The sequence below is a fragment of the Glycine soja genome, chromosome 13 (genome assembly GCF_004193775.1).
Source record: "Glycine soja cultivar W05 chromosome 13, ASM419377v2, whole genome shotgun sequence".
Classification (NCBI taxonomy): Eukaryota; Viridiplantae; Streptophyta; class Magnoliopsida; order Fabales; family Fabaceae; genus Glycine; species Glycine soja.
The window spans coordinates 30,952,435-31,004,865 of NC_041014.1; the positions used below are offsets into that span (position 1 = coordinate 30,952,435).

Below are 52,431 nucleotides of genomic sequence, written 5' to 3' on the forward strand. Positions count from 1 at the left end.
GTCGACCATGTACCTATAGCCTTAAAAAATAATCAAATGATTAAATTACGACATTAATTCGTTCCTTACAAAGTGATTATTGTTAATTCGATGTGATTGATGCGGTATGGTTAGCATTGACAACCGAATCATGTTCCACAATCAACACTAATTAGTATTAACCCTTGAGCTTATCGGATTATGTGCTTGATTAACCCATTGTTAAATACGAAATTTCTGTATTTTAGGGATATATTCCAGTATAGTGATTAAGCAGAATAGGGGTATTTAATGATCTGCTTCGAACGAATGACTCATCTTATTCGTGAAAGTAACTTGCATCCATGTTAATTTAATTATTCACGATGGAACAAGATTTGAAGAGGGACTCCTTTCTAATAAATTACCAGCTGTCTTGGTTCCCTATTCCTGATGTGTTATCTGAATGAGAAATTTGTTACAAAAGTGTTATTATAACCAACATATAGTACTAGTGTACTACAAATTTCAAAAGTTCTTACTATTAAAATATTTAACGTCATAATCCTTAGACCTATAGCCGTGGAGCGTGCAAGTGAAGTGCTTAACCATGGTTATGTAATTAACCATAGATCCTTAACCTCAGCCACTTCCAAAAGTCTATATATACCATGCATTGATCCTCACATGTTGTAGCCCATTAGTATCATCTTCCCTCGTATACTTCCCCTCCTCAACTTTGTTTTGTTTTTCATGTACGCTTTTTGAATCATCTTACGTGCTCCTAATCATGATTCCAACACTTGTTTGTATTGGCACAACAATATTCCAAAGCACCCTCTCTTCTTACTCATTGTCTTTCATCTCTCTTTTTCTCTCCACGTCACTCGCCCTTCTTGCTATTTCCCTCAACTATTGGCTTGTCCCCGGAGGTTTTGCATGGAGGAAATATCACAGTCGTTACAAAGGCCATGCAAAACTCTCTGGCCCAATGGGCTGGCCCATATTGGGAACTTTACCTGCGATGGGCCCTCTAGCCCACAGGAAACTTGCTGCCATGGCCACTTCACCAAAAGCAAAAAAGCTCATGACATTGAGTCTAGGAACAAATCCAGTTGTTATCAGCAGTCACCCAGAAACCGCAAGAGAAATTCTTTGTGGGTCGAACTTCGCTGACCGACCCGTTAAAGAATCGGCCCGAATGCTCATGTTTGAGCGTGCCATTGGATTTGCTCCATATGGGACTTATTGGCGCCACCTACGTAAAGTGGCAATCACCCACATGTTCTCTCCGAGGAGGATTTCTGACTTGGAGAGTCTCCGACAACATGTGGTTGGCGAAATGGTGATGAGGATATGGAAGGAGATGGGGGACAAAGGGGTGGTAGAGGTTCGAGGCATATTGTATGAAGGGTCTTTGAGCCACATGTTGGAGAGTGTGTTTGGTATTAATAATTCTCTAGGATCACAAACAAAGGAGGCGTTGGGTGATATGGTTGAGGAAGGGTATGACTTGATTGCCAAGTTTAATTGGGCAGACTATTTTCCTTTCGGGTTTTTGGACTTTCACGGGGTCAAGAGAAGGTGTCACAAATTGGCAACTAAGGTCAATAGTGTGGTGGGTAAAATTGTGGAAGAAAGAAAAAATTCAGGGAAGTACGTTGGACAAAATGATTTTCTTAGTGCCTTGTTATTGTTGCCTAAAGAGGAAAGCATAGGTGATTCAGATGTAGTGGCTATCTTATGGGTAAGTACACCATTTTTATTTTTTTTTGTCAAATGCATGTATTATTAAGATTTGTGAGTATTAATATTCTAAATTTCACATTCATGTTCTAAATAAATTCTAAATTACTGCATGTTTACAGTTCCAACCAATGTTTACTCTAACAGACAAATGATGAAGATTTAATTTATAACTTAAAAGACAAAAAAATAATAACACTTAATCACGTGTATCACGTAAAAAGTGGTTAGGATTATGGTGTTCTAGGACCATATAATATTTTTTTTCCTACTAAAAGAGTTTCATTGTGTATAAAAACTTATATATTGTAGCATTATTTTGGATGCTTTGTGCAGGAAATGATATTTCGGGGAACAGACACAATTGCTATACTTTTAGAATGGATCATGGCCATGATGGTTTTACACCAAGACGTACAAATGAAAGCACGTCAAGAGATCGACTCATGCATCAAGCAAAACGGTTACATGCGAGACTCAGACATTCCAAACCTCCCTTACCTCCAGGCCATAGTGAAGGAGGTTCTCCGATTGCACCCACCAGGCCCATTACTTTCCTGGGCTCGCCTCGCAATCCATGATGTCCACGTGGACAAGGTCATCGTGCCAGCTGGCACAACTGCAATGGTTAACATGTGGGCTATATCACATGACTCATCCATTTGGGAGGACCCGTGGGCCTTTAAGCCCGAAAGATTCATGAAAGAAGATGTGTCGATCATGGGGTCGGACATGAGACTTGCACCATTTGGTGCAGGACGTAGGGTGTGCCCAGGAAAAACATTAGGCTTAGCCACAGTTCATCTATGGCTTGCACAACTTCTTCACCATTTCATATGGATTCCAGTGCAACCCGTGGATCTTTCAGAATGCCTAAAGCTCTCGCTCGAAATGAAAAAGCCTTTACGATGCCAAGTGATTCGCAGGTTCAACACCATAAGCTCTTGAACTCAACAAGATAAATTAATGCACAATAAAGGATATCATTATCGATGTAACTGTTGTGATAAAAAAAAAATTAAAGTCTTTGATTTGGGTGGAAGTTATGTAATGTTGTAAAAATATATTAAGTATGTAGTATGCGTTGAGCTCAAGATAGTCCAAGAAATGGGCTAATGAATGGATTGATACTATCTCTCTTTGAAAGTACACCACGTACAATATTGGATCTAATAAAGTCGCATGGTTTTTGTATGTCTTACTGCCCCCTCCATTCATATTTCGATAATGTTTGAATCGTGTTTCATAAACAAACTAAATTCATTTAATATTATATAAAATCAATAAAAAATACTTAATTGTGGATGAAAAAAATGAATAAACTAGGATAAAATATAATTTTTAACCCCTTGTTTCTTTTAGATATTTTATTCTAGTCTCCCCATTTTTTAGTTGAAACATTTTGTTTTCCCAAAAATTTATGATTTTAGTTTTTATGATCAATTTTAAATGTTGATTTGTTATTTTTTTTCAATAATTTAATCTTACAATAATTAAATAATTTTAAAAAATATATTTCACACATCGCTAATTTATAAACATGTATAAGTCAGTATTAACATAATACACATTTAATATTTAAAATTTGTCATAATCATGATTTTTTAAAAGTGAGAAATGAATTATCTCAACTAAAAATGGAAGACTAAAATGACAAATATGAGAAAATAAGAGAATGAAAATTGTATCTTAACCAATAATCAAAATTGCATAGTTACAATACTTAGGGGCTAAAAATGCATTGCTATTATTATTATTTATAAGTGGTTATCTTTTTAAAGATTATTTAAACTAATTTGAAAACTTTTTTTTTCATTTTTTTCCTTGTAATTATATTTTTTCTTAATGTAAACAATAAATACTAATTTGAATACTTAACTCAAATTAACTTGAGTTAAATAGAAGTAGTTTGATTTTAATTAATTCTTTACATATACATTTATTTAAATTAAACCAATGTGATAAAATCAAAAGAGTTTGACTCAGTTATTTTAGTAATATGCATGAGTGTTATAAACCTTTTGATATAATAATTTTTAAAAAATTGTAAGCTCGTTTTATTATTAAGTTGTCATGTTCAAGAATCAAGTTAATAATAGATTATATTTTTCGATGATCAATTTGATATTAAATTATAAAATTTATGAATTATTTTGTTATTAAATTTTTTGCAAGACTAATTTTTCATATTTTTTATGCATTTATGAATTTAATTTATTTTTTTCATCTTTTAGAGATTAATTTATCTGTGTTTCACATTTTTAAGGATAAATTTGATTATTTATCCCAAAAAATTCCTCCTTGTGGAACAGATAAAATATGTGAGGAAAGAAAAAATGAAACGTGCCCCCACACTAATATTCTTTCTCACAAATTGGAATAAAAGGTTTAAATTAATAAAATTACTATTATACCCTTAATGATAACAATAAATATAAGTAGAATTATTTTTTGATAAAAATAATTTTTATTTCAAAAGAATATTTATTTTTAAATTTAATCATATTTTTACATTTATGAGTTTTATTGACTTTTGTTTACTTTCCCGTTAATAGTTTTTTTTTCTTTTTTATTATGTAATATAGACGTTCACTTTAAATAAATAAATATTTTTTTACTTATTTTTTTAATTTAATAGATAAAATAAATATTTTATAAGTTACTTAATTTTAATGTAATCTTTATTTATATATTTTTATTCCCTTTATTATATATCTTTTTTACTTAATGGTATCTATATCATTTGGTAAATATTCTTCTTAATGATATCTATTTTTTTCTTATTAATCAAACAAAGTGGGAAATTTCACTTTTAAGGATTTGTTCCTTTAGCGTGAAAGATAAAAAAAAAATGAAATAAACAATAAAATAATAGGAGATTCATGATTTTACATTCTATTTTAATTCATTTTTTTTTCTTAATTTACTTTTATTTCATTTTATTTTACTATACCGAACTAACCTTAAAACAAGGAAGATTAATTTTTCTCTAAACTCCTCTGTAGACAGATAAAAAAGAAAAATTAAATCGCTAAGCATTTGCCAAGATTTCTAATAGCTTTTGATTAGACTCACATTCACAATATCCCATTAATTGAGGTCTCCGTGAGCAATTTCAAGAAAGACGAGAGCATAAAAAAGTAAATTCAGAGAAAGTTCATAAGAGGAGGAGTTGAATGAATCTGGTTTTGAAATTCAAAATCACACAAGCGACGAGGTTATTATCAACCGTGACCGTGAGTCTGTGACGCACACTTCCCCGGAACGGCCAAGATCTATTTTAATCGAGACACGTGTCCATTCATATGAGCGAGTAGGAACTCTACAAAAAACCTCGCGCGTACGTTTTCAACGCGCGAGAAAAGAGAAGCATTACAATTTGCAAATTTCGGTGGACAAGAATAATATTTTTTAATTAATTAATGTTATTTAATAAATTTCAGTCTGCATTATTATTTATCAACGCATCCCTTCGTCCCGATAAAAATAATTTTCCATTTTCCATCCTCCATTTGTTTTCCCTCTCACTTTTCTCATTGGAGGGAAAAAATCCAAAAAAATTTCGGACAGTGAAGAATATATCTTCTTCTTCTTCTTCTTCTTCCACCAGTGAACAAATCTAGGGTTTTAGTCTCTTCCTTCAGCTTATTTACTGTGAGTTGATTCATTCTCTTCCTTTATTTTTTTCTTTGATTTGTTTTTTTCTCGTTAAAGGAAAAAGCCACTGCGAATGCATTGCTTGCCGTGAGAGCTCATCGCTTTTGATTTTCATATCAGATATCCATGATTTGAGCTGAGCTTCTTCGGTTAGCTCACGCTCGTGTCTTGTAGTTGTTATGTTTTAGGGTCTGTTGTGTTTTTAGGGTTTTATGCGATTTCAATGTGAAGGTTCGGTTTTATCCGTTCCTTGTTCTGTTTGATTCTCAGATTTTGGGTACTGATATCGCAATTGATGCTGGGTAGTTGATTTGGTGTGCTTTTAGATGTATCGGTTTTGTCTTGGTATTTTCGAGATACTTTAAGTGAGGGTGTGACTGTGGAGTTCTGTTGATTTGATAGCCTCGTGCGAGGAAGGAATGACTAATTCGTTAGACGATTAGTTAACGTAATGATGTATGAATAACTCTTGAAAATAGATTTGGTTGCTTTGGAACAAATTTTGAGTGTGAACTTGTAGTTTCTTTTTCTGCTTTTAGTCTTTCTGATGTTAGTTGTTTGAGTTATGATCCTATGCGACTAATCTAGTTAGAGATGTGAACTTAGAAGTTAGAGCTCTGAATTTTTAAGCTGTTATGAAGATTCATTTTGTTTTTTAGTGTTGAGTTCTGGATATTCCTCGAAAAGATTTGCTTCTTAGTCATTACTAAGGTATCTCCATTTGGGGAGGATCTAGCCTTTTAGTTATTACTAGGGTATCTGTTTCCGATTGGCTGGGATCTTTGAAAAGCGGTTCCTGGATGCACTGTGTTAGGTTAGTCTTTCTGAACCTGTTTTTGCTGCTTTGATTACTCCTACAGAAATTAATCAGCTTGTCAAACATTCTTCTTGAAGTGGACATGCAAACTAAGAAAAAAACCTCCAGGCGAAATGCCAGTCAAGAGCGTGCCAGTCCTAAAGTTTCAAGAGCACAGAGGAAGGTCTCTCAAAATGGTCAAGCTGCTGAAAAGAAAGTCACAGACTTAATTACATCATCTGCTAGAAAGAATAAATCTCGTAAGTACTAGTGATGGTCTGTTCAGTTTTTTAAGTTAATTTGTATCAATTGTTTCAAAATGTATGATTCATAACCATGTTGCTCCTTCATAATTTGAAATTTGAAATTATTATTTTGAAATTTGAAATTTCCAGTGTGCATATATTATGTCCAAATGAATGTGTCTTTCAGCAATTAGAAAACAGTGAAATTAACTGATTTTACTTTTTTATCTTCTTGGTGTAACTTCAGTTAGCACCCTTGAGAATAAAACTAGAGAGCCTATCCCTCCAACAGATTTGAATAATGGATATGAGTTTATGGACAGTGGGACTTCTGATGCTTGTTTGGAAAATGATGCAGTTGACGGTGTTTCATTAGATTTTATGGTAATTTAACTGGACTGCCTTTTTACTTGTCTTAGTCTGTCTGTTTTCCTTTATGTGTGTGTGCAGGTGTGCATGCTACTACATAAGTTTCACTTTTTCTCAAAAACTGTTTTAAATCTTTTAAGACCTAAACTAATGACTAAAAACCTCATTTGGCAGAGTACCTGTATCTCAAATGTAGTGATTTTAATGATCTTATATACACTGAACATGTTTAATATAAATGCTTTCTGAAAATTCAAATACTGATTTGAAGGGAATTGCCTTGGAACACTAGATATCCTCTTACATTTTTTTTCCCAATGTTTTGAAATAATACTTCAGGGTTGTAACAATCAAGCTGTTCATCTGGAGTCTGGAACTATATTTTCTCCTGGGTTTCACTTGTCCAAAAATTCTGGTGGAGTTGACAGAGGTAAATGATATTGTATTATTTTAATTATTCTTAGCTTTGAATTTCTTTTTCTGTTTGTCCATGAAATCTTCCTAATTTCAATTTGATAATTTTAAATAATTTTTAATATTTTTCTTTTGTTTCTCTCTAGTTGATTTTATCAAAATTTTTCAGAATGAAGACCACAAGAGAGTTTCTCCGTGCCAAGAAATAGAGTCACCACAGGAAGATGCAGTAGATGGTCATGTTAGTCGAGACTCTGACACTGCAATGGAGGTAGACATAAACAATTCATCTTTAAGCACAAAAAATGTGAATGGTTGCAATTCTGATTATGATGGAAATGGTCTTTCCATGGAAGTTTCTGCCATATATCTTGCCATGAAAAACTCAAAGCTTGAATGTGTTGATGAGCACAGTCAGGATCCCATGTCTTCTGAAATGTGCATAGAGGAGGATGAATTTGAGGATTTTGATGACTTTGACCCGTACTTATTCATAAAGACCTTGCCAGACTTGTCAACAGTGGTTCCAACTTTTAGACGATTGTTGTTACCGAAGCAGACACGTAGTTGCCCTTCTACTACTCTTGTCCTGGACTTGGATGGTAAGGAAAATCATATATGCATGCTTAACTGTTAAGGTGTTCATCAGAATGTTTTTTTATTTTTATTTTTATTTTGAGAGAGTTTAGGTATATGGATGGCCTGTTTGCTACAACAGAACTGATGCTAGTGTCCTGTTGATTTCTGTTTTGATGGCCTCTGTTCCGTGTCCTTTTCCCCTCATTTTTTTTGGGGTCATCATTAATTTATTGTTATGCAGTTATTTTTAGTTTCATCTTTCTAATTTTTCTTATTGACATTTTATTAATATGATGGCTATGCTCTCGCTCTGCTCATACCACTATCATTCATTACTTAGATGCTTTAATTTAATGTCATCACACATCATCAGCTAGTATAGTTTCATAGAACCTATATTAAATTAGTTATGTGGGGGTGAACCATCAGCCTTGGTGCAATCTTAATGTTGCTGCTTTGTGACCTTGTGGGTTCTAGCTCATGGTTGTGCTGCCTTAATTAAATTGGTGTTGTGTCCTGAATTATGATACCGTGTGAAAATGAATGCTGGAGCCTGGAGGTAGAAACATGTTTTTATAGTGAAAAGTGCTTTAATTCTTCTTCGATGTACCAATCTTCTATTATTTTAGTCTCATTTTGCTTTTCTGTTACTCAAAATAACTATTGGTCAAAGCTCTTGGTTGAACTGCTCATTTTATACTCTGTTGTTTTTGACTCTGCAGAAACTTTGGTGCATTCTACCCTGGAACCTTGTGAGGATGTAGACTTCACTTTTCCTGTTAATTTCAATAGTGAGGAGCACATTGTCTATGTACGCTGCCGCCCTCACCTCAAAGATTTCCTTGAGAGAGTTTCTGGTCTTTTTGAGATTATTATATTTACAGCTAGTCAAAGTATTTATGCCGAGCAACTTCTAAATGTGCTTGATCCAAAGCGGAAGATATTTCGCCACCGTGTATACCGTGAGTCCTGTGTTTACGTGGAGGGGAATTACCTCAAAGATTTAACAGTGCTTGGTCGTGATTTGGCACATGTTATGATAATTGACAATTCCCCACAGGTATTTATACGTTCTTTTGTTTAAGAGATCAATATTGCACTTATGGTTACATTTGTACTGTGCTATACTGCCATCATTAGTGTTGCATATGGAAGCCCTCGGAATAATTCTTAGATCTTTGTTGTGAAATTTTGCTGAAACACTTCAACAGTTGTGTCACTTTCCCATTTGTTGTGACTGGGATTGTGACAAGAGTCACAAGACGTTTACTCTCCCTCATTGAATATACTAATTTTTTTTGTTATTTGTAAAAAGATCTGTTAGTATAGAATAAGATTAGGAATGACTTGTACTAGTTAGATATTTGGCTTTTATTTATAGTTCTTGAAAAAATACTATGCTAAAATGTTAGTTAACACTTTTTCTGCTGTTAATTTTTTTTTCTTTTAACCTAGGCATTTGGATTCCAAGTGGATAACGGAATACCAATCGAGAGTTGGTTTGATGATCGTTCAGATCAAGAATTGCTTTTATTACTTCCGTTCTTGGAGAGCTTGGTTGGTGTTGATGATGTCCGGCCACTAATTGCAAAGAAATTCAACCTGCGGGAGAAAATTGCTGCAGCTGCGCATCCTCTAAATAGAAGAGATTTCTTATCAGAATGAATTGTGGGTTATACAATATCGGAATGAATTTTTATTAGTTTGTATGTTATAGCATTCTTGGGTTATGATTTAACGTTAGAATTCTCTTTGTTGTGGAAATTGTAATATGTATACACTGAACCAGCAAAAAAAGGAAGGGGGAGGACGAGAGTGTAAGCATGTGTTGAGTGTAGAAACGGTTTATACAATATGACTTGTGCGGGCGGATACTTGGTTGGTTATTGTCCTGGTAATAAAAATTCCCCAATTGTTTTTATTTAACCTGTATATCTTTTATGTGGGTTGACATAAACCTATGATCCATTCTCTAGATTGGGCTTCCTTTTAGAATATGTAATAGTTCTTCACGAATTGGGCATCCATAACTGTTAGTGCAACTGCACTTCGTTTATGGTTCTTTATTAGAACTTCCCATTTTATTCCGAATCTCCAATGAAAGTGTGTTTGTTTCTGCATCAAAAATGTATGCTATACAATACAATAACCCCAATAAAGATAAATGATGTGTTGAAATTGTAGCTTCTCTAGTGACGCATGTTCAAGTAGGAACTAGGTAATAAGTTGAAGTCTTGGAGATAAAATAGTCTTTTCAATTCTTTTATTTTCATTTTATTTCATGTCAACAATTTCTCTATTTTAAGTTTTTCACCTGGCTTTTTAATCCCTTTAAATGCATTTCTATAACTTTTTCTTTATCGGTTTGTCTTCAGTTTTTTGGTTATTTATTGAATGAACATACATTCATTTTCATTGTCCTCATCAATTAGTCGAATAAATACTAGCCATTTTTTTGTTGTTAAAATCACATCCTTATCTATCATAATAATCATGAAAAGTTGAGTAAATGTCATAAAAACTATTTTCATCACCTTCCCCCCTAAATATGTATAACTTAAGATTTTAATCTGTTTAAATATGTATAACTTCAAAAATTTTATTTCGTTCTTTGAAAATTTACTACTGAGAGAAAAAAAAACTCTTCGTAAATTAAGTTATACTGCTCGTTAATGAACTATGTTAACGTACGTGTTCCATTCTATCAGTCACTTTTAGATGTTAACACATAACGGTAGACTAATTCCATAAGAAATGCAGAGATTAAATAACACACAATGATTGATGCATGCATTAATTCAATATCACTAATGATTATATGTATGAAATTATAATTATATTACTCAGATATTAATCCATGACATTTAATTTCTCTTTTCATGTCCATCATACATTAATTCAAACACTACTCGAGCAATTAATCCATTTGAAATGCATGCATCAATTAAATGTCATACACTAATTAAGACAAGGAATGAAGGATGTTACCGCTTGCAAGAAATTCGATTCAAGGCCTAACAAACGGAATCTCTTTTGGCGCCAATTCGCTCACCAAATCTGCGTGATAACATCAAATTCAAATGCGTAACAAAAGCATGAAGGAACTTTCTGTTGCAATTAGAAATAAATTATGTAACTTCACTCACTTCCTCGTCTTATCTAATTATTTTAATATAAAATCTTAATCTTATCTAATTATTTAAGATAAAATTCTAATCATAACTTCCTAATCTTATCTAATTATTTAAGATAAAATCTTAATCATAACTTCCTAATCTTATCTAATAAAATACTAATCATAACTAACTACTAATCTTATCTAATTACTAATTAATTGACCGACTTATTACACTTTCAGCACTCTCTCACACTAACGGCATTGCCATCTCGCGTGGTGGTGCATTGTGGCCTATAAATATCACTCCCCTACCGCCACATTCCTCATTCAAATTTTCTTATAACGAAGTGAATCGCACTCTTCTCTCACTTTGAGTTTGCGACTCTGGAATTCTGCTACCATGGTGAGACCTGAAGCCTCTTCGATTCTTCTCTTACTTTCTCTTCTTCTTCATCTTCTTCCTCTCTCTGAGAGTTTCTTAATTTTCCATTTCGTTCTCTCAGGTCGTTGCACAGAAAGTTAAGGAAGCTGAAATCACCGAGCAGGATTCACTTCTTCTCGTACTTAACCTTCGTTCTGCTTCATGCATTTCTTATATTACTCATTTTTCTTCAATCGTATGGATCTGAATATCCGATACTTCTATTTTTTCCGTTCGAGTTTTCTTTTTCTTCTTCCACTGCTGTATTTCCTTTTGATCATTTATCGCTTTTATTTATTTTACATTTCTTCGCTAAATTCACTCTTTCTCGTACTTAACTATCGTTTTGCTTCATGCATTTCTTATATTACTCATTTTAATCTAATTTTCCTTAAATCGTTGGGATCTGAATATCTGATACTTCTATTTTTGTTCGTTCGAGTCTTCTCTTTTCTCTTCCACTGCTGCATTTCCTGTTGATCATTTATTGCTTTTATGCATTTTACATTTCTTCGCTAAATTTAGTTTTCAATATTATATAGTAGTTGTATTCCTTTCGTTATCAAATTCTACACCTGAGAGGATTTCATTTGCCGATAGAATCTGTCACTGAAGATTTTTGGTTCAGTAAAAATAACCTGATTCATCTTTGACAGAAACTTGCTATTCAGCTCCATTTATTATCATTATTCATTAGGATCAAACCAGATCTCAAACTGAAAGTTGGTTAGTTTTAATTTCAGCATCTAGTTGCCTTTAATATATTAGAGAAAATGTAATGTTTGCTATACGAAGTTTAATTTAATCAAGTCATATGGAGAAATGTTCGTCCACATGTTACTTCAATTTGAGAGGATTTAGTAAACGAATCCAGACTCTGAATCAACGTATTTTCATTATCTGATTTGAAATTTCATTTGCAAGACGAGGAACCTGCTCCGAATTGCCATATTCAACATCAGTTATATCAGAGGACTATTTCCTGAGAAGTATTTCAATGATAAGTCTGTTCCCGCGTTAGGTAAAACCTGGTTTCAGTACTCTAGTCATTTTCCGTTTAAATTTTTCACTGAATCTTCTAATATTTGTTGCTGAGTGAATTGCATCTAAAACTATATATGCTTGAAATGACAGAGATGAAGATAAAAAAACTTATGCCGTTGGATGCTGAGTCTCGTAGATTGATTGATTGGATGGAGAAAGGCACGATTAAGCTATTGTCTAACTGAACTTGTAGGTGGCGATTTTGTGTTGCTTGTGATGCGTTTTTTTTTTGTTTTTTTCTATCCTATTTATCGATTTTGCAGGTGTATACGACGCCTTACAGAAGAAATACCTGAAGACGCTTCTGTTCTGTGTGTGCGAAGCAGTGGACGGACCGATGGTTGAGGAATATGCATGTAAGGCTTTAACACATCTGATTGCAATTTTAGTTAGAGGTGTTAATGTGCCGGAATTTGGAAACTGTACTTAAATGAATGCCACGTAGTTTATTGTTTTAACAGGAAGAGAGTGCCACCTAATTAATACTTAACGAAAGACTGCCATAATCAAGTGGCAAAATATGGATTCTAAATAATTTAATTCGAGTCATTTGTGGAGGATTCATAAATATTAGTTTCACTGTGCAGTTTCATTTAGCTATTCAGATTCTGATAATCAAGAGGTGTCGATGAATATCAACCGCACTGGAAACAAAAAGAACCGGGGGACCTTCAAGTGTAATTCGACTACAGAAGTTACTCCCCATCAGATGAGGTTGATGTTGCAAAAGAGAATATAATTTAGATCTGAAGTGTTTTTATCATGTTAACTCACTAATTAAACTAATATTATTTGTATTTGGTGTAATCTTCAGGAGTTCTGCGTGTAAGATGATCCGAACTCTCGTTCAGTTGATGAGAACTCTGGAGAAAATGCCAGAAGAGGTAAAGAAATTCAAATGCTCTGAATGATAATTTCATAATATTCTTCAAGTTTAAGTATTCATTACAAACTCTGACTTCTACATTCTTTCCCCAGCGCACTATTATGATGAAGCTCCTCTACTATGATGATGTGACGGTATGTTCTTTAACATGAATAGCAAATCTCAGTTCCTTTTATCCTTTCTATGAATTTCTACATTGTCGAGACTCGAAGTGCATACTTTGCTAGGCAACTGGTGGTTATTTTAGCATTCTGTTATGCCAAAGCAAAGGGCTGACTTATACAGGGTGATTTGGCAATATAATTGTTTTTTCCTGCAGCCAGCTGATTATGAGCCTCCTTTCTTCAAGGGATGCACTGATGAAGAAGCTTATCATCCATGGGAGAAGAATCCATTGAAAATGGAGGTTGGGAATGTAAACAGCAAGCACTTTGTGTTAGCTCTGAAGGTAATGGAAGGATATCGTGTTCACAGCTAGGTTTTAAATCTATTTCTTATCTTTTCTTCAATTTTATAGGTGAAGAGTGTGCTCGACCCTTGTGAGGATGATAATGAGGGAGTCCAAGACGATTTCAGCGCTGGAGATGATTCCATGCAACAGAATGAATATTATGATACTGACAGTGAGGTAAACGAAGATGTTGCTTGATGTGGCCATTGCTATTTAAGATTTTAGTGAGGAAACTGTCTGACTTGCCAGAAATAATCGTGTTACTTATATTCAGCATTTCACAATTTTTAGGTTTATCTTACTCAAGGGAATCGATATATAGTTGCTCCTATAGGTAACTAGACTTTTTTTTTTTATTACTGCACAACTCCATTTCTTAAATTCTTAGTACATGAGTTTAGACCTAATTCAATTCCAAAAACTAACTTAAGGGTGAAGGTTGTCCCTCACTTATATTATTTTAACTTGATTTTATCTTTAACCGACATGGGACTTGATTTTTTTCAATATCATTTTCTCCATTACTTTCTTTTAATATGTAAACAATGGCAAATAAACCGCAAGAACAGGAAGATTATGGCATTATTGAAGAAGGTAAATTATGTCTTTTTGCTTTCTTTGAGAAAAGTGTGTGTACACGTTTGTACGTGTGTGCATGTGTTTATATAAATTCAACCCAGAGGAATCATATTTTCCGTGTTCTTATTGGCTCCACACAAATATTTTCTGGTTCTTTAAAATTGCTAATTCAGTTACTAACCTGTAACTCAGAATATTAATGATCTACATTATGTTCAGACAATACCCAGGACCCGGTGGAAGATGAGCAACAACTGGTCCGGGTCAAGGAGTGGATCAACTGTTGTCACCGTGACACTATCGAGTTTAATGATGTTCTATCGAATTTTCCAGACATCTCCGTGGTACTAATTTTTTCTCTGATACTTTTATTCAGATGATGTCTTTGCTTAGCCATTATTAGATCACGATCTATCTACAATTTTTAGTTTCTTTTCTCATCTTTTGCCAAATATAATTTCAGTTGAATTGTTTTACTTGCAGGTTCTATCCGAAGGTATGAAGGTTAATTATCATGTTCGAGCTGTTCTGCAGATTTTATCACTTGCAAACTTTATTTCTCTTTCGCCTGATTTTGCTTGGTTCTTCAGAGATCACAGACAAGCTTGTTGAGGAGGGTGTGCTATCAAAGATAGGGAAGGAAACCTACGCCATTAACAAGGACAAGGTTGATTTTTTTCTAAATTGACCTTAACCCTTTTTCCTTTGTTCTAGTAGTCCTTTCCTTTTTTGCCCCCTTACTGATGAAATTGCGATGTCAGAACCTTGAATATGAGTTCGCCATTGTGAAGGAAGAAATTGACGGTCAAATTCCTCAAGTCTTTGACAGAGCTTTGCAGGTTGAAGATCGCTGATACGGACAGAGAGAAGGGAGCTACGGGCCAACGACGTTCAGCTAGGGCAAAGTATTTACCCAAGCATTGGGACGATTACCAACTAGAGTAGGAAGGGGCTTTGGGAAGAACGTGGCGGGAAAAGTAGTTACGCAGGGTTAGTATGGTAGAGTTTATCCATGTTAATAACAGCTAACCATAAGTGGTTAAGCATGAGCCTGCTATATAAAAAGCTGTAACTAACTAGTAGTGGAATAAGAAACATTCCAGAAGCTTTTCTTTCAAATCCTTTTCTCTCTCTCTCTCTTCGAAACTGCGTTTCTTTTCTCTCCCTCGAGCTCTAACTCTCGGGTGGAACGCGCAGTGTGGAGGTTCCCTAGCCCTCGAACGCTAGGTATCATTGGTGCTTTCATTGAGCACACGGTGGACGTATGGCGGAGAATACGCGATCAAAAGCCATGTCATCGGAAAAAATGGAGGAGCTGTTCGCAAAGTTTGCGGCAACGGTAGAAGCAAAAATGGAATCATTAGCGGAGAGGTTAGCACATCTGGAAACCAGTAGATTCAGTCCCTCACAAACACAGCCTGAGATGCCTTCGTTTCCGGCGGCGGGACCGAGTGCAGCACCGCACCGATTGAAGCTGGATGTGCCGAGGTTTGACGGCTCCGATGCTACAGGGTGGATCTTTAAAATTACGCAATTTTTCGAATATCATACAACTCCGGATCATGAGAGGCTTACCATTGCGTCATTTTACATGGAAGGACAAGCCTTGGCTTGGTTCCAATGGATGCACAGAAACGGACAGTTATCGTCTTGGCCTGCGTTCCTTCACGCCCTTCATTCACGATTTGCTTCAACTTCGTATGAGGATCCAACGGGACTACTATTCAAGCTACAACAGAGGTCAACAGTAAGCACTTATCTCTCCGACTTTGAAACCCTAGCTAATCGAATTATTGGATTACCTGCTCCCATGGCTTTAAGCTGCTTTATTTCCGGCTTGTTGCCGTCGATTCGACGAGAAGTCCAAGTCATGCAACCAGCAACCATGAGCCAAGCAGTGGCTTATGCTAGGTTGCACGAGGAAAAACAAAACGACGTAAAAAGAACGTTCCGGCCTAACCCAGGAGTTTCGTCCAATTCGCGTCATCAACTAGCACCGACGCTTCCCTCGGTGTCTCCATTACTGCCGACACCAACGCGTCCCAATTCATCCACAGTTCCTTTTAAACGTCTTACACCGGAGGAGTTGGCAATGCGTAGAGAAAAGGGATTATGCTTCCAATGCGATGAAAAATACTCACGCGGTCACAAGTGTTCTTCTTCTTTGTTCCTGCTCATCGTGGAAGACAATGATGAAGTACCAGAACCCCCCGAGCCGCCGTTAACCTTGCCGGATATCGTACCTGAACCACCCCCGGCGCAGTTGAGCTTCAATGCCTTATCAGGACACGTGGTGCCCGAAACATTACGCTTGCAAGGGTATATTCGGGGTCAACCAGTCAGCATTTTGATAGACGGTGGGAGCACACATAATTTTGTGCACCACAGGGTCGTTATGTCAGTGGGGTTAACAACGGAAGAAAGCGCACCACTACGGGTCACGGTGGGCAACGGTGAGGAACTACAATGCCAGCACACATGTTCTAATGTAGAGGTAACCATTCAGCAACATTCATTCTTCATCGATTTCCATGTTTTATCTATCTGTGGTGCGGATTTAGTTTTGGGAGTCCAATGGCTAAAAACACTGGGACCAGTGTTGACGGATTACACTAACCTCACCATGAAATTCATGATCGCCGGCCACCTTGTGGAATTACGTGGTGAACATGAACAGACCCTTGAATCAATTTCCACGTCACAACTTCGGCGTATGCTCCACACTAATGGCACTAGTATGATGTTCCACATTCAGTTGGAACCTTGTCAAACCTCACGGCCAGACACTACACCGCTACCTTCCGACATTGAAGAATTAATTGGTAAGTATTCCAAGCTGTTTCAACCAGTAAAGGGACTGCCACCCTCGAGGGAAACGGACCATGCCATCAACCTCATTCCGGGAGCATCTCCAGTCAACGTGAAACCATACCGGTATCCACATTATCAGAAAAAAGAAATCGAGGAGCAAATCAGCTTAATGTTGGACAAGGGGTTCATACAAACCAGCACCAGTTCCTTTTCATCACCGGTGTTACTGGTAAAGAAGAAGGACGGATCATGGCGCTTTTGTGTCGACTACAGGGCTCTAAACGCCATCACGATTCGCGACCGGTTTCCTATACCAACCATTGACGAGTTGCTTGACGAGCTCGGCGAGGCACAGTGGTTTTCTAAGTTGGATCTAATGCATGGTTACCACCAAATCCTTATGAAGGCTGATGACGTTTCCAAAACGGCGTTTCGAACACATCAAGGGCATTACGAATTCCGAGTAATGCCCTTTGGATTGTGTAATGCCCCATCAACCTTTCAAGCAACTATGAATCAACTCTTCCGACCGTGTTTACGCCGATTCATCATCGTCTTCTTTGATGATGTGCTGGTTTATAGTAAAACCATGGCCGACCACGTGAAGCACCTGGAAACCGCATTCAAACTCTTACTTTCAGAGCAGTTCTCCTTGAAACAATCCAAATGCGCTTTCGCTCAGTCCCAATTGGAGTACCTGGGGCATATGGTCTCAGGCAACGGTGTAGAACCAGTCCCGGAAAAGTTACAGGCAATACGGGAATGGCCTTCACCACGATCAGTGAAAGCATTGCGCAGTTTCCTTGGATTAGTCGGGTTTTATCGGAGATTTATTAAAGGATACGCGAAGATGGCGTCTCCACTTACTCAATTACTTTGTAAGGGTCACTTTCAGTGGTCCGACGCAGCCACCGTGGCCTTCAACTCATTAAAAGAGGCAGTTTCCACAGCGCCCGTCTTAGCCCTTCCTAACTTTTCCATTCCCTTCGTAGTAGAAACCGACGCGTCCGGTTCCGGTGTAGGGGCCGTCCTCTCACAAAAAGAACACCCGATCGCATTTTATAGCAAAGAATTTTGTCCAAAGCTTCGTGCCTCCTCCACTTATATCCGTGAGCTTGCGGCGATAACCATGGCGGTTAAGAAATGGCGCCATTACTTGTTAGGTCACCCATTCGTGATCCTCACTGATCACCAAAGTCTCAGGGACCTTATGACTCAAGCCGTGCAAACGCCGGAGCAACATCGATACCTCGTCAGATTATTGGGATTCGAATATAGCATTCAGTACCGGCCGGGACGTGAGAACGGCGTCGCAGACGCCCTATCACGAGTTACGACTGAAGACACCGATGCTTCCATTTATATGCTATCGATACCCCAGTTTACTTTCCTTGCTGATCTCAGGAAGGAGCTAAATACTCTTCCGGAAGCAGTGGCTCTACGGGAAAAACTACAAAAGGACCTCACCCTCGCTTCTGAGTATAAACTCGAGAATGGTCTAATCATCCACAAATAGCGTCTTTGGCTTCCATCCGGATCCGTCATTATTCCACTCCTTATGGAAGAATTTCACAGTACACCCACTGCGGGCCATTATGGGATTCAGAAAACCTTACAAAGGCTTCAGGAGAACTTCACGTGGAGTTCCATGCGTAAGGATGTTTGCAAATTTATCGCAGCTTGTGTCACCTGTCAGCTAACAAAATATGATAATCGCAAACCGGCAGGGCTTCTGTGCCCTCTTCCGGTGCCATATCGGCCATGGGAAGATCTCAGTATGGATTTCATTGTTGGGTTGCCATCGTATCGGGGTAACACATGCATTCTCGTCGTGGTCGACCGTTTTTCGAAGGGACTCCATTTGGGTATGTTGCCCACTAAGCATTCTGCGAAACGGGTGGCGGAACTGTTCACCGCCATGATCATTCGCTTGCACGGTTTGCCGCGAAGCATCATCTCCGATAGGGATCCCTTATTTGTTAGCAGATTCTGGCAAGATTTATTTGCTCTCAGTGGCACAAAGCTTCGTCTCAGCTCCTCCTACCACCCACAGACCGATGGCCAAACGGAGGTTGCCAATCGCATTATAGAACAGTACCTACGGGCTTTTGTCCATCGGAAACCAGGATCGTGGGGGCAGTTTCTGTTGTGGGCCGAATGGTCCTATAATACCTCGTGTCACTCCGGGACGGGGGTCACCCCTTTTGAGATCACCTACGGACGAAAGCCACCGGCCATTCCAGAATATGTGGGGAGCACCGCAACTCCGACGGAAGTTGACGTTATGCTTCGACAACGAGGAGAGGTCCTCCACTTGCTTCGCCGGAAGTTGCTTAAGGCTCAACAAAAGATGAAAGTCGCCGCCGATGCTCACCGTAGACCCTTGGAATTCAGTATCGGGGATTGGGTGTTAGTCAAACTAAGACCACACCGGCAAGTTTCCGCCTCGGAGACCGCGTATTCGAAACTCACGAAGCGCTACTATGGACCCTTTGAGGTGCAGGAACGATTGGGCAAGGTTGCGTACCGACTGAGACTTCCGGCGCGCAGTCGTATTCATCCCGTCTTCCACGTTTCGTTGCTCAAAGCTTTCGTGGGGGACCCTACCGCAGTGGAGGCTGAACCTCTTCCGACTATGGGAGCCGACGCGGTCACCAACGGTCACAAGGCAGCTGTTCACACTCCTTTCACGATCCTTGACTCCAGGTACGTGACCACCGAAAGTGGGCTACGCCGTGAAGTACTGGTACAATGGCAGGGATCCACCCAACAGGACGCATCTTGGGAAGATTGGCACGAGTTTAGCACTCGTTACAACCTCGAGGACGAGGTTGTGTCTGAAGAGCAGGGGGATGATACGGACAGAGAGAAGGGAGCTACGGGCCAACGACGTTCAGCTAGGGCAAAGTATTTACCCAAGCATTGGGACGATTACCAACTAGAGTAGGAAGGGGCTTTGGGAAGAACGTGGCGGGAAAAGTAGTTACGCAGGGTTAGTATGGTAGAGTTTATCCATGTTAATAACAGCTAACCATAAGTGGTTAAGCATGAGCCTGCTATATAAAAAGCTGTAACTAACTAGTAGTGGAATAAGAAACATTCCAGAAGCTTTTCTTTCAAATCCTTTTCTCTCTCTCTCTCTTCGAAACTGCGTTTCTTTTCTCTCCCTCGAGCTCTAACTCTCGGGTGGAACGCGCAGTGTGGAGGTTCCCTAGCCCTCGAACGCTAGGTATCAATCGCATATACATGAAAGTGAGTTTTATTTTTCCTTTTTTTATTGGTGTTATCTATGAGGATCTTTGGCTCTTTGCTGACTTGTAATGTATGTAAAGTTTGTTCACAACGAATGCTCTACAGCTCAAGTATAAAAGTGATGTTTCTTGTGCCCAAGTAAAGTACACTCCTAATACCGATTTGAAATGAATTGTGCAATGAAGTCAAAGATTTGTGCAAGAGTGGGAGGGTGGAGTCTGTACACTACATGAAATATGATCAAGGATCTCTAAAAGTATTGACTTATGATAGGAGTTGTTTAGTTATATGCAACAGTGGTAATATGTTTACGTTATGGTATATCCTAACTTTGGAGTGAACATCGCAGGCTCTCTATCATGTTCTTCCGATGACACACGTTTCAGTCACTAAGCTTCAAAGCTTGCTTGAGGGAGAAGTAAACCAGATAGCAGCACGAAAGATCCTAGATAAAATGGTGCGGCATGGAATTATTGAACCCAAAGGCAGCAAAAGATTAGGTATCAAATTAAGTGCGTGTTTTGTTCTGCATTTGTTACATGAGAAGCGCGTATTTGACATCATCCGATAGGCTGCGTTAAACGAGAATTTGATGTGATTTAGGTGAGTTCCAATTTTGGAACCAAACACACTCTAACAAATCCTTTTATTTTCTTTTTCTGTTTTTTCCCGGTTGCTTTCTATGTCTGCTATACGCCAGGGAAACGTGTTATCCATTCTGACTTAACTGAAAGGAAATTCATTGAAGTCCAGAAAGCTCTAAGTGCTACTACTGAAGCAATGGTAATAATAACTACCCAATATTTGGGGTATATCACCACTTATTTTAATGTATGCTTAGCTGTTTACCAATTTCATGTTTCCAAATTTCACAGGATGTTGATCACTGTGAACCAAATAGCAAGTCCAAAAAAACTGGTTTCCGTTTAAATGGTGATGGATTAAAGCCGTTAATATTCTGTATTTCAATTCCGCAGCTTTTCGATATTGGCACTTGGTCAACTTACAACTATCTTATGCTTTCTTGTTAATCAGGAAGCAACTATGACGTGTCTACATATGGGGTTCTCCACTCCATTGGATCAGATTTAACACGAATGAAAGTGACATCTGAGACAAACTATAATGACTCCGGGAATGGACAGAAAGCATCAAAGGCAAAAGAGCCCGGGAACACCCCCATAAGCAGGGTTGAGACTAGTAACATTGATTAAATTTCCAGTTTCTATAATGTCGAATGTTTTCCATATATATAACTTATGTGATTTATTTTGAAATTGTACAGCCAGTTATTTCAAGAGAGAGTTTTGCGCAAGGCAAAGAGAACGGAAGAACAAATGGAATAGCAAATCAAGGGGACGAAGCTGATACAATCATATGCAGCAAGTCTTCCCAAGACAAACGACCAAGGAAAACTAGCGCGGTATTTTGTGGCTTCTTTATTCCTTATAGTGATATTATATTTTCTTTCTTTAGTGTTAAAAAGAGCCTTCAAGTAATTTGGACATGCCTGTAATCTGAAAGCAATTTTCTTCTTTTATAGGCGAAGGAGCCTATCCATCAAAACATGAAGCGACAGAGATCTGAGGCTCAGTGAACCTGAATTCAGGTCCCTGAATATTTGCGGATAATATAGTAACAAATTCTGGCCTGTACATCCCTTATAACTATATCATATATGGCGTATAGATAAGCATTTCGTATTAGTAAAAGAGATAATGACTTGGTAGAAATCCCTATGGTCTTCTTTTCTAGCCGACTTTTTTTTCTAAAAATTGGCTCATGTCGAGTATTGCTGTTGGATTAAGGACATATGAATCATTTTACAGATTTTATTAGAAGCACTATTTTTTTGACAAAATTAGAAGCACTTAATTAATACTCGTGGTTTTTTTTTTAAATTTTTTTTGTTATTATATTATGTTTTTATATTATATTCAATTTTTTTCCTAACTAGATGTCCAACAGATGAGAGGATTCCATGAATTATTTTTTTTGCTTTTGCTACTTTTTTTCTTATAACTTTTTACAATGTTTTTAGTTGATAAAAGTTGTCCCAAGGCCTCAGCTTCATTCAGTCGTTGTTACCTCATTCCATTTCATTACAATGGCCCACGATTTGTCATAGATTATATTTTTTTAGTAAATACTAATTATTCCTAACTAGAAAATTTAAATTGGCACGATGACCCCACAAGAACTTAAAATTGACTGCCACTAAGTTGAGATTAAAAGAATACAATTTGGAGCACTAAGTTACAAATCATATTTTGCAATTTGATTACCGATTATAATAACATGTGACATAGCAGCGTGATGCAAACCTGCTAACCTACATGCAATTACTGCTGCAAGCAAAACAGATTTCTAACAAATCAAATTCATTCTAGAACATGCATTTATATTTATTTTCCTATTTTTATTTTTAATAAGAGACTAATAAGTAATAACACTTATTTTGGGCTTGTCAATAGTAGTTGGGGCATAACAGTGATTTACGTTGTAAAAAAAAAAACAGTGATTTATGCAGTAAAAAAACATAAATATACATGATTTGATAATTTTTTAAGAGTGATTTTATTTATACAACAAAAAAGTTAAAAACTGATCAATAATTCTCTTTTTTCTTTATCTCTCTTCTTTTATTATATTATATCATCAATTAAATCAAAATTAATGATACATAAATCATCTTACAAATATTTTTTATTTTTTTATTTATCTTCTTATCACATTATAAATATTATTATTTCCATTATTTTTTTTCTTTTTTTATTCTCTCTAGATATTAGATAACACATTAAGTACCTATCAAATATTTTTCTTAAATCAATCACTTATTTATTTATTTTTTCTCAAGTTGTATATAAATCAAGTGAAGCTTGTTTAAGAAATAATTTCAATTTTTAATTTTAACTTTCTTAAATATCATTTGTAACCGTATGAAACGTTCACGTAATAATTACAACAATTAAAAGAAAACTCCACCTAATTGTACGGTTTTATGATTTTACACAACTGCGTCCACAGGTTTGTGAATCCTGACATAAACATGGATCCCGGTCGCTCCACTCCGAAGAAGGTTCTCAATTTTCGAGAAACCGCCACGTGGCTTCTGGAAGCAGCAAGTTTGGTCTAGAAAGATCCCAAGGAGTCGGTCCGAACGAGGATCCACCCCCTTCCTTGACGAACACAGAGACGTGTGTTTTGGATTCTATTTGTGCCGTGGTTTGAGATTTAGATGCAAATAAATATATACCCTGTCTTGTGCCGTGTCCCCTTTAAGCCAATTGCAATCAAACAAAGTTTCGGTTATTGGTGTTCATTTTTCTTCCTCCATCTTTCTCTAAAACATTAATTGAACTTCCATTCCTTAAATTTTACCAACGAGCTAGTTCCGACACAGACAAAGCAATGGCAAAGACTGAGGTTGGCTGGCATAATTATATTTTTGGCTTTTCTTAAAATTCCTTCTTTGATTGATGTTTTTTTCTCTTCCCATGGAGGTGGAGATTGTAATTTATTGAACTAAAGTAACTTGTGATTCAACTTTATGCATGCAGTTAGAGGTGACTGTTGAGAGCAAGAACAAAGAACTAAAGCACCTGGGATTTGTGAGGATTGCTGCTATTCAAACTTTTGTGATTGTGTCAAATCTGTATGAGTACGCAAAGCAGAATTCTGGGCCTTTGAGATCCGCTGTTGGAACGGTTGAGAACACTGTAACCACCGTTCTTGGTCCTGTCTGCAACAAATTCAAGGACTTCCCTGATGATGTCCTGGTTTATGTTGACAAAAAGGTAATTTTTTTCTTCCTTTACCTCTTGATCATTTCTACATCCATGTGTTTAGAAAAAAAAAAGGTGTTTTATTTGTATGGTTTTTGTAATTATTTCTGGTTTCTCACGTGGATCTGATAAATAGGGTGATGGCAAAAAGGTTGTTGATGATTCATGCTCAGCTTGTATTCATGAATTGTCTTGTTACTTCTAATGTTGATCCTTTTTTATATAAACTAAGATCAAGATCTGTTTCTTCAATAGCTAATAAGGACGTGGTTGCCACTTACAAATAAAAAGTATATTGTATTTGTGGGTAAATATTCCCTTACAGAGCTAAAAAAAATGCTGGAAATCAATTAGTTCTTTTGGTTGGCCAAACTTTTTGTTTAACGTTGCTGGAAAGGTTTAACCCTTTGTAAGATGCTGTTTTTCGTGAGGACAAAACTTATATATGCTGGCTCTACTGTTTGTCAATTAAAATTGGGAATTCCATCTAAGTAATTCGCATTTTAACGTTTGTATTAAAAGATTATATAAATTATTGAGACAAAATTTCATTTTCTGATTAGAAAATAGGACAAGCAACTCCTAAAGCACCCTATATAAGTTTTTTCCATTTCTCATCACCCACTTCTTGTTGCTTTGAATTGAGGCTTGATTCTTCTGTTTGAGGCGGCCTCTTAATTAAGTGTCCTTTGTACCTTGTGGGCAGGTGGATGAAGCTTCCCACAAGTTCGATGAGCATGCTCCTTCCTTTGCCAAGCACCTTGCGGATCAAGCCAAGGGTGTGATTCAGAAAGTGACTTGTGAGGCAGGGAAAGTTGCAAGTGAAGCTCAATCTGGGGGGTCAAGAGCTGCTGTTCATTTTGTTGCTACAGAGTCAAAGCATTTTGTGTTGATAAATTCGGTGAAGTTGTGGAATGGACTCACCCACTATCCACCATTCCATGCATTGGCAGAGATAGCAGTTCCCACTGCTGCTCACTGGTCAGAGAAGTACAACCATGTGATCAAGGCCATGACTCAAAAGGGTTATAGTTTCATCGGGTATCTACCTTTGATTCCCATTGAAGAGATAGCCAAGGCATTCAAACAGGGAGAGGCGAACTTAAAAGGAGATAATGCAGCCTCTGAGGAACAAAGATTAGAATCTGCATCTGATTCTGATTAAATTCAGCTTTACTTCTTCAAAAAAATTTGCTTATGAGTGAACTTGTTTTGTGGGTTGTGACATTCTAGGCAATGTGGTGGTTGTGACTAGACATACTTTTAAGCTTGTTAAGGCATGGTAAGACTATGTAATTAATCCATGTAGAATCCATGTAGAAGATACGATTTATGTAAATGGTGCGGATAATGCTCATAAAGGTTGCTTCCTCCTTTTGTATGCATATAAAATATTGCTTAGTGCTCTTTATTGTGACTACATTTGGTGGTTGCAAACCTGATAAGCACAATACTGGGTATTTGCTTCTATTGGCTCTTGACTATGATTTCTTTATGAGTGGACCCGCAAAAATTGACATTAATAGCTATAAAACTCTAGAGCTTATTGTTTTCTAGCATTACTTGTAGGACTCGTTAACCAGTTCATACGTTCACGGATCTCTTACATAAACTATATCGATCTCAGCAACTCTCCATCTTGTTGTGTCATTTATCCACTGAAACCATATAGTTGTTCCCAATCTATAGCATATTATTCCTGAACGATCCATAGAAAACTAGTGTCTGCATTTGCTATATATATTAATATTATCCCTTGAGGCCTGAACGATAAATAGAAACTCACTAGCGTCTGCATTCTGCAACCAGTGTCTTGTTACAATCGGTTCTACGGTGTTCTCTCATTCATGTGATAAGTCATCAACGAAGAACTTTCCCCACTACATTATTACGAAGTTAGATTATCTCATCATGCAAGTTGATTGGGTTAGTGGTAAGAATTTCAATACAGTAGTTTCTTTAAAGTGGTATGTTTAAATTTAATTGTGTTACAAAATGAGTTCTTCTCGTGCACAAAAGGAAAAATAGTTTGGTATTATGATTTTAATAACCATATGACATCTATAATGTTCAAATTTAGTAATCTTGATGTGTGAAACTCTCGTTTCCATTTTTTTTTCGGGGATTCATCTTATTAGTGTTGAAATTGTTGTGATTATAGTTATCATCTCTACTTTGTTCCTTCGATTGCCTTCGTCTCTGCCATTGTCTCGCCATCAATTTTTGCTTTTTGAAGGTCGATTTTCTATCGATACCTTCAATGCTAGTTCTTCCTTTTCTTGATTGTAACTCTTTAATTGAAAGCTGACCAGTATGATGAGATTTTTCTGTAACATTGTTGAATATAGTCTGGCTGTTAATATTTTCTGATATTTGTTCATATTTTGTTTCGTCCTAGTTTTTGTAGGCCTAATCAGCTAGTATTGGTTACTCAAGATATTATGTGATTACCAAGCCTTGATTAGTTAGGATAATCAACTAGTATTGATTACTCAAGATATTATGTGATTACGATTAGCTAGGATATTGTATCTCAAATTAGTCAGATATTTTTTCTCATAGTATCTTTCACGTATCTGACTCATAATTGTATTTCAAATGTATATATACCCTTGCACCTCAATCAAGATATTATGTGATTACCTAGCTTTGATTAGTTAGGAGCCTCTCACCATGTGAACAACGACATCATCAATTGTCTCAATTTCCAATGACTGCACTGGTCCGGATCAGCTTCACATTGCCAATGATAAGGGTCTTTTCATTCAACATCATGGCTCAACTGAATTGAACACCCCTACCATCCCTCTTCGTCTTTCCAATATACTATGTTCCCTCTGTCTCTCAAAATCTCATTTCTGTTTCTCAATTACGTCAAACTAACTCGGTGTCTGTTGAATTTTTCCCTTGCATTTTGAGGTAAAGAGCCTGACAACGGGAGCGGTTCTTCCGCAAGGAAAGACTGAAGATCAGGTGTATAAGTTGCAATCTTCTTTGTCCCCTCCAAAAATTCACCATGTCCATAGTCCTCCCTCAATAAAATTGTGGCATCACCAACATTATCTAACAAAATGAAATCCCCATTTGAAATTATATTTAAGAACCCACCAAATTACTCCAAGTAACGTGTCTTTGGTTGTCTTTGTTTCCCATGGCTAGCACCGTGTACCACCAACAAGCTTCAATCACCCCAACCCCGTGTCTTTATTGGATATAGCAATACACAAAGTGCCTACCTCTGTTTTCATCCACCCTCACAAAAGGCGTACACATCACATCATGTTTATTTTGTAAAAAACACCTTTCCTTACTCCACCACAACAGCCACGTCACCCTTCCCTAATCTTAATTCCCATGCATTAATCTCCTCATCTAATTCTCATAATCTTCCGCAGCCAATAACCATCATTCACACCGTGCCAACCAATACGCAATTTCCGCAACAATCCACTGATCCTATTCCTTTATTCCAATCTTCCACCGACCAACCATTACCATTCAATGCCAATCAACATTTAAATCCTACAATTGAAGTTAATGTCCCAAATTCCCACGACCAATCTCTATGCACAGCTCTTCCTTTTATAATTTTCTTACTGAAGAATTGCAACCAAATCCCACCCATTCAATGCTAACAAGATCCAAAAATGAAATTTTCAAACCGAAACAAATCCACGCAGCTTCAAAGTTTCCAAACACCAGAACCAGTTGAGCCCTCATGCCTCACCAAGGCTCTCAAAATTCCTAAATGGAAAGCTGCCATGTTGGATGAATTCACAACAATCTTGGCTAATGGAACATGGACTCTAGTTCCAAAACAAAATCACTTCAATATGTTTGGCAATAAATGAGTTTACCGCTTCAACACAGATGGCTCCATTGCTTGTTACAAGGGTTTCATCAACGTCCAGGGATGATGAACTATACTGATACATTCAACGCAGTCATCAAGTCACAGACGATCAAGTTGGTTCTATGTGTCTCTCAATCCAAATGTTGGCCTCTTATTCAAATGAATGTCAATAATGTCTTTCTTCATGGAAATGTTGTGGAGGACATATATATGTCTTAACCACCAGCATTTATTCATCCTCAGTTCCTTGATCATGTTTGCAAGCTTCAAAATGCACTTTATGGCCTCAAACAAGCTCCTCGAGCCTGGTTTCATGCTTTGGAACAATTCATGATTAGTATTGGATTCACAAACTCCAAGTCTAATGCATCTCTATTTGTTTATGTTATGATCTCCTACTAACAGGTAATGATCCTAAATTCATTCATTCAAGTCCTCTCTCAAAGACCTTGGAGCACCTAGTCACTTTCTTGGGCTTGAGTTGGTCCCTACACAGAATGGTGTCTTCCTCACCCAACATCATTATATCCGTGACATTCTCCACAAACACAACATGCATGATGCGAAACTTGTATCCACACCAATGTCTACCTCGATTAATCTTGCCGAATGTGGCGACATACCTTCTTATGATGCTCATGAATATCGTCAACTTGTTCGTTCACTACAATAACTCGACCTGATGTTGCCTACTGTGTTTCCAAGCTATCTAATTATATGCATACTCCAAATACAGTTCATATGCAGGCCACAAAACATCTTCTTCACTACCTCAAGGGTACCTTGGATTATGGCCTCCATCTTCGTCCATCATCAGATCTTCACCTACGAGCATTTTGTGATTCTGATTGGGGTGGTGATTCCACTGACATGAAATCGAGTGTTGCATACATCATCTACCTAGGACCCAATGCTATATATCTTGGTCCTGTAAGAAACATAAAACAGTTGCCTAATCATCCACGGAGGCAGAGTATCGAACCATTGGTTCCACTACAACTGAAATTCTTTGTTGGCTACGAGAACTTCTCAAAGAGCTTCATCTCCATCTCCCTGGCACACCACATGTATACTCAGACAACATTGGAGCCACATATCTATGTGTCAACCCGGTGTTCCACTCTTGCATGAAGCATGTCTCCATTGAATATCACTTTGTTCGTGATATTATATCTCAAATTAGTCAGATATTTTTTTCTCATATTATCTTTTCACATATCTGACTCATAATTGTATTTCAAATGTATATATATCCTTGCACCTCAATGAATAATGTTGTCTGCCCCAATTCTCTTTATTCTCTATAGTTTTTAGGAGATAATTTTTAGAGTTTATGTCATCTGCATGTTGCACATACTAATTTGGTGGCATTCTTTGTATGTATTAAGTATTACCTATATAAAGGCTTCTGGGGCCATGAAAAATTAGAGGGGGAAAATTAGATATGCAAAGATATCAAAGAAGCAGGGGAGAGAGAGAAAATTGAGGATGCTCAAGAAAAGGGAAACATTCTAATTTGAAGAGATAAAAAATAGTCAATTTTTGTCCCTCTCATAAATCCTTTCTATTATTTAACGTTTTCATCGTTATAATGACTTGTTACGGGGGATGTGTTGGTCTTCAACTACTTCCAACAAGATTCAAATTTTTGTGCTATTCAATCACTCTTATTTTTGTGTTTCTGCTTTGTTAACTAGTATCTAGGAAAATTTCAAAACAATCTCTCTATTCCATGATTTTCAGTTCTTAACGATGATTACTTATTCATTTAAGGTGAGGAAATGGAACAAGATAGAGGAATTGTGTGGCAAACAAATGAGGGGAGGGATTAAAAATAAGAGAAAGGTATCGAAACTTCAGTTACCTATAAAAATTGAATGACAGATAAATTTAGAGTTAAAAAGGTAGAGTTATGTTGGTAGATAAAAAAAAATGTTTAAAATATTGCTATAGAGGAAAATGAATAAAGAAAAAAAAGTGTTTCAAGGATAAAAAAGGGCCACGAGTGGATCTAAGGTAACATTGTATGTGGCCCCTAATGCACTATATCAATATTTCCATTAGCATTAACTGGCTTTAGTTAACATATTGACTAAAATGACCGACAAATTCAAGAATTGGGAACCTTTTTGCACCAATTTCTTTCTTTTAATAATGAAAATGATTGAGCCATAATTTTTGAAATACCAAATCCACCATTCACTTCTTTTTATCCCGTTCCATTGTAAATATTCGATCAATTAAATGACAATTTACTTATATTAGATATCCAAACATAGTCTTACAATATAAATAAATAAATAAATCAGGGTATACAAATAGAATAGACAGTATGAAATTCTGTTAGAGGGCCTAATATGCCTGGTCTTGGACCACCCACCGATGTCTGTAGTGTTTAAAATTTAAATGCAACTGAATATTAATAATGACCCTCGCTGAAAGAATAAGTGCGCTCCCACCACACACTCACTTTCATCTTTAAATTATTTTTTCCACCATCTGACACAACAATCTTCAATTGTCATAAATCGATTTTATTTTTCTTCCAATGTGCATCAAATACTGTATATGAAAAGATACACAACCCCCACATCAACTTGCAAAATTGCATCACAACTCTTTCCAATATTTTCTTTTTGCACTTGTTTTCTCACCCATCCTTGATAACCAAATATCTCTTATCTCTCTGACCACAAAATAGTTGGACATAATTAATGCTGGTTGAAAACGGGTTTTGGAGGATGCAACAACACTTGCAGGACGTTTATTATTCTCAACTAAATGAAGGGGAAATATGTTAGTGTAAATTGTAAAACAATGGCTTGATAGTTGATGCATATGTAGAAAATATAAGTTTTTATTTTTACATATGCATCAACCTCAAAATTCTTTCAAATGCATGTTTACCAAAGTTTTGGTATTTATTGCTAAAACAAGAGAAACCCCCACAGAACTTTATAATGGTGATATACTACTATAAAAAATTGTACAGAGACTAAAACAGTTTTATCATAGGACTAAAATTTAAACTGAATAGTTTATCTGGAGAGAATTTAGTTCTTCAATAGAAAATTATAATCATAATGTCAATCAAACAATTGTGATTATAAATATTATTTATGACCCAATCCAAATTAAGATAAAAATACATTTTATATGTAGAAAAAGGGATTCTATGATTCCAAATGAGATTATTAAGAATCCAACACTCTAACTTTCCATTTAACAATTTCCTAGACATTCTTTTATGTATGCAATTATATAAGAATATCTCCTAAAGAAGATTGATCACTCTTTTAACCACCTCGTGAAAAATCAATTATCCACCAAAGAATCGGCGCCATCAAGTGTTGACACTTTTTTTTATGTCAGTTGTCATTATCACTTTGATGACTCGTGGATATCGGTGTCTCAAGGGAGGCAATATTGTAATACCCCAACTCAAGATGTCGTAGCCTTTTTTACCTCTTTTCTTCCATTCTTGTTTTGTGGCTTGTGCAATGCAATCCTTATTTACCTTTCTTCCAGTAAAAAAACCCAAGAAATACACATACACAACACGTGTCAACTAAAGAATGCTTGAATCCTACCACCAATAAACTAGATTTAAGCATCATTTTTATTTTTTTGTGCATCTCAAATAATAGTATTTTCAAAAGGCTTTATTTCGATAAATGTTTGAATTTCAATGAGTTGCCAAATTGTACGCTATACGTTACTATAGTAGTATTATCAAATGAATAAGAATTAACAAACATAAAAAGTTCATATATTTTAATTTTGCAGAATTAACAATTAATTAAGGATGATAGTTGCTCTATAATAAAAAATATCCCCTTCATTTTGTTTTTCAGGAGAATTAATTTACGGTTCTATACAACAGTAAAAGTAAAAGGAAAAGAGGTCGAAGCAAAACCCTGTCATTGAAGTTGCACTTGCAAAGCCACGGTAATAAATGAGATTTTTCCCCCCATTTTACCCCATGTTAAAAATAGATTCATACCCGTCGAAACTTCCAAGCAGGCTTACCGTCACCGTTAACGTTTGTAAAAATAGTCTAGTTTTCTAACTATCAACCATCATTACTCCGTCATCTCCGCCGTCATTCTCGCCGGCGACATCTTCGTCGTCGTCATCGAGCCACCTCTCAACGGGAGCACATTCCGCCTTGTGCCGAAACTTCCAATCAAGCGCCTGACACGCGCGTGAGCAATAGTTCACCACACCACAAACCGAACACCTTCGAAACTCGTGCCTCCTTGTCTCGGGTCGCCCGCAACCCGATTGAGAACAGAGTCTCATACCCGCACTCGGAAACCCGCCCCGAATATCAAACCACTCCGACATGAACTGACTCGCCGGGTGAACCTCCGGCGCCGGAACGTTGCAGCCGTAATCACTCAACAGCGGACAACCCGACCCGGTTTCCGACCGGAGCCTCGGGTGGGGGACAGGTTGGTGGCTCCACGTCAGCCAGGGACGCTTGTTATTCCCGGCGGAGAGCACGGCGGCGAGTTCACGCACGTTGGCTTGCACCAAAAACCGTCGACCCTCCGTTACGTTTTGTTTAACGCCGTAACCGTCTTGAAGGCAATGACCAAGCTCCCGAAGCGCGTCGATGTGACCGAGGAAAGCCGCGCGTGCGCAAAGCGCCACACCCGCTCGAAGGTCCTTGTCGTTTTTCGTGCCGCCGCTTCCGTTGAACTGTATCACCGCGAGCGAGTACAGCGCCGGCGCGTGAGAGTTCATCGCTGCCTTCGCCATCAGCGCCGCGCCGCTCCCTCTGTTTTGCAAACAATAAAACCGAATCTGCACAAAAATGAAGAGCCCCAAGAGGCTAAGAATCAAACATTCGTTCAACATTAAAAAAAAGTATTTTTTTTCAAAAAGAAAAAACTAACCAAGCCGAGAGTGTAACAGGCTTCAATGTTTCCGGCGTCGGCACAATGTTTGAGGAAACGGTGAAGAGAGTCGCACCAGTTTTTGGCTTTGACTGAGAATGTTTTGTGGGAAGCTTTTGATAAGACAAGAGAGTGAAGGCCTAAGGAGTTTAGTCTCTTGCACCTGTTCAGTTTCAACAAATCAATTAAGAAAAAACTGTTTTTTTTTAATTTTATTTTTTTGAGAAGATTGAGAAAGGTGCGTGCGTACGTTATTAAGACACTGATGAAATCGGAGGGGGAGGTGGCGGTGGAGCTGAGCTTGCAGAGGATAGAGAGGACGAGGTCGTCAGGGAGAGAGTCGAAGCAATCGGAGGTTTTGTCCGGCGAAGTCTTTTGTCTTTTCCGGCAAGACATGGTTTTTAGATAAGAGAGGCGTCTCCTCGTTCGCATAATATGCCTAAAAGTTAACCTCTTGGGGTCTATTTATGTGGCTTCCTAGGTCTTGTCTACAACTACAAATAGGTGTGTGTTGTGTTGTGTAATGGAACTCTGAACTTGGAACTTGTAAATGAATGAGAGAGAGAGAGAGATAAAGTAAAAAGGGTAAACGCAAAGTGGGAAGTTACATAGATAGGAGAGTTGAGATGAGAGGAGAGGGTAATGAATCAGAATCCCCCACCACGACACACTTACAACACACCAACACTAATTTAAAATACTACTAGTATACTTTATTATTATTATTATTATTATTGAAAAGGTTAAAGAATAATATGAGAAAGATTTTTATTAAAATAATATAATATTAAATTATTTATGGTTTTTTTGTGTTTTCTTTAGTTTTTTAAATTTTAATCAATATTCTTATTAAAAAAATATTTGTTATGAGATCGCATAAAAACATGAAAAAAATAATATAATTTTACCTATTTCAATAAAAAATCTTTTATTTCCTTAATTATTTTTTAATAACAATGATTAACATTTTTCATAAGAAAAATATTTAATATCATTTAATGCACTATCTTATTTAAAAATAATTCTTTCTTGAAAAATCATTTATTAAAACCTGATTGATACTAATCGAATAAAAATAAATGTCTGAAATGAAACTTCAATTTAAACCGGCACATATGAATCTTTTTTACATAAATGAAAGTAAATCTTTTCAAGAGACTAGTTAAAAAAAATAATTAAGTAATTTTAAAAGTGTATTTGTTATTTTTTCATTAAAAATAATTAATTTTTAATTTCTTGAACGACTGTTCTAAAAACTTATATAGGAAAAGTTTGTTTAAATTTAAATTAAGTAATTTTAAATTAAGAATTTTATTAAAAATGTTTATTTAATAAGTAGATATAATTTATTTTTCAAAATAAACAAAAAATTATTACTTTTAAGAAAAAATTATTATTATTTTTCAAAATAATTACTATTTACACAAACACACTAAAACATAACATAAAATAACTTAATATTTATTAAAATAAATATATATTTTAACAAATAAATATAAAGAAACCACCCTGTCCTTTATTTTTAAGAAAATATAATTAATATTTTAAAAAAAAAACAATTACAAAGGGGGAGTTGTTAGTTACAGAAAAGGCTCTCTTCTTGTCCTTTATATGTGTCAAACGGCGTTGACCAAGATCCACCCTGTCCTCCTTCCTTGCTTTAATGCTATTCATGCCTATGCTCTTTTTCTTTTCAACACTCCTTTATTTTTTTCTCTTCTTTAATCTCTACGTCTCTTTGCTTAAGTTTAATTCAAACAACTATTTTTCTTCAAAAAAAATTCAAAACAAGTATATAAGACACAAATACTATATTTTCTCTTCTGGAGTTCATTCATATTAAAGTCAACTGTACGTTTCATTGTTAGTTAAGTTATATTATTGAGAGAGAAAAAATTATAATTGTTGAGAAAATATTTCATCTATCGACAGATTTTTTAAGCTATCATTTAATTATAAATTTGTATGTATAATAAACTTATTAACCTCTTTAATAGTTATTCTAAAAAAAATTCAATACTTATTATAATTTCTAATTAGTTGATTGTGTCAAAATTTTCATACTGATTGTGCCTAAAAATTAAACTATACGGACTACGGAGTACTACGTTACATTAATGATATACAAAATCATTTTGAACGCTAACTAATATAATTGATAAGATTCATATAAAGAAATACTTCACTTTTAAAAAAGGAGTATAAACAGTATTTTTTTTTGTGCTAAATATAAAAGGTAAACATAATTTTTTAATTGCATTTTTCTTCTTCTTCTTTTCATTTCAGAAGATCAGGAAAAGAAAGAAAAAAAATAGAAAGCATGGTCATGAAAAATTTCTGTTTCTTGTTGCCAACAAACAAATGAACCATTTGCTGACATAATTTAAAGCGGTGGAATAATATTACGAGTGCTGAATCTTTTTTGTTATAACTAAATATGAATTACAATTCTTATACTCCATAGTTATTTTTGCTAAATTCAAACAAGTGCATCACAGTTTTATTACGGTGTTTTTTCTTTGATAATGAAAAGTTTTCTTTTTTTCTTTTAAAGAAAAATATTGAAATGAATGAAACAAAAATGTGAAATAAATTTAAATTTTTAATAGCGTTGAATAATCATAAATATAGTTTTTGTATTTCATATCTGAATCAACCCAATTAAGCTACCAACCTAAACTGAGACACGTTATTTCTAAGAGGAAAGTCTTGTATATTGCTCCGTCTCCGTTTTTTTATCTGTATTTTAAAGTTATTTTTTTAGAAATCAAGAAATAAAATTAATTTTTTCTTTCTTATTAATTATTATTTATTCACCAAAAAAACATATAATCATTTTTTGATTTTAATGAAATGTGTAAACTTTTCTATTTGATATTTTTTTTCATTCCACAATAAATATATATGGAAATCAATTAAATATAAAAAATAGGTAAAGATAAAACTGGCAAAAAAATAATTAATATAATCTTAAACTTTACAAATAACAGATAAATAAGAATAAAAAATTTCCAAAATTCGATAATTAAAAAGAAATAGATAAAGTATATAAGTGGTTTAAATAATACTATATTTTTTATTTTTTATACTACAAAATCAATATCTTAAAATGTAGGTCAAACTTTAATGTTTAAAAAGGTACATTTCAATATCTGATATTTATAAAGTATGAAAATGAGAATAAAAAAAAAGTGTAAACTAGCTGTCAACTAACTAGTTGTTCACTAATATGGAACCCTCCATTTTGAAGTCTTGCGGTAGGATTTAGGGATGGTTTGGTTGGAGTCAAATTAAAGAAAGGAGGAAGCAAAAACACGGAAGAGTGGAGAAATGTGCAGAATGCTGTGGTTTGTGAAGAAATATGCAAAGGTTTTTAAGAAAAAAATGAATCACTCACCTAAAAATGAATCCCACACCTAAAAGCTTCCTTACAAAATCGAATGGTGCACGAAAATGCCTGTATCTTTGTGTAGAGGCTATTGTGCTATGTGAAAATAGTGCCTATTCTCTTCAAATAATGTCACATTCATAATAATAATAATAATAATAATAATAATAATAATAATAATAAATTTTATTTATTTTTACTCACATAACAGCTTTAATTTAAATATTTTTATTTATTTCTCTTTAATCAAGTCACCTCTATTCCCATCTTATTTTTCTTCTCATCTATTATTTTCTCCTCACAAACCAAATGTTGACTTAGTTCTTCTAAGGTGATGATGCGTACTTTAAAAAATAAGTGCACCCATGATCATTAAATGCAAATTAATTTCTAACATAAAAGAAAATATTGACTGGGGTTTTGGATAAAGTAATCTAAATCTCTTGTATTTAAATTTCTTTATTTAGATAAAATAATTTAAGTTTCATCATGCTAAGAATAAACAAAAGTAAATTTTAAATAATGAAAAAAAAGAGTTTAAAAATTAGAGAATCAAATATTAAGTATTTGATATTTTGATACCAACATACTAGTAATTTGCAATTATAAAAATATTGTTTAACACAAAATATTATATATTGATAGAATTTAATCAATTTATTATTCATAGATGCATAAATTGGGGGAAAAAGAGAGATAAAGAGAAAGAAGTGTCCAAAAGAGAAATATATATATATATATATATATATATATATATATATATATATATATATATATATATATATATATATATATATTAGATTAAATAAGAGAAAATCTATCTGGATTTAAAAGCAATGGTGGACATCCGTGTCGAGTGCCATGGCCTGCCTAGTCTGATACCATCTCTCCAAGTCCAAATGCCATAACTGATCTACGTATCTTATCCATATTTCGTCTTTTTTTATTTTTCTGCCAAAAAAGAATCAACTTTTTTCTCAACCTTTTTTTTTAACTGATTGAAGAAACTTTTTCCTCAAGTTAGAAATGTTATCCTTTTAAGATGCTATAAACTTCTTTTTTTTTTTTTTTTGCAACGTTACCTAAATAATTGGCATTTATGGTACATGGATGAACTCCATTTTCAGTTATGGAGTTTAATTTGCATTTGGCACATTGAAACCTAATATTATATTCAAATTCATTCATCTTATAAAATAAACCGAGCCGACAACTTTAACCCAAAAAACCAACAAACCATTATTTTCTAGTTTGGATGGCTGAGGAGATATTAAACGAAGGATAATATAATAAAATATTTTCATTTATCGTAATATAGGTTTTGTTTATAAAATTATAATGAGTCAAGCGGGATAAATGATATTCATTTAATTGCGTGTTTCATTTAATACTTTACCTTTTCTTTTAATTTAAGAAGGATGAAAATATGAAATGAAACTATTTTAATAAAATTATAACTTATTATTTTATCAACTTTGGAACCAATAAAATGTAAAATTTTATTCCATTTTATTCTAAAATATTTAAAAAAGGATACAATGATTTTTTTATATTTCGTTTTTTACTTCATATCATTTATTTCCTTTTCATTTCATTTCGCCATCATTATCCCAACATACCATAAACATCCGTACCATGGTCTTTAATTAGCAGTGATCCTCGGAAGGAAGAAAAACATGTTCCATAATGGACTGAGTAGAAGATTGGGAATAAATGGTTTAACTAACAAGTTACTACATTATAGACGAGTTATGGACAAAAGCAAAGAGTCCATAAAAATCGCGTGGTAGCTTTGTCCATAACAGAAGAAAAGATGTATATCGAAAAAAAAAGAAGAAAGGAAGCAAAGATCAGATATGAACGATGTTACAAAATGTCATATAATTGCTTGTTAAAATATCTGTCAAAATTAAGAAAAAAATATCTGTCCAAAAATTTAGTTTTTTTAAGAGGTAAAAAATTTTACTTAATGGTACATTTCATGTGAGACCATATATTATCTTTTATTTCAGTGATTTTAAGTGATTATTATCTTAAAATTTAATAATAAAAAATTGACAGTGAATTTTTTTAATAAAATTCAAATTCACATCACATATTGTCATGTACTAATGTATGTATAAATTTGTTAATTTTTGTACTAATTTTGATAATATATATGCTTGAAAAGAAATAAAAGGCATTAAGTGTGTTAATACAGGTACTTCATTTTTTGTCATGTCAATTTGGATAGAATCTGATTTGATATGTGAAAGAGATGTGTGAAGTATGGCCCACTTTTGTTGGAAGGTTTGAAGACAGGTAAGTTGTATCGTATGAGTGAGAACGGCTCTTGTCAAATTCTGCCACGTGGATTGTTTTCTAGTTTGCACATAGATTAAAATTAAAATTTTTATAAAATTAATTTAAGCATTAAATGTAACTTAAATTAAAATAAAATAATTTATTACGAAATTTAAAAAATAATTTAAAATGTTAAACAAGTACGTAATATTGTAATGATAAATCCATTAGGAATAGCATAATAACGATTAATCTAGAACTTTAGATTACGTAAAAAAAAGAACTTTAGATAATTTGCATGCAATATTATATACAATTTTTCTTACCGTTATTAAATATAAAAAATTATACGGCTATACCAGTCTCTGTTTACGTAGAACATTTTAGTGAGTTTGACTATGAAGAGATAAAAGAAAAATAAAAAGAAAATTTTAAAATTATGGGTGCATCTCACATCTTTTTATTTTAATTTAAATATTTATTTAATTTTTTTCATTCTTTTTCTTTTTATACGATCAAGCTCATCTTTAATAAAAGTTAAAAAAAAATCAGTAAATATTATTTAAGGAAAGTATTATTTATTTATTTATTTACATTTATATCCATATGGTGAGTGAGGAATATGTTTTTTTTTTCACTCTCACTTTTAACTCTTATAATTTGAATTTAAAAGAAAAGTGAAATATTAAATTGCATTCCTATCATTATATAATTTTGAAAATGACATTTTCAGAAATACATGTCCAAAGCTTGAAACAATTGCCGTAAGTGTCGCAATGCCGGCAAATATATCAAATTGAAAATAAACTTTGGAAGAATTGTGTAGAGATTTGTGTCTTGAATGATTGGTTTCACCTTGCTATTGAAAAATGATAATGTCTCCTCTCCTGTGCGTATTGCAAGAGGAGAAATAATTTGTATGCTCTGTCTTTTTGGTAGGCAGACGAATAGATAAAAAAAATGAAACCCAACTAAACAAGAAAAACCATTTGTGTACACAGTTTTCGTATACCTTGGACAACATTTGTGTAATTAAGTTGTTTTTTTCATAGTAATAGTAATAAGGATACGTCACTATATGTCTACAGAATAATTAGAATGCCAATCCTTAGCGTTGAATCATTACAAAGTTTGCAAATCTTTAATTTGTTTCTTAATTATTCTAAGAATCACTCTTTAAGGGATATGCTAACAACAATACTAATTAAGAAAGAATAATTTTAATTACGTAAAAAATAAAATATATATTAGATAGCTTTTTTATTTTACACAATAATTTGTTTCCTGACCAAAATTTTAAGATATTATCTTATGCTAACAAGAATACTAATTAAGAAACAATAAATAAATCACTAAAATATTTTTAACTACATAGAAAATAAAATATTCGATAACCTTTAGATTTTTATACAATAAATATATTTAAGACATTTTTTATTTTATTAATTAACACTTTAGAAATAAAATTAATTAATATTTTTTATTTAGTAATTAGGAGATTTGTTACAATGATATTATAAAAATATTTACAGTTAAAAAAATTAATTATAATTTTATAATTATAATTTTATAAAAAGATTTCTCACAAAAATATTAATTATTATTTTTTAATTTGTGTGATTGCTACGTGTAACTACAAGTAAAATATAAATCATTAATATTAGCCTAAAAAATACGCATTACAAAAGAAAGTATTTAAGATTATAAAAATTATGTATAATTAATTTAAAAATACATTTAAAAAAATAGAAAAGGTCCCATGTGTTGTTTTTCAGAAGCAAGTATACTAAGAATTAAATCATTCTAAAAAGAAAATATTTTTATTTAATATGCAAGGATAATTTTGAAAGTGATTTATTTAAGAGAAAGAAATTTTCAAACGTAACAATAAAGTTTTATAATTTTGTTAGCTTATCCTAGAAATTGAAAAAATAAAGAAATATTTTTCAACAATAAAATTATTTATTTTTCATAAGTGACAATATCTATTTTATTATATAAATATATATTAACATACTTTACTTTTTGTGACAATATCGATTCATAATAACCTTAACTTGCTTGAGCATTTCTTATCTCATTTCTCTTTAACTCAATCTGCTCATTTAATTTGATGATTAATGCAAGAATTTGACATGGTCATATCAAAAACTGCAATTAGATGGGGTTTATTGGCATGATTGCTACGTGGTGATGATAGGCAGTGAATGAAAAGTCATATGGGGATGGGACGCAGAATTTCTGATTGCGCTAAAGAAATGTCAAAGATATACATGATCGTTAGTTAGCAACTTGTGTTCCATTCCATTTAATATAACTCATTCATTCCAGATAGGGGATTTTCTAAGTAGTTATTAACTTGGCAACGTGCCCTTATCATTGTCATTCGTAACATGCATGCACTACCTTCAAATTTATAATAAGACACAAATTAAACATATATATATATATAGTTAAGTTGTGCGCTATGATTGTTGCCACGGATGCTAACGAGAATCGAGAAGTTGAGATATTTTAGATTCAACGAAGAGGATAGGTTTACGTGCAAATATATCAATCTCATTTCCCCTTCCTTAGCTTCCTTACGCAGACATTTATCAAGAAATTAAAAGGGGGTTGAATTAATTAAATAACTGATCAAACCGCAAAAAATTACTTCATTTATAAATATGTGTACATGTTCATATATATACCTGACTGAAGAATTTGAACGAGACAAGAGAGCAGAGGATGTTGCTTAACGCATTTGCTATATATGCCGCTCGTGACCGGTGTGAGCGCGTGCACGTGGTGATTAATCTACGATGTAGATTGAGTTGAGTATGGTCTAAGTTAAATTTTGCAAGTTTAACATGTGCTAAATCGGAGGGTCATTCCATTATAAAAACACCTATTAACTACTTCGAATTAATTGGTAAAGCCAGGCTGAGAATTCCAATCCAATACTAAGGTTGAGGTAAGCCACAAATAAAGCCAAAATTAAAAGGTGAATGAGGAATTGAGAACTGATCAAGTCATCCTTAATTATTAATATTAATTTAGATATGGGAACAAACTACTAGCAGTCTACAACTATAATAAACAAATTGTGGTGTAGTACTTGATCGGGAAACCTCCCTCTGTAACTTTGAGAGGCACACTAAAGGATTAAGATAGCCCCATTGAGGTAGTATTGCTTATATATAAGGGGAGAAAAGAAAGAATGAAGAAGAGAAAAAGAAAGTAAAAGATGTAATGTATGATTAAAAATGAAGAGAAAGATAAGTAAAAAAAAGAGGATAGAAATAAGGTAATAAAAGAAACAAGTAAATGTATAAATAAAAATTCCTTTATTTTTTATCCAGACATTTAAATATAAAGGAATTTAACTATCGAAATTCTTCTTGCGCAAGTTAATTTGTGTGCTTAATTAAAAGAAATAAAGAATGTAATTCATACTTTAAAGAATGTAACTGGAAGAAATAAAGAAAAGAGTGACATAAACTAAATAATAATAGCAAAGTTTAGTTTACATAGGGAGTAAATAAAAATGATTTAGCTGAAAATTATGTTTGATTAATAATAGGATAAAAATGTAATGAATCATGATGTGCACACTTGAGAGGCACGTGAATTTGAGGAAGTGATGTTGTTGCACGTGATTGAGTCGATTGTGGTTTTGTACGTTACCCTACTTTCTCTCCCAAGAAAGTGTAGAGTCAGATGGAAGGGACAAGAGATTTTTGACAGGGAGGGTCCTTTAATTCAATTAATATATGTCATGTGAATCTTGCCAATGCCCTATATCCGTATGCTGTATGTGTTCAAAAGTTACAAGCGAGTGGATCAGCACGCCCATCGTATCCTACGTATTCGCATTTGGCACTTAGCACCTATCAATTTCATAGACAATTCATTCCTTCGCAGTAAAGTAGTAAAACCTTTTCCCTCTCCTTTCAATATTTTGTGCGGTTATGGTTAAGCTGCGTTCAGCACAGTGAAAAAAAAAATTAAAAATATAAATTTCATCTCAAACCAAGGGATCCTAATTAAGTAATCCAATCATATATCATATTTCCAATACCTAAATTAAAATGATTCAAATTGTAGAAACATACCCCGAAGAAATTCTGAATCCTGAACCTGAATTAATGCACTAAATGGAAGAAGAAAAAAAAGATTTCTTGCCAATTCATCTTAATTGATATATATTGTCCCTTACTTGGCCATGCAAGCATGCGTGCCGGTCTTGGGACAAACTACTGCTCCCTGCTTCCCTTCAACTTTACGTGCATGGTAAGTGAACCTCTTGGCCAATTTTAACTACAAACACACGGAGCAGACCAAGCAACTTCCAAAAAAAGGGAGAACAATAATTACATCAAATAATAAAAGTAAAACAGACCCAAAAAAAAAATGAACAGGAAGCATAAAAGTCTAGCCGAACTTCAAAGTTGGAACCGGCTGGTCCTCAACCAAAGGAGTGAGTGACCCTACTCATTATCAAACCATGACTTTTGCTTTAAATTCGGCTGAACGGTACCCTTTGACTATTCCAGCCAAATTTCATAGCCACGTTTGAGTGGATTGACCTTGTCTTTGAATTTTAGAAACATTGTTCATACATTAAACTATTATAAGAATTATCACCTTGAATAATTAACAAGTTAACAATTTTGTGTTAGAAATTTCCAGTTGAGGCTATATGCGTAGACCAACTTCCAACCTTTGAATGTTCTGATCCACACTATAGTCAACAGGAATTTAGCTGAAGAAAATAATACAGGGTTAAGATAGCGAGTTGGTGGAACACAAATCATTGAATTGCATTTCAAACCTCATTCCCACACATGATATGTGTCAATCTCTGCCGAAAGCTAAATATATATCCATTTGTAACTTAGGATTTCATGCTACTTCATATATAGCTGATAGCTCCTCATCTAATTATATACAGAAAAAATTTCGTTCGATTACAAATTTCGGAGTCTCAAATTTCTATAGATTAATCATAGTTACAATTGCAAAAATTAAAGTGTTTGAGCAAAGTGTGTGTGTATATATATATATATATATATATATATAAATTGACGACAACATTGATGCGACAACTAAGTGGGATTCGATTTGGCGCATGGTTTTAGCTATACAAACAAAAGCTGCAGTCCATTTATCAACATATTATAAATATAAACGAATAACTGTTTTCAGTCAGCAAATTATGCTGGATCATACGAGTAGATTAAGTTTGACAATTTAAAAAATGTGTCCGTAAAACATTTATAGTCGGTGACTAACCCTTACCAAATATCAAGGGATTGGTATGACACTCCGTGAAATTTCGATGCAGTTCTTTTTTTGTGAAATTTAAATACCCTTATCAAATAGTATCAAGTTTGATAATTTTAATGCACTTTTAATTGGTGAAAATTCTTTTTCCTTTCATAGTTATGAATTTTAAACATTCTGTAAGGGTAATGGCAATCTTGTTTTAAATCCTAAATCCTATTTGTCTGTAATTTAACTTTCCCAGTTTCTAAAAGCTTCCTAAATCCGGATTGTCTGCATTAATTATTCTTAGTTCTAAAAGTACTAAATAATATATGTATATATATATATATACATATATATATATATGTATGTATTTACTGCTAAAATATTTATTAGTGCTTATCCGGGCCAATAGTAAACATATTACAAATTTACCATGGAAGAAATTGATGAAAGAAAAAGAAAACAATTATATAGTTGTTAAGATTTAAAAATAATATGAATGGATGGTTAAATTAAAATGTGATGGCAAGTGAAGGTAGCGTAAATTTATGTCATTTTCATTTCTGAATCTTAGCACCCATAAACTACCAAGTATTTGGGATTTGTGAGATTTTAGCGTAACGAACCATAAATGGGATTAAGGAGAGGGAACCATTGTTTGAGTCATGATGTTGCTTAACGCATTTAGCTTGTGGGTTGTGGCCCCTCCTTCCTCGTTTATCGAGCAAATATCCCACTCAGCCCCTACATGTGCTGGCCCTTTTGTTTGAGTGATTTTCAAGCTATCAACATTCTCTGTTCTTTTCACTTCTCCGAATTATTATTTAGTTTATTTCAGTGCTTTCAAAACATTTTCTACTGTTACTTTTATAAAGCTCTCAGATTAATGAAAGGATAAAATAAAAAAAAGAATATTCAAAATTGAATTTTAACAAAAAAATAAAAACTTTGTTTGAACCATGGTCAAAAGTCAGATAGACAAAGTTGGCTTTGAGGCTACCTGCACCCACTAATGCCTCTCTTTTAACAGCCATCATTCATATTCAACTGAAAGTTCAATAGATAATCATAGCTGATTCAAGTAAACTTATGAAAATAAAGTATTTTGGGGGAAATTTACACAAAAGAATTTCAATTACATTTCGCTCACTAGGTATTCTACTATTTGTTCGAGGTGTCACATTATTCAAACAAGTATAAGCGAAAAGTTTGGCAGTTACTCAGTCTTGAGTCTTCCAAGTGAAAGACCAATGTGATGTGTTGTAAAATGAATTGCGTATTGCTGCCAATTCTTGGAACACTCTTTACGTGAACGGTAAGTGAAGTTAACCACACCTCAACCATCTTATGATTCAACAGTTAATTAACAGCGCTCTTTCTAAAGTCTTTAAAAAGAAAAAAACGAAATGTCAAGGGATTCTTATAAAGGCTACGACATTATATTTAATTCTTACGAATTAAAGAAAAAATCAAGATTCACATGATATTTATACAATAGACTTTCATTTAATCCTTATATACAAGTGTATAGTAATATTGTCACTTTAGTTATGGATTACACGGTTTACTTTTAATTTGTATCTTCATAAAATATTATTGCGTGGTATTATTTATTTTAATCCTTGACATTTATGATAAATAAAAAAATTAAAGTAAAAACATTTTACAAAATTAGATATTGATGTAAAGATTTTATGGAATAAATGTTCTAAAGACACATTGGATCTATTCAAGATTAATATACTGCCCAAATTTACAGAACAAACATATTGATCCACATATAAGTAACAATAACAACCCAATTTAAACTTAAGACAAGGGTAATAGGAAAAATTAAGAATACTATTTGTTTAATATACGAAAAATATAACTTATATATAATATATTTAGTATGTAATCTAATATTTAAAAATAAAGAGAATTAATTGACTGCCAAAAAAATTAAGAGACAAAAATTAATTAAATATAATCTAAATTAGAATAATACAGCTATAATTACCTAACATTTATAAAAAATTTAGTTTCCAGAATAGTTACTTTTTGCGGATCAGGAAAACCCACGTCATTATATATAAAATAAAAATAAAGTACTAAAAAGAAAGAGGGATGTAGCATGCTTTCCAACCTAAACAATAAAAAGAAAACTAAAAAACGACAACCACAATTTAAACAGACAAATAAAGTATTAAAAATAAAGTATTTTGTTATTGAATTGAAGCTTTGATTTCGGTTGTATTGTATGCTGTATGCATGCATCTAGACCAAGAACAAGTTATACGTCATCTTTGAGTGATACGTCGTATCTAATTGTGCCTCCAAACTCCAAATGATTTGCCATTGTGAACTAAAATATCATATTGTATATAACAACAAACTCGTTTGTAATATTAAATAATATAAATTTCGTAATGGTAAGTGTGGTAACTGATAATAAGTTGAAGGTGGACTTAAATATAACATAATCAGCATGACGATGATACCTGGCCGTCCAAAAGACCGACACGCCTTTACGCCTTTCTAGAGAGAAAATTAGATAGATGGGTTAGGTTTTATTTGCATACAATAGTTGCATTATTTAGGCTCATATAAACAACATGATGATATATACTTGGTCGGAATATTATCCAAATTATATATACATGAGTCATTAGCAATGAGAAATGACTCCAAATGAAGGGGTAAAATCTTGGTTTATATGATAGTAACTGATTGATACACACACACAAAGTTTTAAGGGTAAGGTAATTTTAAAAAATAAAGGTAAACCTTAAGAAATAACTTAAATTTATAAATCATACTTAAACTTTAAATTTAAGAAATAGACCCTATATAAATAGTTTTAAAATTACTTTACTTTGATACATAGTTTTTTTTATTACTTGTTTTTGTAAAAAAAAAAAAAGTCTTTAAAAAACTATCAAAACGAAAAGTAAAGAAAGTATAATAAGTTCAATGACTTAGGCAATTGATTGTTAGTTTGAATCTGTCGATTAATATTATATTTACATATTCTTTGGAAATTCATAATAAGTACATCATCATTTTAGTAATTTGCACTATAATGCTGTACCCAATTTGGTGATCATCATAATTAAAATATGGTAAAGCACCAAAATGATGCTGTATATACATAATCACATCAATTTATACCTGCTTCACCCTTGTTCATGCTCTTCTCAACAATAACTATGTATGTTGGTGTTCCCGCTTTGACTGCTTATAATTATACTTTTGAATGGTGGTGTTGATTAGTACCTTAGCTTAACATCCCACTTCCGGATATTATCAATTTTCCAACACCTTAATAATTAGTGATCTTTATGGTCAATAAGAGACTATTGTTGAAATTTTGTTCGCAATCAACACCTACCTATATATGTGACAATCTTTCAAGTGATTCATATTTTTTTTATCAGTCAAAGTGTTTCACATTTGTTATAACATTCAAAATATTGTTGTGCAAAAACAAAAAATAACATTCAAAATATTATTACAGTGGAAGACGACAATACTAAAGCGTTATGCATTAAATGACAAATAATTTTTTTTCACTCTAAAAACATTTAAGGATTCATAAAAAAAAAAAACATTTAAGAATCATATAAAATTTGTCGTATAAATGAAGTAATCTCTCTTATTATATAAAAGGATATGTATTGAAACTTAAATCGTACACGTGAACGATGTTGAGTTAACCCTTACAAGTGACATATATATGATTAACAAAAAGGGATAAAATCCACAAGTTTTATGATAATGTGCAGTAGAGTATAAAAGGCTTAGTACGTTGACAGTAGAAAATAAAAGGCCTAGTATAAAGCATATAGACGTAGATTTAAAATAAAATGACACGTGTAATTTAAAAAATATGATAAATCATTAGGTATATTCTCAATTTAGTCATTATTTCAATGGCTACTTCAATGGCTACTTCTCCCCCAATTTCTTCTCCAACAGTCATCCTCTTCTTCTTCTCTCCCAACCAAGGTTTATATCTTCTTCTCCTCCAACGTCCATGCCCTTGTTATCTTCTTCTTCTGCTGCACAAATATTCTTCTTATGGTGGTTTGTTTATGGCTGGTTTAGGGGTGGTGAATGGGTTGTTAGATTGCATGAAATGAGAATATTTGTAGCACGATGTGTTGGACTAATTTATTAGTCAGTTGTTAGATTTAGGAATTTAATTGACATCAAATAATATTATTGAGGGACTAATTTGTCACTTAATTATGAAAATGAGATTGTCAGATTATATCTCTTTTGCATAGTGTATAATGACAACTTTGTTAAGTTTGTATAATGATAATTGAAAGATTGGATATAATATAATATTGAACTTATGGACTTTAACAATAACACTAATCAAACATAACATAGTTTAATGTCATTCTTAAACTATTAAAGATAGTAAAATTTCCATTATGACAATATCAAAAAATAAGCAAAAGCTAACGACCATAACACCTCCCAAAATAAGCAACAACTAATAGACAAATGACAACGATAGAGATGTCATAGTGGAAATTCTCCAAATTACAAATCATCATAACACTTGTTGAAGTTCCAAACGACATACATATAAAAAAAATAAGAACAATAAATATTATCACTTCCTCATGTTTTCCCTTCGTGACAAACCTAGTGTGGGAATGAAGCTCATAAAGTTAGGTTGTATCATCCTTGGTGAAGGTTCAACTGAGAATGATATCTTGATTGGTGCAATAAGCCTAACTAGAGGAGGCTTAAATGCAGGTGCTGGCTAAACATGCGCGAAATTTGGTTCCTGCAACATATGAATTTAATAACAATAATTAGTGTAGGTCATACATGTTACAATATGAAAATAATAAGGGATTTCACTCACAACTTGCGGTAGAAGACCTTTTTGCACTGTCACAGGCTTAAGTTGACCTCTAGTGTTAACCATTGACACTATTGTTGGTTGTTCTATAGTAGGTGCAGATGGAGAACAATCAATCTCATCCTATGAAATTGTGGTGGTTCTCGTGGTATGAGAATGATATTAATTTATGAATCTTTCCTTATAGAGTCATTAACTTAGATTTTGAATTTGGTTAGCAATCCTTTAAATTCCTTGTCAAGTTCAGCATCAATACCTTCAGCTCTATCCTTAATTTGATTCACCACAACCTCATCAAGCACACCACCTACCAGATTCAAGAAATCATCCATTGTATGCTCAAAGTAGGCATGCACATCTTTGGCAAGGTGAGCAATACATATGCGGCACATGTTCAAGATATCTTTGTCATTCTCCAACTGAAGCAATGCATCATCCCCATTAATGCTAGGATCCCAAAAAAAAACACAACAACAAATCTTTGATAACCTCCACTACATTTACAAAGTTGAAAACAATTCATATTGCATCAAATCCACTTTACAATTCTCCTAGACACAAAACTCACCATCCACATATTCCAATGTGCCATGATCATCCCTTTTGAATCTACCCTTGTGGTGCACAACAAGATTGATGAAATCAAACATCCTACAACCCATGAAAAGAACAACATGATTAATTTCTTCACATAGAAGACTATTTACTTAAGCACCAACATAAAGACACAATTTTTATAACCAACAACATCATGATTTCAATATCCAAACTAGTATCAATACCCATTGTCAAATTTTTATACTGAATGCAGAGAACCCCCACATTTTAACAGAAACATATAAATACAAACCATAAACCCTAAATTTGTTCTAGAAACGAAACATGTAGCCTTTTCAACATCTAAAAAACTCAAGAGAATGAACAAACAACAACAAAAAAAAAAACTCAACACATAGCCACACACAACCAAACAACTTCCACAAAAAAGGAACCAAAAAATGTGAATAGTCAAGTATCAAATGCTTACCTTCTGACCAAATCGACGGAGAACGATTGATTTCGTCTTCAAAAATCAATTGGAGTAGGATAGTTGACAACAGTTTCCCCTCATTGGAAGGTTTCTCTCTCCCTCTCAGTCAGAGAAGGCGGGAACATTAGAAAACACAACCAATAGACATTGGTGAGAATGAGGTAATAAAGGTTTATTTTGTTTTGTATTACCCATGCAGTAAAAAGATGAGAATTTTTCCAAATTGACAACTTGGTCTATAAATTTCAAGTGACAATTTCATTCATCTAAGTCAATAGTCCACTCAACGCAATTTCTCACTGTCAAAATGATCCATTAGTGTCATGTAGGCTGCGTCGTTTTGTGTTAACGGAAGACAAAGACATTGAGATGAATTTGTCGATCTTTTTACAAATTAAGAGACAAAATTTTATTTTTTCAAAATTCAGGGACTCAAGTGTCAGCGCCTTGCAAACTCAATGACTAATTTGAGTATTTATCCTAAATCATTTCTCTGAATGTAATTACAAGTCTTGACTTCAAACATTATTTGACTGAGTGCACTTGGCTGCTTGATGTTCAAGTAAGATCACTTCAGTTTGAGTTCTCTTTTGTTGGACCCAAAATCTTGTGGCAAGAGTTGCTATTGTGCTAATAATAATTGAAACGCTTTGCTGTTCTGAACCTCAATGATTGGGGCGTAAAAAAGCTGCTAGATTAATCTTTTTACCTCAATGCCGTGCTAGAATATAGGATCACAAACCAGTGCAAGACTATATATCCCTAGCTCTTCTTTCTCCAATTTTACTTTCTTGTTTCAGTGTATAAGAATAGTTGAATAGTATGCATGTTTAAGGTATTGTGTTTTGTGTTTTTTTTTTTAAAAAAATTTGATGAATTAATAATGCGAAGGGGTTGTCTTAGACTTGGGCAACATTTTAACCAAATGTTAGCTTTCTAAATTATGGCAGAATCTAATTGGAGAACGAACACAAGTGAAGAGTGAAGACCCACTAACGCTACCAAGAATTGCGCCACATCCAAAAACAAGCGAACAAAGTGTCTGACAGTTAGGGTATGGCAGGGACAATAAGATTAGAGTAATTGTGTCCACAATTTGAAGAACAAATGGCTAAATCTTAGTCTTCAATTTTCGACATGCTTGCATTGCACCCACTAACTTCAAATTTGTTTCATTATTAGCATCAAGGTAACATCTTAATAATAGCTACAAATCTTTAGAAAGAAAATTGCCCCTACCAGCATGTGAGTTGTGACCATGTTATGAAATGGTATGAACACGAACTGAAAAACAGAATGATAATTTTTTTTGGAGGGGTCAAGCTAGAAAGAAGCCGACAAAATAATGTCAGCTTTTGGGTAAGCTATCGGTGATGATATAAACCAAGTGTTGCATAATTTAGTACTTTCAGATTCAGATAAGCGACTCCTCCTTGCTCACAGAGTCACAGGTAGCGTTGTTCTTTCCCCCACACAACACAAGTCAATGATTCAACGGACTGCAACTTTGCTTGTTGACTCCGCAACTAACAAAGGAAACATAAGCAATGGATATGTGTGTGTGGCAAAGATCAGAGAGACCCCACATCACCATATGAATGGTTAGAGAGATAAAGTGTGCATGAAGGAGTTTCTTAGATTTACTCTAATTCACAAGAGACATAATTAGGAGATTGGTTCAGGGCCAAAAAACATAATTTCCTTTTAGGCATAATAGCAACACTAATTGCTAGCACATGGTTGCATGAGAGAAATCAAAATCATGGTCTCTTTCATAGCTAAATCCTATCCATTATTATGAAGGGCCTTGATGTTGTTGAACATTTACTGATGGCCATAGACATCTATCATTGTTAACCACCATTTGCTACCTTAAAAGGACTCTCGTTTCCACCAAACTGCATATCTTGGTCGGTATTTTACAGCTTAAAGCAATTTGGGGTGGACAATTCAGATCTGATTAGGCATATTGCTGGATTTGTACAATCTATTGTCATTTCAATTATTTCTTTACGTGATGAGCACAATTGATGTGCTTAATCAGTAAACAAAAATTACACTCAAATTTCCTTATTTTCTGTCATTGTATTTAACCTTTTTTACATGAGTATAACATAACTCTTACCAATACGTCTTTCTCTTCCACATTCATATTTCCTACTTATGCTTAGAATTGGAAATCTATCTTACTGTACTACCTATCTGATTGCACATTAATAAAGGTATTTATCTTGTCTTCATGCCTTTGCTTTGAAAAAGGAATAAAACTCTCACCGAACAAAACTTTCCTGTACCAATTGATTGTAAAGTTATTAAAATTTCTCATAGTAAATGTCTCATAGAATATATTCTTTTATAGAGTAAAACTAAACTTCAAGATATTTTGAGAAAGAAAAAAAAAAGTATTTTACTCTTATTTTTATATGCAATGGAAATGGACAGTATACGGATTTGAGGCTTGAATAGATTTGCATATAGTAGAGAAGAGAGGCTAGCTGAATAGGATTCTGTGGAGTGGCCCAGCAGAGAAAGAAGGACAAGGAATATGTGGCTGTGGGCTTGGTCTTTTATCTTTATCCACTTTATAGTGTTGAAAATGGAGGTTATGATTTTGCCTCACACATGAAGATAAGAATGAGGTTGTGGCAGATATTTACTACATTCCCTACTATTCGAATATGATGCACTAATGTTGGTGTCTTTTGATGCCAAGTATTTTGAGTGAAAAAGATTGAAGTTTCCCCTCTC

At 34.1% G+C, this 52,431-nt stretch overlaps 6 protein-coding genes across 13 annotated transcripts; 5 read left to right on the plus strand and 1 right to left on the minus strand.

Annotated features, from left to right (window-relative positions):
* The first annotated feature begins 656 nt into the window (after positions 1–656).
* Positions 657–2,905, plus strand: LOC114381277 (cytochrome P450 78A5-like). The gene is made up of 2 exons (XM_028340499.1): positions 657–1,705; positions 2,041–2,905. Exons 1-2 carry the CDS (start codon positions 749–751, stop codon positions 2,650–2,652), a joined length of 1,569 nt encoding a protein of 522 aa, XP_028196300.1. The 5' UTR covers positions 657–748; the 3' UTR covers positions 2,653–2,905.
* Positions 2,906–5,185: 2,280 nt separating this feature from the next.
* On the plus strand, positions 5,186–9,690 carry LOC114382231 (CTD small phosphatase-like protein 2). 4 transcript variants are annotated; one of them, XM_028341511.1, is made up of 8 exons: positions 5,186–5,358; positions 6,021–6,175; positions 6,256–6,417; positions 6,650–6,786; positions 7,111–7,201; positions 7,332–7,787; positions 8,487–8,824; positions 9,220–9,690. In XM_028341511.1, exons 3-8 carry the CDS (start codon positions 6,261–6,263, stop codon positions 9,427–9,429), a joined length of 1,389 nt encoding a protein of 462 aa, XP_028197312.1. In that variant the 5' UTR covers positions 5,186–5,358; positions 6,021–6,175; positions 6,256–6,260; the 3' UTR covers positions 9,430–9,690. The 4 variants fall into 4 exon arrangements, with proteins under 4 accessions (XP_028197312.1, XP_028197310.1, XP_028197313.1 ...); XM_028341509.1 differs by lacking the exon at positions 6,021–6,175 and having other exon boundaries at positions 6,222–6,417; XM_028341512.1 differs by lacking the exon at positions 6,021–6,175.
* Positions 9,691–11,148: 1,458 nt separating this feature from the next.
* Positions 11,149–23,491, plus strand: LOC114382230 (meiosis-specific protein ASY1-like). 5 transcript variants are annotated; one of them, XR_003660216.1, is made up of 23 exons: positions 11,149–11,285; positions 11,386–11,499; positions 12,228–12,324; positions 12,438–12,536; positions 12,611–12,703; positions 12,935–13,061; positions 13,162–13,231; positions 13,326–13,367; positions 13,553–13,681; positions 13,751–13,861; positions 13,976–14,018; positions 14,483–14,607; positions 14,747–14,759; positions 14,854–14,930; positions 15,025–15,109; positions 20,310–20,326; positions 20,676–20,826; positions 21,027–21,109; positions 21,202–21,259; positions 21,362–21,516; positions 21,612–21,749; positions 21,870–21,978; positions 23,357–23,491. XR_003660216.1 is itself a non-coding variant. In XM_028341508.1 (23 exons), the coding sequence occupies exons 5-22, from the start codon at positions 12,685–12,687 to the stop codon at positions 21,921–21,923; spliced, it is 1,497 nt and encodes a 498-aa protein (XP_028197309.1). In that variant the 5' UTR covers positions 11,149–11,285; positions 11,386–11,442; positions 12,228–12,324; positions 12,438–12,536; positions 12,611–12,684; the 3' UTR covers positions 21,924–21,935; positions 23,357–23,480. The 5 variants fall into 5 exon arrangements, 1 of the variants encoding a protein (XP_028197309.1); XR_003660215.1 differs by having other exon boundaries at positions 11,386–11,442; XR_003660219.1 differs by having other exon boundaries at positions 11,386–11,442; positions 14,863–14,930.
* Positions 23,368–25,562, plus strand: LOC114382233 (REF/SRPP-like protein At1g67360). Its single transcript, XM_028341513.1, has 3 exons — positions 23,368–23,755; positions 23,890–24,126; positions 24,821–25,562. The coding sequence occupies exons 1-3, from the start codon at positions 23,741–23,743 to the stop codon at positions 25,277–25,279; spliced, it is 711 nt and encodes a 236-aa protein (XP_028197314.1). The 5' UTR covers positions 23,368–23,740; the 3' UTR covers positions 25,280–25,562.
* A 131-nt stretch (positions 25,563–25,693) lies between these two features.
* On the plus strand, positions 25,694–29,306 carry LOC114382234 (uncharacterized mitochondrial protein AtMg00240-like). Its single transcript, XM_028341514.1, has 2 exons — positions 25,694–26,047; positions 28,704–29,306. The coding sequence occupies exons 1-2, from the start codon at positions 26,026–26,028 to the stop codon at positions 29,096–29,098; spliced, it is 417 nt and encodes a 138-aa protein (XP_028197315.1). The 5' UTR covers positions 25,694–26,025; the 3' UTR covers positions 29,099–29,306.
* Positions 29,307–31,710: 2,404 nt separating this feature from the next.
* LOC114382656 (F-box protein At1g67340-like) lies at positions 31,711–33,518 on the minus strand. Its single transcript, XM_028342218.1, has 3 exons — positions 33,119–33,518; positions 32,869–33,031; positions 31,711–32,776 (listed from the first exon to the last, which is right to left on the minus strand). Exons 1-3 carry the CDS (start codon positions 33,298–33,300, stop codon positions 32,033–32,035), a joined length of 1,089 nt encoding a protein of 362 aa, XP_028198019.1. The 5' UTR covers positions 33,301–33,518; the 3' UTR covers positions 31,711–32,032.
* Positions 33,519–52,431: the final 18,913 nt, after the last annotated feature.

Excerpts from the sequence above, each read along its gene's own strand:
- LOC114381277 (XM_028340499.1), top strand. The coding sequence starts at position 749 with ATGATTCCAACACTTGTTTGTATTGGCACAACAATATTCCAAAGCACC. Across the intron at positions 1,706-2,040 it reads ATGTAGTGGCTATCTTATGG|GAAATGATATTTCGGGGAAC; the intron begins GTAAGTACACCA and ends TGCTTTGTGCAG.
- LOC114382231 (XM_028341511.1), top strand. The coding sequence starts at position 6,261 with ATGCAAACTAAGAAAAAAACCTCCAGGCGAAATGCCAGTCAAGAGCGT. Across the intron at positions 7,788-8,486 it reads TCTTGTCCTGGACTTGGATG|AAACTTTGGTGCATTCTACC; the intron begins GTAAGGAAAATC and ends TTGACTCTGCAG. Across the intron at positions 8,825-9,219 it reads TAATTGACAATTCCCCACAG|GCATTTGGATTCCAAGTGGA; the intron begins GTATTTATACGT and ends CTTTTAACCTAG.
- LOC114382230 (XM_028341508.1), top strand. Across the intron at positions 13,062-13,161 it reads GTTACTCCCCATCAGATGAG|GAGTTCTGCGTGTAAGATGA; the intron begins GTTGATGTTGCA and ends TGTAATCTTCAG. Across the intron at positions 14,931-15,024 it reads ACGCCATTAACAAGGACAAG|AACCTTGAATATGAGTTCGC; the intron begins GTTGATTTTTTT and ends TTGCGATGTCAG.
- LOC114382233 (XM_028341513.1), top strand. Across the intron at positions 24,127-24,820 it reads TGGTTTATGTTGACAAAAAG|GTGGATGAAGCTTCCCACAA; the intron begins GTAATTTTTTTC and ends CCTTGTGGGCAG.
- LOC114382234 (XM_028341514.1), top strand. The coding sequence starts at position 26,026 with ATGCAAGTTGATTGGGTTAGTG. Across the intron at positions 26,048-28,703 it reads GCAAGTTGATTGGGTTAGTG|TTCATATGCAGGCCACAAAA; the intron begins GTAAGAATTTCA and ends CTCCAAATACAG.
- LOC114382656 (XM_028342218.1), bottom strand. The coding sequence starts at position 33,300 with ATGCGAACGAGGAGACGCCTCTCTTATCTAAAAACCATGTCTTGCCGG. Across the intron at positions 33,032-33,118 it reads TTCATCAGTGTCTTAATAAC|GTGCAAGAGACTAAACTCCT; the intron begins GTACGCACGCAC and ends GAAACTGAACAG. Across the intron at positions 32,777-32,868 it reads CCTGTTACACTCTCGGCTTG|ATTCGGTTTTATTGTTTGCA; the intron begins GTTAGTTTTTTC and ends ATTTTTGTGCAG.